Source organism: Sciurus vulgaris, assembly GCF_902686455.1.
Source record: "Sciurus vulgaris genome assembly, chromosome: 4".
NCBI classification, from domain to species: Eukaryota; Metazoa; Chordata; class Mammalia; order Rodentia; family Sciuridae; genus Sciurus; species Sciurus vulgaris.
This window is the reverse complement of record NC_136464.1, coordinates 100212362-100266257: the sequence shown is the minus strand read 5'-3', so window position 1 is coordinate 100266257 and position 53896 is coordinate 100212362. Positions and strand designations below refer to the sequence as shown.

The 53896-nt window shown below is 38.8% G+C and overlaps 3 protein-coding genes and 2 pseudogenes across 8 annotated transcripts; 1 reads left to right on the top strand and 4 right to left on the bottom strand.

The window, feature by feature from the left end:
• Positions 1–5445: 5445 nt before the first annotated feature.
• Positions 5446–6349, bottom strand: MRPL57 (mitochondrial ribosomal protein L57). Its single transcript, XM_079138886.1, has 2 exons — positions 6291–6349; positions 5446–6087 (listed from the first exon to the last, which is right to left on the bottom strand). Exon 2 carries the CDS (start codon positions 6080–6082, stop codon positions 5774–5776), a length of 309 nt encoding a protein of 102 aa, XP_078995012.1. The 5' UTR covers positions 6083–6087; positions 6291–6349; the 3' UTR covers positions 5446–5773.
• A 22-nt stretch (positions 6350–6371) lies between these two features.
• Positions 6372–29676, top strand: SKA3 (spindle and kinetochore associated complex subunit 3). 3 transcript variants are annotated; one of them, XM_079138872.1, is made up of 9 exons: positions 6372–6645; positions 14549–14610; positions 14718–14883; positions 16920–17331; positions 22976–23058; positions 25062–25147; positions 26756–26959; positions 28681–28808; positions 29101–29676. In XM_079138872.1, the coding sequence occupies exons 1-8, from the start codon at positions 6543–6545 to the stop codon at positions 28804–28806; spliced, it is 1242 nt and encodes a 413-aa protein (XP_078994998.1). In that variant the 5' UTR covers positions 6372–6542; the 3' UTR covers positions 28807–28808; positions 29101–29676. The 3 variants fall into 3 exon arrangements, with proteins under 3 accessions (XP_078994998.1, XP_078994997.1, XP_078994999.1); XM_079138871.1 differs by having other exon boundaries at positions 28681–29676; XM_079138873.1 differs by lacking the exons at positions 14549–14610; positions 14718–14883 and having other exon boundaries at positions 28681–29676.
• Positions 17509–18193, bottom strand: LOC306660274 (small ribosomal subunit protein eS8-like; annotated as a pseudogene). Its single transcript has one exon. The product of its transcript is annotated as a small ribosomal subunit protein eS8-like (transcript).
• LOC306660539 (small ribosomal subunit protein uS5-like) lies at positions 17509–19253 on the bottom strand (annotated as a pseudogene). The gene has a single exon. The product of its transcript is annotated as a small ribosomal subunit protein uS5-like (transcript).
• A 3015-nt stretch (positions 29677–32691) lies between the features above and the next one.
• Positions 32692–45887, bottom strand: SAP18 (Sin3A associated protein 18; the record flags this gene model as incomplete). 2 transcript variants are annotated; one of them, XM_079138883.1, is made up of 5 exons in its annotated part: positions 32692–32920; positions 33222–33344; positions 37646–37755; positions 37947–38062; positions 45818–45887. In XM_079138883.1, the coding sequence occupies 5 exons, from the start codon at positions 45870–45872 to the stop codon at positions 32764–32766; spliced, it is 561 nt and encodes a 186-aa protein (XP_078995009.1). In that variant the 3' UTR covers positions 32692–32763. The 2 variants fall into 2 exon arrangements, with proteins under 2 accessions (XP_078995009.1, XP_078995010.1); XM_079138884.1 differs by lacking the exon at positions 45818–45887 and having other exon boundaries at positions 37947–38075.
• Between the last annotated feature and the right edge of the window lie 8009 nt (positions 45888–53896).

The window sequence follows — 53896 nt, the reverse complement described above, 5'->3', positions numbered from 1 at the left end:
TTGTTTTTGTAGTAGCCACCACAAGATGAACACAAGATCAGAAAAAAATTATATTAGATTTCATGTCCATTAGATTTTTCTGTGTTCCTAAATTCTCAATAAAGTAGGTACCAGAACCCACAAAATTTTCCTGAATTTGAAAAAGGTGAGTCAAATTTTCATGTTTTAGTAGTAGTTTATGTTGGTGCAATCTCTGGAGAGCACTGTGGTTTTGGCAATATACATCAAGTTTTCAAATGTCCATATTCTTTTACTCCTCAATTCAACTTTTAGGAGTCTTATAGATGAGTTATATTTTTCATCAGGATATTCATTGCAGGACTGTATGAAGCAAAACAAGACTACAAATGGCATATATGTCCCACCTTTATTTATGGTTGCATATGCAACCAAATATGTAAATATCTAAAAGGATATACAGTCAAGACAATTGCCTCCAGGGAGGGAAACCAGGAATTAATAATAGGATCTAGCCAGGCAGGGTGGTGCACACCTGTAATCCCAGCAGATTGGAAGGCTAAGGTAGGATGATTGCAAGTTGAAAGCAGCCTCAGCAATTTGGCAAGGCCCTAAGAAACTTAGGGATAACCTGTCTCAAAAAAAAAAAAAAATTTTTTTTTAAAGGGGGCTGGGGATTAATAGCCCGAGTTCAATCCATGATACCAAAAACAAACAAAAAGATTCTGTTTCTCCATATTCCTTTTTGTTCTTCTATTTTCTTACCTGTGCACATACTACTCAAAAAGAAACAGTAAAAAACAGTAATCAGTGAAGAAAAGATGCCGGACCACTGGTAGGCATTTGGGAAAAAATAGAGCTGCCTTTCACAGGGTACTTAAAAACAATGCCAAATGGCTCACTAACTTTATTATTTTAAGATGAAAGGTACTGCAAGAAAATATGGGTAGACTTTTGTAGTGGGATAAGAGAAGGATATAATGCTGGTAACATAAGAAAAGAGTACACATAAAAAATGAGGGGCCAAGTATAACTCAGCAGCAGAATGTTTGTTTATAGTTTGTGTAAGACTCTGGGCTTAATCCCCAGCACCACCATAATTAATTTCATTTAGTGGAGATGGAATGAACAGAAATTCACAAAAGAAAAAAATTATCAGTAATACAACAAAACAATGTTTATCTTCATCATTAAACACAAATTAAAGCACTTAAGATAATTTTTGTCTAGTATAACTGCTGAGGATTTAGGCATAAAAGCATTATTGATAGGAGTATAGAATGATCTAACTTTAAAAGAAGCAATTGGGGGCTGAGGATATAGCTCAGTTGGTAGAGTGCTTGCCTCAGCTTGAAAAGCTTTTATGTTGTTTGTTTTTGAGAAGTGTATTAAAAAGCAATAAATGAGGCTGGGTGTGGTGGTGCATACCTGTAATTTCAGCAGCTCGGGAGACTGAGGCAGGAGGATTGCAAATTCAAAGCCAGCCTCAGCAATTTAGCGAGCCCCTAAGCAATTTAGCAAGACCCTGTCTCAAAATTTTAAAAAATTAAAAGGACTGGGGATGTGGTTTAGTGGTTAAGTACCCCTGGGTTCAATCCTTGGTACAGGAAGGGAAAAAAAAGTAATAAAAACAGTGTTCATCAATGTTCATCTTCATCACATGAAGCCATTTAAATGGTTTTGTTTAACTATATTCATAGAAGTTGAAGTATCTCCATAAGATCTTGAAGACATTAAGTGAAAGTAATCAAGTTGTAGAAATACATATATGATCATACACAGAGTGACAATGCATCTTAGCATCTATGTGTTCAAACTTGGCCTGATAAGCATCTGCTCAAGAGGATGGGTGAGTGGTGGGAATAGAGGCACAGCAAACTTTGTTTTCCCAATGTCCACATGAAATAGGAACATGGGAGTGACTACAGACCCTGGGATGCTCACAAAAGAGGATCTGAAATGGCAAGAAGGCACCTGAGTGGCAGGTAAGGACCCAAAACTGCAGTGGTTGTAAGTACAGAGAGGAAGAAGTGTTGGCTAATGATCAGAAATGATGACAATTTGGAAGACTGATCCAACTATGGCATAGTTGCTGTAAACTTTTCCTTCAATCTTAAAGGAAACATGTCTTTGCAATATGTCACTCTTCCTGATATGGAGGATTTGGCAACGTGTGTGAAAAGTACAATTTGAAAAATTAGTTTTCAGGCCAGAAATATGCTAAGTGGAAGGGCACTTGCTAAGCATGTGTAAGGCCCTGGGTTCAATTCCAAATACTACAAAAAAAAAAAAAAAAAAATCACCAAAAATCTTCATAATCTTTTTGTTGAAGTTCACAAGAAAGAAACATTATCTTCTGGAAATCACTTTTGGAAATACAATTTTTACATCATTTCTTGCACTTATTCAGGCCCATGTTTATTTCATGGGTTGGAGGGGAAGGCAAAAGGCAGTGAGGGAGGAATATGGCTCCTGCTAGAATGTGCATGTTAGAATCATTGTACCATTATGTGTTAACACTCCTGCATACAAAGTGATTAAACCTGGGCCCTTCGTTAAAACACCTAGCATTTTTACATGTTCAGAAGTGTTTAAAGTAAATGTGAAATACTATCAATATTTTCAATTTTCTTAGCTTGTCTAATGGGTTCAATCACTTTGAAAAATACACTTATCAATGCTTTTCCCTGAGTAGAGGGAAGAGAGAAGGAAATTGTGCATTTATTTAACATTGTTGTTTATATAGTGTATATAAAAATGTATGTTTTACTTTCATGTAATACAGTAAATATATTTTTGTATACTTTTTGGTTAAATTCATAAGGAAGTTTTTGTTTTGTTTAAGCTGTCAGTGGACCTTTTATTTATTTATATGCAGTGCTAACAATCAAACCCAAAGTCTCACACATGCCAGGCAAGTGCTTTACCACTGAGCTAGCAAGTTTTGTTTAGTTGTAGATGAACACAATACCTTTATTTTATTTACTTATTTTTATGTGGTGCTGAGGATTGAATCCAGTTTTTAACAGTGCTTTTAGAAGTGAAATTCTAGCCAAGCAGGGTGCACCACAGGCAGGAATATCACAAATTCAAGGTCAATACTAGCAATTTAATGAGACCCTAAGCAATTTAGTGAGACCCTATCTCAAAATATAAAAAAAGGGCTGGTGATGTAGCTCAGTGATGAAGTGCCCCTGGGTTCAATCCCTGGTACAAAAAAAAAGTGAAATTCTTAATCTACCTCTGCAGTACAATGTGCACGTACTTTGTCACATTGAATAGGTTGAGAAAAGAAAAAAAGCATGAAGGAATTGTTCTGTGCCAAAAAAAAATTAGAAGATATTTTCAATTGTAACCATTATTGTGTGTATTTTATTCCAAACAGTTGTGGGTGCAGGGAGTATTTTGGATCCTTTTTTTTTTTCTCCATTTTGCAGTACTGAGGATTGAACCCAGAGCCGTGCACATGCTAGGCAAATGCTCTACCTCTGAGCTACATTCCTGGGAAGTAGGTTCATATTTTAATATTCACTTTTTCTAGGTATTTTTAAGTTAAAGATGTTCGTACAAATAGTAAAATGAGTTTTTTAGTACTTTAAATGATACATCAAAGACCAAAATTGTCCATATTTGTGGGGCACCATGTAATGTTTTGATCATCTTATATAATGTTCAATTTGTTTTCTTTTTAAATCCCAAATCTAATGTCTTTTGGTGGTATATAAAGACTGTCTCTGGAACATGTCACTTCCTCTCTTTGGGCTACATGGCATTTAAGAACTCTTGAGAAGTTACTAACTATAAAAAGAAGATTCTGTTTTTTAGAAAACACTCCAGATAACACTGCAATTCCAGATGTTTTACTTCAATGATTGTTTCTAGCTGATGAAATTAGAAGTTCCTTGTTTTGAAACACCTTTGACGTGATGACCAGATAGAGCTAGCAGAGTAACATGTTTTACAAATATGATTTTGTTTAAACTATTTAACAAATGATTATTTTGTAGGTGGAATTGTTAAACTATCTTTGGGAAGGGTGTGTTTAAGCTGTGTGAACGTGGGAATATTGCTGACATTTCTGAGCTTCAGTTTCACATTTGCATAGTGGGGATATATAGAGTGTTGTAAAAATCTATAAAATCTTATGAGCTGCCTTCCATTTCTTCAAAGCCAAGGTTTTATTTTGGCATTATTTGCTTCTCAAATGTCTTCTGAGATTCAAATTAATTATTTTTCTAACATCAAAGTCACAGATTTCTTACCTACATATAGGTCAGAGCAATTGAAGTACTATTTGTGGTTTTAAGCAGGTTGTGAGTCCTCTTCAGTATTATCCTTAACATTGTGAGCTATCACCAATTCCAGGCAGGAAAATAAAAGTTCAGAGATACTAAAATTGCCCGTATGCATCAGACACTTCTATGAACAAAAAAGCATTCAAGTATTAGCATACCAACAAGAATATGACGTTAATAGTTCAGCTTCCTTAAACATTAAAATATGTGACATGTCTAAAAACTGTTAATGTGCAATGAATTTTTTAAGAATCAGTGTACCTCCACAATAGCCTTATGCCTACTAATTGCAGAAAATAAAATGTGAGTCATCTAATAAACAATATATGGTATTTTTTGTTAAAAAAATTCAATGCTGGTAAATAAGATTGGCACTCATACATTAGTCTTGGAGTTTGTACAATCTATCATTAGGATATTTAAATGTCAGAGTAAGTTTGGACATTATAATCTCAATACATATCAAAATATACATGTGTAAGTAGATGAAAAAACATTGTTTATTTCATTAATGGTAATGTGATTTTTTTTCTATGTAGTTTATAAATTGCTATTAATTTATTTATAGCACTTAGCAAGACTAATATATAGCAATTCAAACCCAAATCCCCCTCATTACTAATTGTTACTTCGGACAAGTTCCTTAAGTGTTTCCTCATATATAAACAGTCCCAACTGTATATGGTGTTTCATTTGTTAACACAAAGTGCCTAGGTATTTTTATTCAGAAAAAAAGCTTACTTAAAAAATGGCACATCTTCAACCAGTGATTGATCTAGGGTGTCAACAGGCCTGATAAATACCTTTTACCCCACCTAAATGTCTACTTTTAGTCAAATCCCAGAAGAAAATGGGATATTTTTGATAAATGGTGGCGTTATTTGGGTTTGACCCCAGGGCGCTTTTACCACTGGGCCAAATCCCCAGCAAGGCCTCCGCCCCTGGTTTTTTGGTTACATTGTTGAAACTGGCCTCAAACTTGCAAACCTTCTGTGTCAACCTCCCAGTCACTGGGATTACAGGCGTGTGCCACCACGACAGGCCCAGAAAAATGGTAATTTTAACCGTATGTTAAAAATATGAGTATAACTGGAAAAGCACATATTTCCATTTAAGTTGAGGCAACTACTGACAGAAAGTAGACCATTGTACAATAAAGTCCCATCAGATATACTTAGGCAAAGACTACAAATCATAGTTTGTAATTTTATTACAGTTTTCAGGTAAAATAGTTTGTATCATTAATGACTCAGGAAATCCCTGATATCTCCCTGTCAGGTTAAAGAAACAAAACACATTAGGTCAGTGATTACGCTTTTAGATATCAAGGCGTTTTGAGCCCCAGATATTTTATAAGCCAAGACCACTAAGCTGTTTGTTTTAATAAGATTCTGGCCCAAAGGCTCATATTTTAATAGAAACTACAGGTTGTTTGTCGTTGTTGCTGCTGTTTGTTTTTAGTTTTTAGAGAAGACAGGGCAGTCCAGTTATCTGTAAAATCTTAATGTGATGGCTCAGGGTCAGGACCATCTCTTGGTCACATTGAGATGGTTGAGCTGGTCAGCAACAAATCTATGCGGGGGAAACTTGGAAGTGCTGGCCGACTTGATGGCCTCGAAAGCCTGTGCCCTGCGCTCGCTGGCGTGGCCGTACTCCTGCTCCGCGGTCATGTAAGGCATGCTCAACCAGTAGTGGTTCTCCGCCTCGATCTCCAGGCGACGGATCATGTTCTGCTTCGACAACAAAGACACCCTCCGCGGTCGCCGGTGCTTCCCGATCCACTGACTTCCAGGAATGCGATTGCGGCAGAGAAGAGCAGTGAGGAACATGGTTCCTGCGGAGGTGGGCACATAGAGGCGCTAGCTGGAGACCGCGGGGCGGGAGAAGAGGGCTCGCGATCCTGGCTCCACGCCACGCGCGACTCTAGCCCCGGCGCCCAGGAACGCACGCTGACCCCCTCCCCGCCTCCCAACAAGAACTACTGGCTAACGTGGAGAAAGGGGCCTCCCCTCCCACCCGCCGAGCCCATCGACTCACCTGCCACACTCCCAACAACTTTGCGCCCCCCTTTGCGCAGCGGCTGAAGCGACTGCGGCAGGACGAAAGCCTCTCGGAGTCCACCGGCACCTTCACGTGATACTTCAGCTCTCGCGAGAGAGAACCTTTGCGCCTGCGCGGAACCAAGGACATTTCCGGCTCCTACAGATTCAAACTAGTGGCGGCTGAGTACGGGTCTGGAGCGTTGGTGTCTCTGCTGTTGCCTAGATTCTTGCTTGTCTGCCCTCATCCATGGACCCGATCCGGAGCTTTTACGGCAAGTTGCGGACTCTGGCCAGCACCCTCGACTGCGAGACGGCCCGGCTGCAGCGAGCGCTGGACGGAGAGGAGAGTGGTGAGTGAGGCTGGCGGGCCCCGTGAGGGTCTCGGCTTTCAGCCGCGTTTGGTGGGATTCGCCGCGACTCGGACCCGCCCCGGGCGGCGGCAGGAAGGGTACCCCCTAGTACAAATGTACCCACTGACCGGAAGGGTTATTTATTTATTTATTTATTTGTGGTGCTGGAGATTGAACCCAGGGCCTTGTGCTCTACCAACTGAGCTATCTCCCCAGCCCTGGAAGGGGTATTTATTGACAGGGGCGAGAAGTGCTTGGAAAGAGACAAGGGTGCGGGTGCTGCACCTATTAAAGTGCTCGACGTTTGTCATTAACATAGCTCGGGGGCCGCAAGTGCCATATTTATGATCTCTTTTTTAATGGACACGTAATAATTGTACATATTTATGGGACGTGATTTAGTCTTATGCTACTCAATTGAATAGTTGTGTCCGTTTTTAGTTCCGTGGATAACCATAGTGCTCTTCTCATGTGATGAAAACATTGTTATTATGTTGTTCACTATTATGTTGTGAAGAGAGAACGACCCTTATGAATAAAAATCTAAGTTGACAGATTGAGCTTATAAATAAACACACATTTATGCATGATATGCGTTTAAGACGTTTTGTGTTTATCAGTAAAACCAAGGAAAAAAATTAGCAATTTCTTTTTTTTTAAATGCATCTATTTAGCTTTGTTCTTTACACTCTACATGTGTAGTGACTTTTGTCTTACCTTTAATGACCGCGAAGAAAACGTCTGTATTTCCCCAGCAAATTATATTGCCAACACAAACCCTAGTACTCAAGACTACTGTTTGTTCTTTTAAAGAAATAACCATTTATTTTTAAAGACTTGTTGGAAAAGAAGTTCAGCTGGGCATGGTGGTGCTCATCAATAGTCCAGTGACTTGGGAAATTGAGACAGCAGGATCCCAAGGTGGAGACCCTGACTCAAAAAACAAGCACTGGGGATGTAGCTCAGTGGTAAAGCATCCTGAGTTAAATCCCCAGTACAAAACAAACAAACAAACAAAAAAGTGTCTCAGGTTTTGAGATTTTCTTAAGTGTCATAATTGGGCATTAAATAGCACACTGTACAGATGCAGATTCCTTTCATATTGATTATATTATGACTAATTCTCCAGTCATTTGAAAGTGTAACTATAAAATTAACATGTGCACTGTAGGAAGTTTCAGATATAGAAAAGTGAAAAGAAGAAAATAACTATTCCATATAACCCCACCATCAGAAGACAGCACTATTAATGTTTTGTACCTTTTCTACCATTCTTATTTTATCTACTATGTGCACATGTATGTGTGTGTGTTTGATTTGTTTATGTAGTTAAGATAATGTTATGATAGACAAAAACTGCATTAACATTTTTTGGGTTTTTAATAAATCTGCTGAAGTGCTTTTCACAAAGCTTGTGCTAATTCATCTTCTTTTTTTTTTTTTTTTTTTTTTTTGGTTAACAAAAACTTTATTATTATATTCTCCCTTCATTTTCAACATCCTATACATTATGACTAAATAGTCCATGACTCGGCTACTAACCACTTTTTATCAATAACCAGACATCTATCTCTATAAAAACATTACTAAATTCATACATAAGCCAGTGTAACTTTTGCTGTCTTAATTACAACTATGTATCTTAAATTCAAAAGAGGATTAATGACAAAACATTCATGAATAATTTGATTACAAAGTTAATTATGCAAAAGTCAAGAATTTTGTTTAAAATCCATTCATGGTTTAGCTAATAATAGCTATAAATTTAAAAAATATAATCCCAAACTGCATGTTTTCTCTTCACGTCTGCTTTTCCTGGATGTTTTTCTTATCACCAGGTTTTGATAACAGAAAAAGGAAACTTTGCAGAACTATTCAGAAATTGTTCTATCCCATGAACTTTACAGCAAACTGGTCCTTCTGAATGGTCACACAGCCACAATCACAGGTGTGACTGTCAGGTTTTAAGCAAGTAATTCTCTGTTAATTCTGTGCGATGTTTTGGGATTTCCTTGTGCATCTTAGCAGCTCCGATGTACCACCGAAAGCCAGCGCCATTACTGCGGGGGATCGATGCTTGCAATCAAACATTCTGAATGTCATGTTTTAATTTCTTTCTGTACTAATCCTCTCCCACTCATTAATTAGTACTGGAAACAGCGCCGCCCGGGCTCAAAACAGCCCCTAGAGTTCTATACAGATTCGGGGTTGCCCATGTTGAAATAATCTGGCGAAAGTAGAAAGGCATTAGCCCTGTTAATAAGTGCCCCTTATTCTTAAACTAACCTCATCATCCCTTACACACGTGCACAGTAACCACACAAATGTACTTTGTACCTTTTGTAAATCCTCAGGTGATTTTTCCCGCCGACGCTTAGGCTCAGGGCAGCCGGTGGCCCCATGCCAGAAATAGGGCCGCGCGTGGCGCCCTAGGCCTATAAGCAGGCGCCTCACGCCTAAACTCCAAGCATGTCGTCTCCCAGAGTCTACTCAGGGCATGTGGCGGCCGGGCGGCGCGTTCCGCACGTGCGAGCTTCCAAAAACTAGCATTCTAGGATCAAAGCTCCAAGAAGGCTTCGTAGTACGCAGGCCCCAACCTCACCGTGCGCCCGGGTACTGGCCTGTAACACGACTACTTCGCCAGCTCCACGCAAAAGAAGCCTAATTCATCTTCTTACCAACATATTACCTCTGTACAATTCTGCATTTTCTTTTGGTTTTGCAAGAAAAATAATTGAAATAATTTTTTTATTAAAATATTTTTTATTTTTACAGACACATTTTTTATTCATTGTACACAAATGGGGCACAACTTTTCATTTCTATGGTTGTACATAGTGTATATTCACACTATTCAGGTATTCATACATATATATAGGGTAATACTGTTTCATTCTACTGTTTTTCCATTCCCACCCCCTCCCACCCTTTTTTCCTCTATACCATCAAAAGTTCCTTCATTCTTCTTTTCCCCCCTGCCATCCCCCATTGTTATATATTGTCATGCACTTATCAGAGAAAACATTCGGTCTTTGGTTTTTTGGGCTTGGCCTATTTCACTTAGCATGATATTTTCCAGCTTCATCCATTTACCAGCAAATGCCATAATTTTACTCTTCTTTATGCCTGAGTAATATTCCATTGTGTATATATACCACAGTTTCTTTATCCATTTATCAATTGAAGGGCATCTAGGTTGGTTCCACAATCTAGCTATTGTGAATTGAGCTGCCATGAACATTGATGTGGCTGCATCACTGTAGTATGCTGATTTTAAGTCCATTGGGTATAAACCAAGGAGTGGGATTGCTGGGTCAAATGGTGGGTCCATTCCAAGCTTTCTGAGGAATCTCCATACTGCTTTCCAGAGTGGCTGCACCAATTTGCAACTCCACCAGCAATGTATGAGTGTGCCTTTTTTCCCACATCCACGCCAACACTTATTATTGCTTGTATTCTTGATAACAGCCATTCTAATTTAAGTTAGATGAAGTCTTAGAGTGGTTTTAATTTGTATTTCTCTAATTACTAGAGATGATGAGCACTTTTTCATGTATTTGTTGATCAACTGTATATCTTCTTCTGTGAAGTGTCTGCCCATTTCCTTAGCCCATTTATTGATTGAGTTCTTTGTATTTTGGGTGTAAAGTGTTTTAAGTTCTTTATAAACTTTGGAGATGAGTGCTCTGTCTGAAGTGTGTGTGGAAAAGATTTTCTCCCACTCTGTAGGCTCTCTTTTCACATTATTGTTTCCTGTGCTGAGAAAAAACTTTTTAGTTCAGTTTTTTCCCATTTATTGATTCTTGCTTTTATTTCTTGCGCTATGGGGATCTTGTTAAGGAAGTCTGGTCCTAAGCCAACATGATGGAAATTCGGGCCTACTTTTTCTTGTATTTGGTGAAGGGTCTCAGGTCTAATTCCTAGATCCTTGATCCATTTTGAGTTGAGTTTTGTACAGGGTGAGAGATAGGGGTTTAGTTTCATTTTACTGCTTATGGATTTCCAGTTTTGCCAGCACCATTTGTTGAAGAGGCTGTCTTTTCTCCATTGTAAGTTTTTGGCACCTTTGTCTAGTATGAGGTTACTGTACTTATGTGGGTATGTCTCCGTGTCTTCTATCCTGTACCATTGATCTACCTGTGTATTTTGGTGCCAGTACCATGCTGTTTTTGTTACTGTTGCCCTATAGTAGAGTTTAAGGTCTGTTATAGTGATACCTATTGCATCACTCTTCCTGCCCAGGATTGCTTTGGCTATTCTGGGTCTTTTGTTCTTCCAGATGAATTTCTAATGTAGTCCTACTTGTCATTTTTTCTGTTTCTATGAGAAATGTCATAGGGATTTTAATTGGAATTGCATTAAATCTGTATAGCACCTTTGAAAGTATGGCCATTTTGATAATATTAAATATTAATTCTGCCTATCCAAGAACATGGGAGATCTTTCCATCTTCTAAGGTCTTCCTCAGTTTCTTTCTTCAATGTTTTGTAGTCTTCATTGTAGAGATCTTTTACTTCTTTGGTTAGATTGATTCCCAAGTATTTTATTTTTTTTTTGAGGCTATTGCAAATGGAGTTGTTTTCCTCATTTCCCTTTCAGATGTTTCATCGCTTGTGTATAAAAATGCCTTCGATTTATGCATGTTGATTTTATAACCTGCTATTTTGCTGAATTCATTGATGAGGTCTAGAAGTTTTCTGGAGGAGTTTTTTAGATCCTCTAAATATAGAATCATGTCATCAGCAAATAAGGACAGCTTAAATTCCTCTTTTCCTATTCGTATCCCTTTAATTTCTTTAGTCTGTCTAATTGCTCTGGCTAGAGTTTCAAGGACAATGTTGAATAGAAGTGGTGAAAGAGGGCATCCCTGTCTTGTTCCCGTTTTTAAAGGGAATGGTTTCAGTGTTTCTCCATTAAGAATGATGATGGCCGTGGGCTTAGCCTAAATAGCCTTTACAATGTTCAGGTATGTTCCTACTATCCCTATTTTTTCTAGTGTTTTGAGCATGAAGGGGTGTTGTATTTTCCTTTTTCTGCATCGTTTGAAATAACCATATGATTCTTATCCTTAAGTCTATTGACGTGATGGATTATGTTTATTGATTTACAGATGTTAAACCATCCTTGCATTCCAGGAATGAACCCCACTTGATCGTGGTGCACGATTTTCTTAATATGTTTTTGGATATGGTTTACCAGTATTTTTTATTGTAGTTACTCTAGAGCGTATGAAGTGGAATCTTATCATGGTTGGGGTTTCTGGGGGTTTTGGATTTTTTTCTCATTATGTTGCCCAACCTGGCTTCAAACCTCACTATCCCCCTGACTTAGCCTGAAAAGTAGCAGGGATTACAGGCCTGTGCCATTATACCCACCTCACTGGGGTTTGGATTTGCATTTCCCTAGTGAAAATTGGGAACTTCTAACAGCCAAAAGAAGAGATCATCAAAGCAAGTGTGTTTTTGAAAAGAGAAATAGAATCCTTTTAAAAACTACTTCTAATCATAAATATGACTGATTAATAACAAAGGTGACAGTGCAGTGAGTAAAGGATGTCTTTTTTTTTTTTTTTTTGCAGTACTGGGTATTGAACCTCATGCGTGCTAGTCAAATGCTCTGTCACTGAGCTACGTTCCCAGCCCAAAAATGTCTTTTGAGGAAGCAGTGTCAGGTTGATTGTGATGGAAATCCATATGGAAGAAAAGAATGAATCTTGATCCTTAATGCATTCTGTACCGAAAACATGAAACAAAACAACAAAAACAAAAACAATTCCAGATGGAAATTCTAAATACAAAAGAAAAACTTAAAGCTTTTAGAAGAAAACATGAAAAAAATATGTGTTGTCATTGGCAAGGATTTTTAAAGTAGAAAACAAAAAGTATCCATCATGGGGGAAAAAATGACAAGTAGGACTACATTAGGATTAAGAGAGTATGTATGGTGCACATATCTGTAATTCCAGCTACTCAGGAGGCTGATAGGATCACAAGTACAAGGCCAGCCCGGCCCATTAGCAAGGCTCTTTCATAAAAAGGGAGGAATATAGCTCAGTGATAGAGTGCTTACCTAGTATGTGTAAGACCCTTTGTTCAGTTAACAGCAACTCCCCCTCACACATTATTAAAATTAATTATTAAAAGAGTAGAAGAAGTTGTTATCATACATGTTTCTGATAGAAGACTTATATCCAAAATGTATAGAGTACCTACAGCTGGGCTGATGGCATATGCCAGCAGCTCTGTAGGCTGATGCAGGAAGATTGTGAGGTCAAAGCCAGCCTCAGCAACTTAGTGAGGCCCTAATCAACTTTGTTGAGACCCAGTCTCAAAACTGGGGGGAAAATAGGAGGGGGGGTCGGGGAGCTGAGGGTGATGTGGCTCAGTGGTTAAGTGCCCCTGGGTTCAATCCCCAATATCAAAAAAAAAAGGGTACCTACAATTGATAAAGGAAGACAATACCACAGAAAAATTCAAGTCTTACTTCAAATTATCTTTATATAGCCATTAAATATATGAAAAAGCATGGATTTCATTAGTCATCAAGGAAATGCAAATTAAATTCCAATACAGTACAATTGCATACCTATCGGGGTAACTAAAATTAAAAGGAGGAAAGTACCAAGTGTTTGTAAGGATGTAGAACAAATGGAACTTGCATGCACTGCTGTTGGAGTGTAAATTATAACAGCATGTTGGAAAACCATCTGGCAGTATGTACTAGAAGTAAACATATGTATAACCTATAATACAGCACATGTTCTAGGTCTTTAGGGTAAAGAATTGTGCATATATTGGCACCAAAGACGTGCTAGGACTTGGGATGTGGCCTAGCATGTGCAAGTCCCTGGATTCAATCCCTAGCATTGCAGTAAACAAACTGAAGACCCAGATAATAAATATTTTTTGAAAAAGATGTTCTAGAAAAGTTCAAAGCAAGAGTATTCATTATAGTTCCAAAATAGATACAACCCAAAGTTTATCAACAATAGAATAGATATATTGTAGAGTGAAATATTGTTTAGCAATGAGCATGAATGAATTAGAGATGGATGAACACAGAGGAGTGTCACAAAGAATGCTGAATGAAAGAAGCCAATCACAAAAGAAAACATATTGTCTGAATTCATTAAAGAAAGTTCATAAGCAGGTAAACAACTTCATGGTTTTAGAAATCAGAGTAAGGTTTACCTTTGGTGGGGGAGGGAGGAACTAAAAGAGGAGTTATAAAGTTAGTAATCCTCTTTCCTCTCCCATTGTCCTCTTCCCTTACTTATTGAGCTGAGGGCTGTTTATCCAGCTAAGTTCACCTTGTTAAATTCCTCAAGCTATATACTTATGATTATTTGTTATAGCTGTGTTGTTATAGCTCAATAAAGTTTTGTTTTGTTTTTTGATACCAGGGATTGAACCTAAGGGCACTCAGCCATGAAGCCACATCCCCAGCCCTACTTTGTATTTTATTTAGAGACAGGGTCTGACTGAGTTTCTAATCACCTCACCATTGCTGAGGCTGACTTACCTGGCTCAGCCTCCAGAGCTGCTGGGATTACAGGCATGCATCGCCATGCCAGGCTTTAATAAAGGTTTTAAAGAATAGCCTTAACACTTATTTTAGCAATTGGTAACAGATAAATTATAAGTAAATACCTACAAGGATTTTATAATTTTAAGAAACTACACCTAGGGGCTGGGGTTGTGACTCAGTGGTAGAATGCTCACCTGGCCCCAGTGAGGCACTAGGTTCAATCCTTAACACCACATAAAAATAAATAAATAAAATAAAGGTATTGTGTCTATCTACAACAAAAAAATTTTTAAAAAGAAACTAATCTTTTTATTTTTTTCTTCCTTCTTTTTCTCATATTTATTAAACTTTTTTCCTTTCAACATATATATTGAAGACTTTGATGATTATCCAATGAGAATTTTACATGATCTTCATTCAGAAGTCCAGACTTTAAAGGTATTAATCCTACAATATTAATGTGTTGTTTTTCTGTGGTAATTTTTTTTAGCCTAAGTAAACTTAGAACTTAGAGAATTGTAATATATTTTCTTTCCTCATTAAAGGATGATGTTAACATTCTTCTTGATAAAGCAAGATTGGAAAGTCAAGAAAACATTAATTTCATAAAGGCAACAAAAATACTGATGAAAAAAAATTCAGTGGATATCATAAAAATAAGAGAGTTTTTCCAGAAATATGGATATAATCCACGTGTCAAAGAAAATTCAGGTTTGACTACTTTCATTTTATAGCACATGGCTTAGTATTAAAGAAGGCAGCATGACTAAAACAACTGTAGGCTTGGTTCTGTCTCTGCCATTATAATAATATCATTTCATACTCATTGTGTGCTGGTCAGTGATACAGTAGAAAAATGGGTTTTGCTTTCCTTTCCACCATGCTGGATGAGAACCAACACAATGCTACACGAAAGACTTAGAATGATTTCTAGTCAAATCTGCCAATAAATAGCTGAGAAACTTTACAGCATGCTATTTCGTTTTTCTGGTTCAGTTTCCTTTTACATAGAATGAGAGATTTTGGCTGTATAGATTGGTAAAGTCCTTTTTCAGTTCTAAAATTCTAATGCAGGGTAGTATAGCACAGTGTAACCAAATTACCTAAGTGCAAATCTCTATTCCACCACTCCTTGCTGTATTATCTTTGGCAAACTACTTAACTTTGTGCTTCAGTTTCTCATTTGTAAGGCACGGATGTTCAGTACATCTACTTTATGGTGTATTGTGTAAAGACTAAATGACACAAAATTTGCTTAGCGCAAGGCCTGGCATGTCTCTCACTCAATTATTATTATTAGGGGGGGGGGGGTGGAGCGGGTACCAGGGATTGAACTCAGGGACTCGACAACTGAGCCACATCCCCAGCCCTGTTTTGTATTTTATTTAGAGACAGGGTCTCCCTGAGTTGCTTAGCGCCTCACTTTCGCTGAGGCTGGCTTTGAACTCACGATCCTCCTGCCTCAGCCTCCCAAGCCGCTGGGATTATAGGCGTGTGCCACCATGCCCAGGCATCACTCAATTATTAACTGTTATTGTTATTGTTCTGTTCATACCTCTGGATGACTAATATGCTTCACTGTCTTCATGTCTATTATAAAAATGAACTTTGTACATAAACAAAACATCTACTAAATTCATTAATTATGTATTGAGAGGTCTGGGGATATGGTTCAGTGGTAGATCACTTGCCTAGTATTTATGAAGCCATGGGTTCAATCTCCAGCACCACCAAAAAAAAAAAAAAAATTGAGGATATGTTTGGAAAGTATATTAAGTAGTCCACATTGGTATAACAGAAAGTACTTGGTGTGAAAGAGCCACACATTCAAATATTGGCTCTTTCAGTTATAACATGTGACCTTGAATAGTTTCTCTAAATTGTTTTTTCCTCCCTTGGGAAATGGGAATATAATTATATTGCTGATTGAGAAGTAATGGCAATGGTCTTATTTTATTAATTTTTTTTAGTTGTAGATGGACACAATACCTTTATATTATTTATTTATTTACTTATTTTTATGTGGTGCTGAGGATTGAACCCAGCACCTCACACTTGCTAGGCAAGTGCTCTACCACTGAGCCACAGTCCCAACCCCTTATTTTATTAATATTATCAATGACAGCCTTGGGATAAATACAACAGTAGGTTTTTGGCAACTCTTGTAGTATTTCTTAGGATTTACAGAAAGCACAAAGCCAGAACAGAATTCAGTGAATCAGAAACTCTTCCAAGACTCAGAAGCCATGTAATCATAGTATAAAACCTTATAGATGGTTGAGAATGGATGTGTGCTTCAAATGTTCTATTATTTTCTCAACTAAGTTTTTGATAAAGGTGTTCCAGACTGACATAAGATAAAATTATCTTTGTAGTCTTTCCCTTTTAGCTTAAGCATCTAGAAATTAATGTTTTAAAATACCACTATACATTGTATTAAATCTAGAACAGAGTTGATTCCACACTTAATTAATTCCACACTAATTAATGATAGAATGGTGTCAGAAAATATTAAGAAAAACTGGTAAATCACATTAATTGAAGAAGAAAATTGGTCTTTAATTTGGGAGTATTGATTTTTCATCTTTAACACTTTAGTTTGCTTTCCTTCTCTAATGTATGATCAAAATGGAATACAAGTAAGAGGTATGTACCAGAAAATTACTGAAGGAACAATTGAAATAGAATTTAAGATTTTCTGTTCTGCTGTTTTACCAGAATGTTACCTCTTTGATTCTTCCTTCTAGAATGTGAGCAAGAACTTACTGACTCTACCCAAGAGACGGCTAAGTGTGAAAATTCTGAAAAGCCTGATGTGAAGGATGACATGTCTGATCCTTCTGTTCCAAGCGGTTCTGTTTCTGAGAAGCTTCCACGTAGTCCACAACTTTCAGATTTTGGACTTGAGCGATATATGATATCCCAAGTTTTACCAAACCCTTCACAGGCAGTAAACAACCATAAGGAAGAGCCTGAAATTCAAACTCCACCTACTAGTCAGTCACTAGTTAAAATACTAAAAACTCCAAAACATGCTCTAAAAATGGATGATTTCGAGTGTATAACTCCTAAGTTAGAACATTTCGGTATCTCTGAATATACTATGTGTTTAAATGAAGATTACACAATGGGACTTAAAAACATGAAGAATATTAAAAGGTAAGCAACTTTCCTGAAAGGTACCTTTTTACTTCATTTCCTAAATATTTTGCATTTACTAATTTTTATCCTAGATTAAATGTTTCAAACATTTTTTCTTTAAAATATTTTATTTTTTTTTTAAACAGGTTTCATTCACTTTATTTACTTATTTATTTTAAATTTTTTTTTTTAGGGCATAGAACAATAAACACTTTTATTACCTGAGCTAAGACAGAAGGGAGGAGGACTCACTTGCCTTTCCGGACTTTGATTTTCCTCAGATAGAACTCCAACTCCTTGCCTTCTAGCACATAGCCATCTGCTCAGCCACACTGTCCTGGTCTCGATGCAGTGCAGGCCAGCAGCTTGCCCTGCTGGAACTGCTCCTCCAGGAGAGTGCTGACTTTAGCATTCTCCTTCCTTTCATTGTATTTCTTTTGAATTTTCTTTGATCGCTTTTCGTTTTAAAATTTCTTCCTCCTCAGGAGTCAGCTTGGCCCACTTCTTGCGGCCCAGGGGCAGTGCCTAATGGGATTCGTACCACTGTCGGTATGGTGTGCTATCAATGAGCACGATGCAGTTCTTCACCAGGATCTTGGTGTGGACCAGCTCATTATTGGATGCATTGTAGACAACATCAATGATCCTTGTTTTGCAAGTACAACACTCAGACCCCAGGAGAAGTTCCCCACATATAGCCTCAAAGCCTGGTACTGCTTGCTGCCTCCTCGCACTGGAACAGTGTGTATGCGGCGGGGGCCAATCTTAGTGATGGCAGCAGGGCATCCCACCTCATACTTCCGCTTCTTGTGATAGGGCTTTCTCTTGCCCCCCCAGTCTTGTGGCACTTGTGCAAGTTGTCCCGAGAGATGCCCAACGCTCAGCGCCGGCTGGAAAGAGGAAACTCAAAGCTTCATGGTCCAGTTTCCTTTTTTTTTTTTTTTTTTTTTTGTATAAAAACCCTATGTTGTAGCCACAGCTGGAGCCTGGGTCCCCTGTACAGAGACTCTGGTGTAGGTTTTCACAAGATGGTCAGTGAATTCCTGATAGGGAGACTTGGTGAACAGTTTCTTTCCAGAGATTGGGAGTCAAATAGCTATATATCTTGGAGATGGCATCAAAGGTGGCCTTAGTGAAATTGCCCAAGGTGGCAGTGCAGCCCCTGGCAGAAGTGTAGAAGTCATCAATACCAGCCATCAGCAACAGCTTCTTGGACACAGGGGCTGAGACAATGCCAGTATCTCTGGGGGCAGGGATGAGCCGCATCAGCACAGAACGTCCAGTCACCTTACAAGGAACAGTGTGGGGCTTGCCAATCTTGTTCCCCCAGTAGCCTCTCCACACAGGAACAGTGGAGAGCTTGGCCAGGATGATGGTCACTCAGATATTAGTGGCTGCCTCCTTGGAGCACTTTACTCCCAGTCCAACATGACCATTGTAGTCCCCGATAGCTACAAATGCCTTGAACCTGGTCTGCTGGCCAGCATGAGTCCGCTTCTGTATAGGCATGATCTTCAAAACCTCATCCTTGAGTGACGCCCCCAGGAAAAAGTCGATGATCTCAGACTCCTTGATAGGCAAAGAGAAGAGGTAGAGCTCCTCCAAGGACTTGATCTTCATGTCCTTGACCAGGCGGCCCAGCTTGGTGACCGGGATCCACTCCTTGTCTTTGGCCTTGCATCGCGAGTGCCCCTGCCTCAGCCACAGCCTCAGAGACCGCTGCGGAAGACTCCATGGAAGCTGACACGGCCACCCATTCCAGGGCCCTCCTGCTGCACCAGCCTCATCCGCCATATGGTGTTTTCCCAGAGAAGCAGCAGCAAAATGTTTTCTGATACTTTATATTTGAAACTTCTCTGGGAGGCTGATCCAAGATGGCAGACTAGAGGGAGGCTGCATTCCTTGTCGCTCCCTAACTCCAGTTTCAAGCAGAGGGTATTGATTGCTCACTGTCAGGTGCCTATCATCTGCCATTTGCCTGCCTCTCACCTGTCCATCGCCTGCCTCTCACCTATCCATCACCCACCACCTGAGGTTCACCTCCTGATCATCTGACAGCTACCAGCAGACTGACCGCAGACCACCAGTGGAGCGCCAGCTGCCTGCTGTTGCCTGGAAGTTCACTGTGACAGTACTTGCAGGTTTGGTTACACGTGGCTGCCGCCATTTTGAGACAACAGCCAGGCCCCATAGGACCCCTGGACGGACTGACTGAGCCCCGTCTCCAGGATCCCTCAGCCGGACTGATCCTGCCTCTGGGGCCCTCACATCAACTGACTGCTCCCTGCCGCCAGGACCCCCAGACCAACTGACTGCGTCCTATCACCGGGACCCCAGACTGACTGATTGCACCCAGCCTCCAGGATCCCACAAACACACCCAACCTCCAGGACCCCTGCCTGACCAACCGCACCCCACCTCTAGAACCTCCAGCTGACCACGTCCACACCTCGAGCTGCAGCTCCCCATTTGCCAACACATTTGGAAGCCAGAGTGGCCATCTCAGATAATCCTGGAAGTGGATAATCCTGGAAGCTTTAGCTCCAATCTTTAGGTGGGGCAAATCCCATCCTGAGATGCCTGCTGGAGACTTGAAGCTCATTGTCAGAAAAGGTTTTGGAAACCTATAGGGCCACTATAAGCCTATAGGGGGGAATCTGCAATACCCCAGATCTGCACTGCTAGAGAGGAAGATACATGAACAACATGAAAAAACAAGGGAAGAAAATGATCCAAACAAATCTAGATTCTATAGTACTAGAATCCAATGACAGTATGGTCAGAAAAGGACTTCAGATATACATGATTAAGATGATTCGCAAAGCAAAGGATGAGATAAGAGAACAAATGCAGGCAATGAATGATAATACCAATAAGCAGTTGAAAAAAGAGCAACTGCAGGAAGCAAAAGATCATTTCAACAAAGAGATAGAGATTCTCAAAAAAAAAAAAGAAAAACAGAAATCCTTGAAATGAAGGAAACAATAAACCAAATAAAAAACTCAATGGAAAGCATCACCAAAAGACTAGACCACTTGGAAGACAGAACCTCAGACAATGAAGATAAAATATTTAATCTTGAAAATAAAGTTGCCCAAACAGAGAAGATGGTAAGAAATCATGAACAGAATCTCCAAGAACTATGCGACATCATGAAAAGACCAAATTTAAGAATTATTGGGATTGAGGAAGGCACAGAGATACAAACCAAAGGAATGAATAACCTATTCAATGAAATAATATCAGAAAATTTCCCAAACCTGAAGAATGAAATGGAAAATCAAATACAAGAGGCTTACAGAACACCAAATTCACAGAATCACAACAGATCCACACCAAGGCACATTATAATGAAAATGCCTAACATTCAAAATAAAGACAGGATTTTGAAGGCCACGAGAGAAAAGCATCAGATTACATATAGGGGGAGACCGATACAGATAGCAGCAGACTTCTCAACCCAGACTCTAAAAGCTAGAAGGGCCTGGAACAACATATTTCAAGCTCTGAAAGAACATGGTTGCCAACCAAGAATCCTATACCCAGCAAAACTAACCTTCAGATTTGAAGATGAAATAAAATCCTTCCATGATAAACAAAAGTTAAAAGAATTCACAAATAGAAAGCCTGCGCTACAGAATGTTCTCAACAAAATATTCCATGAGGAGGAAATGAAAAACAACAATGGAGGTCAGCAAAGGGAGGAACTACTTTAGAGAAAAACCACTCAAAGGAGAAACCAAGCCAAATTAAAAACCAAAAATAAGCCAAATGACTGGGAATACAAATCATATCTCAATAATAACCCTGAACGTTAATGACCTAAACTCATCAATCAAAAGACATAGACTGGCAGAATGGATTAAAAAGAAAGACCCAACAATATGCTGTCTGCAAGAGACTCATCTCATAGAAAAAGACATCCACAGACTAAAGGTGAAAGGATGGGAAAAAACCTACCACACACATGGACTCAGTAAAAAAAGCGGGGGTTTCCATCCTTATATCAGATAAAGTGGACTTCAAGCCAAAGTTAGTCAGAAGGGATAAAGGACATTTCATACTGCTTAAAGGAACCATAAATTAGGAAGACATAATGATAGTAAATATTTATGCCCCAACAATGGTGCATCCCTGTACATCAAACAAATCCTTCTCAATTTCAGGAAACTTCTCTGAATCACCAATTCTATTAATAAACTGTCGGCTTCTTTAAATGAGAAGCTATATGGATAGGAGGAGTGATAAAGGCCTGAAAAAAGATGGTATTTGTGGAGATAGGAAAGAGGGGGGGAAAATTAAAGGAGTAAAATTAGTAAGAATTTGTGATTGTTTTGGTTAGAGAGGGAGATCCAGGATAAACCCCAGATTTCTGGCTTATTGCCTGGGATGATGCTAGGGAAATCAACTAAGGTAAGAATACCTGCAGCTTGTGGGAAAAGGTATGTACATGTTGATTTTTGAGGTGCCTGTAGACGTATTTATTTCCTCTTAGATAATTTAGTAAGAATTTGAAGCATAGTGTGTGAATTCAGTGCTAGATTAAAAAGATCTGGATGTGGGGATATAGCTCAGTTGGTAGAATGCTTGCCTCACATGCACAAGGCCCTGGGTTCAATCCCCAGCACCACATAAAATAAAATATTTTTTAAAAAAAGATCTGGATGTGATTAGTGTGGAAATGATAATTAAAACCATGCAAGTTACAATGAAAACATCACTTATCAAAGTAATATAAATTGATACTAAAGGTATTTTTGAAGTAAAGATTATTCAGTAAGTTATTCTGGGATGATTGGTTAAGTGGGAAAAGATCAAGTAATCTTTACCTCATGTCAAAATAAATCATAGATAGATCAAAAGTAAATACTTCCTTGAAAAGTAGAAGTAGCAAACATTAAACAATGAAAGAATGTACACTTGAACTACCAGTAATTTTAGTCTGGAAAAAAAATGACAAGTTCTTTTTTTTATTTTTTGGTGGAGCGTACTGGGGACTGAGCCACATCCCCAGCCCTATTTTGTAATTTAGAAACAGGGTCTCACAGAGTTGCTTATTAGCACCTCACTTTTGTTGAAGCTGGCTTTCAATTTCTGATCCTCCTGCCTCAGCACCCAGTGACTAGTTCTTAATCTGTATACTGGTTATAAAATTCTACTTTATGATTTTGAAGCCATGAGGTATGGAGTTCCCTATATTAGAACTGATGAGTTTAATTTATAGCTTTCCTTTAAGTCAAAGGTTAACCTTTTTTGAACCGTGGATGGATGGATGAATAAATAAATTTTTTGTTGTTGTCGTTGCTGTTTTTCCTCAAAGGGCCAGGCAGGGTGGCACATGCTTGTAATCCTCGTGACTTGGGAGGCTGAGGGAGAAAGGCCAACGTCAGCAATTTAGAAAGACCCTGTCTCAAAATAAAAAATAGAAAAAGGGCTGACTGTAGTTCTGTGTTTGAGTGCCCCAAGTTCATACCCCAATAGAATAAAAGAGAAAGAAAATTTAAAAGAAAGAAAATTTAAAAGAATTTGTTCCATGGGGCATCTTTTTCCATAAAACAACTGAACGAGTCCAAATGTATGTTATGTAATAAGATTAAGTTTTATCCCAGAGGTTTAATGTTAATTCTTTATAACTTTATAATCTCTCTCTGAACCATACCAGTGAGAAGACCATAGAAAAAGAACCCATGACCAATGATTTTTCTGTCACTCCTGGCCCCATAATCCAGCAGCTGGAAAAAAGTGGTGAGTATGAACATCAAGCTTACTTCTCCTTCATATTTTTTCCAGACTATCTGTATAAAAATAGTTCTGTCACCTTAGACACTGTCGTTTTCCACATCTTTTAATTTGTAATATTGAATTTTATTAAATACCATGCCATTCAGGATAAACATGATTTCATATAAGAGAAATATAAAATTTTCTGGTATGTTTTTAATATTCTTTTGGATTATGTTTAGTATTTGTCAGCTTTTTTGTTTCTTACAAAATAAACAAATCCTAGAGTTTTGATTTCTCTGAATAATTCTTTGTGTGTGTGTGTGTGTGTATGTGTATGTGTGGTGCTGGGCATTGAACCCAGGGCCTTGTGCTTGCGAGGCAAACACTCTACCAACTGAGCTATCTCCCCCCCCCCAACCCTGAATAATTCTTTATAATTGTCTGATCTATACCAAATTTATTGGCGGATTTTTAAGCTATCAGATTTTTCCAGTTTTGGACATATTTTCAGGAAAATTATATTTGTATTAATTTCACTGACATGTAATTAAGTTGTTATTAAATTAATAAGCACTGCTGGCATAAACAGGTTTAAAAAATATAACTGACTCAGCAGCTTATAGCTCACCTTGTACAAATATGATTTTATTAAAGAGTTGCTGATTTAAAAAAATTATTTTTGGAACTATCACCTCATACCACACTCAACTCAATTCCTAATGAAGTATATAAACATTTTAGAAAATAAGGAGAACTATTCCTGAAGTGGAATGGATTTACTAAAGAATAGATTGCTTACTAAAATCCTTCAGTATACCACCAGTAATGTTTATGGGGGGAATGGAAACAAGTAATCTCGTCAAATGGAAGTTTGTTAAGAGTTATTGTATTTTGGTTTGACCCTATTTTTATCTTATAAGAGTACCATTATTACCATTTGTATAGTCCATTCTTAATAAAATTTAGTAGTTTGTTTATAACTTTCTGTGTTTACATTGTTTATTATATCCATTCATTTCTTCTAGATTTAGCTGGGGGTTTTTTTGCCTTTTGCGTGTGTATATGTGGTACTGGGGATCAAACCCAGGGGTACCCTTCCACTGAACTATATCCCCAGCCCTTTTTATTTTTTGAGACAGGGTCTCACAAAATTGCCCAGGCTGGCATTTTACTTGTGATCCTCCTGCCTCAGCGTCCCAAGTTGCTGGGATTACACATGTGCGCCACCACATCCAACTTAAACTTATTCTTTTCCTTTTTTTCAGTTGTAAATGGACACAATACCTTTATTTTATTTATCTTTATGTGGTGCTGAGGATCAAACCCAGTGCCTTATACATGCCAGGCAAGTGCTCTACCACTGAGCCACAACCCCAGCCTTAAACTCTTTCTTGAAGAAAATGATAATTTAGTTTGGTAAAGATCACTAGATTGGGGCTTGGGTTGTGGCTCAGTGGTAGCTCACTTGCCTGGCAAGTGCTCGGCACTGGGCTCGATCCTCAGCACCACACAAAGATAAACAAACAAAATAAAGGTATTGTGTTCATCTACAACTAAAAAAAATTTTTTAAAAACCCACTAGATTGACAATTATTTTTCTTGCATATTCTATTTTGGTGCTGAGCATTGTTTCTTTTTCTTTTTTGTACTGGGTATTGAACCCAGGGGTGATTTGCCACTGAGGCTGGCCGCCCTTTTATTTTTTATTTTAAGACAGGGTCTCACTAAGTTGAAGCTGGCCTCAAACTTGTATCCTCCTGCCTCAGCCTCCTGAGTTGCTGGAATTACAGGCATGTACCACCATGCCCAGCTTATACTTACATTTTTTAAGCTATTAAAAATAAAGTGCATGGGTTCAGGGGTGTAGCTTAATGGTACAGTGCTTACTTAACATGCACAATGCTCTGAATTCTAATCCCCAGCACCACACACACACAAAGCACAAAATTATATTGACAACACTTAAAAGTTGAAATCTTCATTTTCAAATCTTTATTTTCATGAACATTTTATGTGTCTTCTAGATGTCACGTGTACCAGTTCCCCATTGGCACCTACATTCTGCACTCCTGGTTTGAAAATTCCTTCCACAAAGAACAACACAGCTGTGGTAAATTCCCAGAGAATTGAAAGCTCTAATCTTTCTCCTGATGACTCAGATACTACTTCCAGATTCAAACTGACTGTTTTTGTTTTCTAACCCATATATAAAATCTAGGTTTTTATTGTTGTCCTTCCTTTCAGAGATATAGGATCTTTACATAGTTTTAAATCAGTATTATGAAGGAATAATTGACAGGAAATAAACTATACATATATTTGGAGTATAGAATTGGATTATGACACATGCATTCATTTGTAAAACTACCACTACAATCAAGAAAAGAATATATGCATCATCCCTAAAAGATTCCTTGTGTTCCTTGGTAACCCTCTTACCACTTCCAAGATGTTCTCATTTCAAACAGTCTGTTTTAAAAATTTAGATAACTGCAGCTGTCAGGACAGTTTACACTATGTTTCTAGAGGGTGTTTTACTAGCATAGATCAAGAACTTTAAAAAATTTTTAGACACTTTTAATCATGTGTCAGAATTTGTTCTAAAGTCACCTGGGACAAAGATTTATAACAAGTTATAGGAAGAAATATGAAAATGGGAAACAATTTAAAATACCAAATGGAAGATAAGCAGAATGCAATAAGGTGTATCTATAAAATCTGGTGTTATGTTTTGAAAACCAGATGAAAACACATTAAGAGAGTATTTTCAAGATATATTTAATCATGTGAAAAATGACATGTATGTGTTGTATATACACACACTGATGTACACATTTTAAGAAATGAATCAGTACAAATATATCTGTAGTTCTCTGGGCAACATATGTATGGGTGCTTTAATGTTTTTTTCTCTCCAAATTTTTCTAGTTAACAAATACTATAATCAAACCTTATCACTTTGATAGAAATGATCTATAATCTGGGTGTTAAATATGGTAGCCACTAATTACATACAGTTATTTGGCCTTTAAAGCGTAGCTGCTGATCTGAGGAACTAATTTTTAATTCAAGACTTTAATTAATTTAAATTTATTACCTTGTGAGTTAAATATTGGCCAGCACAGTTGCGGACAAATGCAGTGCTGTGTTGTCAGTTGAAGTATCAGATTATCTGTCTGCTGGCACTTGCCATTTACAGTTAATTTACTTCTTATATTTTTATTGATGTGGAAGGTACCCTGCTGACCAGATACTCTTAGCTTTTTTTTTTTTTTTTTTTTTTTTTTTTTTTTTTAATTAATAACCCTGGTCTGGGGAGATGGAGTTACTTATCCAGGTAGTTAATTTAGCATGAAAACTGCAAACTGAGCTTACTTCAAATCTGCTTTCTTCTTGGGAGTGAGCCTGCTTGCTGAGGGTTTGTGAAAACACTGGCTTATCCATGCTAGGATTCTCATCTGGCTCAGTTTAGTGTTGCCTGCAATGAGGCAGGTGAGTCCATCTAACTGGTTTAGTCAACATTCTATTTAGTTCTTACAGTAAGCTTTTATTGGTAATGAAGATGGTACTTTGTCCTTCGTATGCCATTTCTTTGTTTTTCTCAATTTTGTTTAGAACCATCATGGAAGAGGGGGATCACTTGGGGGCTTAGAGATCCCAATAGAACTATCAGTTTTTAATTACTGCCATAATTCAATGACTTATTTTTATTTTCTAGGTGTCCACAAATTATCCATTATCAAAAACAGACAGTTCATCAAATGATGTGGAAGTTAAAGATTATACTCCACTAGTTTTAAATTCAGATGAGTGCTTTGAGAATTTTGTGGATCCCTCTTCTCCTACAATTTCTTCTTACGAGAATCTGCTTAGAACACCTACACCCCCAGAAGTAACTGCAATTCCAGAAGATATTCTCCAGGTTATTTTTTAAGGCAGTTTTATTTTTTTCTGATATAAAAGATTTGAAACTGCATGTAAGCTACCTTGTCATCAGGCTAATGTGCTGGCTTTGGTGTTGACACAATCTAAATTCTAGGCAGATAGGCCCTTCTAAGAACACCTGGCTAAGTTTCTGAACTTGGTATAAGCTAGTGACTTCCCACAGTTTTAGTGATGTTAAACCAATGGGACATTTTTCTCTTTGCCTTTGAAATGTATTCTTATCTCCAGTGTGCTAAGCTATGGTTTCCATGTTGACCGTTATTCCATTGGAAGTGTTGCAGACAAGTCAGAAATGTCATTCACCCTCAGTTCTTCAGAGCAGGGTATCATTAATTACATATCAGTTTCTTAAACTTGAACCTTCTTGGGCCTCAGCTTCAGAAATACTTGTTTACATGTAAATATCTGATTCTTGAGTGTAAGTAACATTTGCCACTAGTCTACTGATTTCTGACTGCCAAGTGTACTAAATAACCAGTCTGTTTAGCAGATATCACTTAGGCATATGGATTTTTGTTCGTTTGTTTTGGTACCAGGGATTGAACCCAGAGGCACTTAACCACTGAGTCACATCCCCAGCCCTTATTTATTTTGAGGCAGGGTTTCACTAAGTTTCTGGGCCTGGCTTTGACTTTGCAGTCTTCTTGCCTCAGCCTCCCATCACTGGGATTAAAGGTGTGCACCACAACACCTAGCTGGCACGTGGAATTCTCAATAACCATTCTAGAAACGTTCCTGGCTTAAGAAAAGCCATAAAAAGGATAACCACTTAGGAAAATACCTAAATGCCATCAGAATTGACTCATCCTAAGATATTTAATTATTTGTTATCCTGTTTTTTCTATTTTTCTGGGCAATACATACAGTAGATTGATTGGGGAAGGATTATATCATGTTCCCCATGTTCTATTTGAAAGGAACAAAGCCTTGTATTTAGTCACTTTTTATTTTTTAATGTAGTTTTTATTTGTAAATGGACACACCACCTTTATTTATTTATTTTTATGTGGTCCTGAGGATAGAACCCTCAACATGCCAGGCAAACGCTCTACCACTGAGCCACACCCCAACCCCTTAATGTCATCTTTTTTTTTGAGGCAGGGGTAATGGGGTTTGAGCTCAGGGGCACTGGACCACTGAGCCACATCCCCAGTCCTATTTTGTTTTATTTAGAGATGTGGTCTCACTGAGTTGTTCAGTGCCTTGCTTTTGCTGAAGCAGGCTTTGAACTTGGAATCCTCCTGCCTCAGCCTCCCGAGCTGCTGGGATCACAGGTGTAAACCACTGTACCCAGCTTTAATGTCACCTTTTTACATAGGAAAAGGATGCTGATATTTGAAACTCTCCTTTATGCTCTTTATAATTGATGATCTTTCTTTTAGATATGTTCCAGATTTTTCCTTAATGTTTTCCTTAACAGCTTGTAAAGTCTTAATTTGCTTTTAGGCGTGTATTGGTACTTGTTTGCATTATCCTCAGTTAACAGTGCCATTCAAACCTTCACATTTGAGTTTCTAATATCTCCATGTTTTCACTGCTGTTAAATGTCTGTAGGCACTGCTAAAAAAATTAAATTGTTTTAAAAAACTTTTATCTTTAAAATTTTTCCATGGCTTTTCTTGAATGTTTTATAATATCTTCTATATTTATGTTGTTATTCATATGACTTAATAGAAAAAAAATTTGTTTTTGTTTTAGATTTTGTCAAAGTATAACTCCAACCAAGCTACTCCAGTAGCAGTGAAGGCAGTGCCACCCAGGAGCGGTTTCCTCAAATACGAAAGACAAAATATTCGAGATGCGGGCAACAAAGAAAACTGGTGAAAGTGAGCATGCTACTGTTCTAAAGAAAATGTTACTTGAAGAGGACATTTTAAAATTAACATTAGAATGGCAGTAAATAGTTTATAATCAACATTTGCCAGCTTAGGCTAATCCCTTGTATCAAAATTTTGACACAGAATTTGTGATTCCTGAATCTCAGATTCCTAAAGTATCAAGTTTGCTAGTATCAGTGGGAATATAACCCCAGCTGTTTTATAAGTATAAAATATGCAGCCACGCTGTTGTGTCATCTGTTTTGTTGAAGGCTTCTAATGTTTATTTGTATCTTTGCAGGAACTCTAATGGATCTATCCATTTTAGAAACTGAACAAAATGAGATGGAAGCAGAGCTGGACTCACTTGGTTAATTCTCATCTTTCCTTTTTAAAAACTGCAAGGTCTAACTTTTGGAGCAGAAACAACTGCAAAGCCAGTCAGTCAACAAGTAAAACGACACAATTTAGTTTCTGTGTATTGTGCATTTTCTGAGCAATCCGAAGTACTGCACATTTATTGACTATAGAGCTTCCTTTGCAATTAAAAAAAAAAAAAAAAAAAAAAAGCTAACATTTATTGCTCACCAGGCTATCCTGTCCTCTGTGGAGCACTTCACTGACTCCTCCCAATTTTTTATGGGGTGCAGATATCATTACAACACCTTTCTGTAATAAAGACTGCATAACATTCCTAAGCTAAGGCTTTTTGCTTATATTAGAATTGCTTTTATAATACTGAAATTTCTTCTAGGATTTTTAATTGGGGAAAAATATCCATGACTTTGTCTTCATAAATTGGTTCATGATTCTTTAGTTCTATTAAGAATGAATGTGGGCTGGGGAGATAGCTCAGCTGGTAGAGTGCTTGCCTCGCAAGCACAAGGCCTGAGTTGAATCCCCAGTACTGCAAAAAAAAAATAAATAAAAATAAAAATAAAAAATGAATGTGTTTCCTTCATGCTTGTTTCATTGCAGACCCTGGGAAATTGCAGCTACTAGCAAAAGGAACCTGTGTCTAATCAATAAAAAACAAAGCAGAGAGCTACCATTTGGCAATTCTGGAAACCATGGATATCTTAAGATATTTGTGGCTTGTATAAAAAGTGAATAAAGCAGATCTATTTATTTTAGATGACTATCTTGGCAGATTTTTCTTTTTGTACTGGGGATTGAACTCAGGGATGCTTAACCACTGAGCCACATCCCCATCCCATTTATGAATTTGAGACAGGGCTTTGAATTTGTGATCCTCCTTGCCTCCACCTCTCAAGCCACTGGGATTACAGGTGTGCACCACGACACGCAGCTATCTTGGTAGAATTTTATCACTGAAGATAATAATTTCACTCTAAAAAGTGTGAGTGGAAGACAAAAAGAATTGAGGATAAAGGAAACCATGAAAGAACACATTTCTTGAAACATGTTTGAACTAAATTGTTGTTGGCTACCTAGGCCCATACATATTGCTCACTTCTGAGATGTTCAAGTAGACATCAACCTGGTTAAAGTTGTTCCTTAGCTTGGTTTTAGAGTGTTCCCTTCTCAGTTTCACAAAAACCAAATTTGGAATTTGTGTTTTGATTGAACAGCAACAGGTAAGATGGCTGGGGGCAGTGGCGCACGCCTGCAATCCCAGCAGCTTGGAAGGCTGAGGTAGGAGGATCATGAGTTCAAACCTAGTCTCAGCAACTTAGTGAGACCCTTTCTCCAAATAAAATACAAATAGGGCCAGGGATGTGGCTCAATGTTGAGTGCCCCTGAGTTCAACCCCTGGTACCCAAAAAACAAAAAAGAAAAAGGTAAGCTGAGTTTGGCTCTTTATTAAAGAATAACGAGAGTTTAAATTTTTTAAACATGGCCTAACAGTTTAATAGCTTTTTCTCTCCCCACTCATACGTGCCCCTCACATGCACATGCATGCACACACACAACTGATCTCTGTCTGAAACATCTCCTGAGTCAATGAGTATGGGCATAACCATTCCAGTTTTAGACACTAAGACTGAAAAGACATGGGTGATGTCATGTACTGTAACTCATGTGATCTAAAGGAAAAATTTCAACTCTAAAAACCTATAAGCGATTGAGGCAGATAGGGAAGACACTAAAGCACTGAGAAAGATGCTGTTATAGTGACCACTTCTGAGAAAATAGCTCAGTTATTACTTAAAGCCATACTTTCTTAGCAAAGTCAAAGGAAAACAAGGACCAAGTCTTAATTCTTCCTATTACATAGTCAACAACAAACTCACTAGGTATTCTTGAACTTTATACTTTTGGTGGAAACTGAAATCTTTAAAGGAAAAAATTTCATGTTGGAACCAACAGGATAGAATTGGACAAACCAGCTAAACCACTTTATTTTAAACTAGTAAGAGAATAATATGGAATTAACAAGAAACTCCTTGTAAGGTAAGATACCATACCATATGAAAAATTGGCTTCTGAAGGTCCTTACTGTGGTTCCCACCCTTTGGATCTATACAGTAAATCATATACCCCCCTGACCCCCAAACAGGAAGGTAATTGTGGCTATTCCAAAAAGTTAGGAACTCAGGTCCATCTAGGTTAAAAGAATAAGCTAAGGGTTTGGAATAAAATACAGCATCTAAGAACTACTAAGATCAAGGTTCCAGGTTCATCTGCAACTGTGGACTCACTAACAAGGACACCAATTCCACAGAGTCATCAGATTTTAAATGACTGTTTTGTATGCACAAGATAAAACTCACTTAACTGGGACTACTAGCTTTTTTTTTTTTTTGGCGGTGCTGGGGATCGAACGCAGGGCCCTGTGCTTGTAAGGCAAGCACTTTACCAACCAAGCTATCTCCCCAGCCCACTAGCATGTTTTTAGCACTTTTTTCACTTGGGGATTTCAATTTTCTACTGTCAGACTAAAAATAGGCTTTCTACATATTGTCACACTGTTTATAAACTTCAAAATGCAAGTAACACTGCATTAAGACAAGGTTCCAGTTTTAACTAAATCCCACTTTCTGGCTAATAACCAGTATTTATTGTTTCTTATCTACAAGCACTATCCTAGGTCTTTTTAACTTTCACAATCCTAGAGACTAGTGTCTCCATTAACCACCAAAAAAACAGACTTGATTCAAGTTAATTCATCCAAGGTTTCAGAGCTACTGGTACAATCAGAATTTAAATGCAATTAAAATTTAATATAGTCTTAATCACTGTGCTATAATGCCTCTCAAATCACACACACACTAGTCCCCAGCACATAACAGGATATGCAAGATTCCTTTTTTGTCCCTTCTTCCATTCTTCAGATCTTTAATCTTCCTACCCTTACCCTAAGTTCTAACCCTTATTTCTTCGGTATTAGTTTCTGCCTTCAAAATGTCCTAGCCCCCATTTTAAAGCATAAAAGTTCTTACCATGGCACTGTTCTCTAACCTGTTTTTGCACCAAACCAAGGCAGGCCATGTCTTCCAACACAATTCCTTCAACTTGCTTCAGCTCATACCATTCCCAAAAACCTCTGCTGCCTCACTGTCACAGGCCCTTTTTCTAACTGCATACTGTAGGCTACATCACAAATTTATGCTCAATTTCATACAATCTCATGGTATTTTTGCTCTGCACCTTTGGGACTTAAAATACCCACCTGCACTACTTTGTATAAACTTCATATAAAAGATGAAAACCTATTCCCATGCCTCCATTGACTTTCACACTCAGACTGATTGTACACATATATTTAACAAGTTTTACACAGAACGCTAAGAGCACTTTTCTTCATATTTTACAGAGGCGTGAAACATACAGACTTTCTATTAATATTCATACTCATACTACATCCAAATCTAACTCCTAAATAGATGCATTACAATTTGCTTAGAATTTAAAGGCTTAATGGCAAAAATCAGGGGAGGAAAGAGTATGTTTATTTTACATAACTGGCTGAAAAATAAATTCAAGAGATAGTAAATAAAATTTAATATGGTCTCATACGCCCTGAAGGAGGTGGTGCCCGATTTGGAGGAGTAATCGCTATGTCCAAATAATCGCCTATTTGGAACTTCTGCGACTGCAAGGTCATGGAATCGTCAGTTCCCTTTCTGCCAGACATGGTGCTGCCAATCTCCTTAACTCTGCAGGAAAGGAAATCAACTGTTACTGGACCATAAATTAATTGAGTATGCACTACAAAACACATGGAAGTTAATTTACTCTATCTTTTAACAGTTCAAAAATTAAAGTACTATATTAAGCTCAACCAGGTATTAGATAACATAAAAATAATAAAAAATGATTAATGTTTAAAAAAAAAAAAAAAACAAATACACCCCCTCCTATAACAGTGAAGAGACTTCATTAAAGGAATTATCCCTATCAATTAAAACATGCCAAAGCCAAAGAGATTACAAGAATTAAAAGTGAGTAGTTACTTACCGATAGCCAGGTCTTTTAAGATCCATAAAAACAATTGCAAAATTGAAGTGTGTTCCTTTCTTTCTAGCTTCTGGGTAGACTTCTTTTACTAAACTAGTCAGTTCTTTCAAAGTTGCATCCATCCTGAAATTTTTTTAAAAAAGACAAGTACATATATTAGTAATAATGGAACAAGGATAATGACAATGAGTTATTACAGGTGTCCAAATTGTGACTTATGTTAGAAAATACCAACGTCTTATATTAAAGTTTAATTGTAAAGCAGGTAAAAACACTCTGCTTCCAAATACTACCTGTACTAGCTCAATGTTGGAATTTCTAATGAATTAAAGCCAGACACTTAGGGCTAGAGATGTAGCTCAGTGGTAGAGCATTTGCCTAACAATCATGAAGTCCTGGGTTTGATCCCTGGCACAATAAATAAATAAGTACTAAAAGGGATTTCAGAGGTTCTATTGCTACATAACATCTTATGGTTCCGTGATTTATCTCTCTAAAGGCAGCTACTCCAAATTAATTCATATACGCAAAATAATTTTATTTCATTATTTCTAAGACATGTACTCTTCCACATTTAGAATCTCAAACTGGAAAGCATCTTGGAATCAATGTACTAAGGAAGCATTTTCATAAAAAAGTGTAGTGTTTTTTCCTTCTTGGATGGAATCTTATGATTTTACAACAATCTTAGAGCCTATGAAATTTTCAAGACAAATCATTGGATCCGTTCATAATATAGATTCTTACCCTGCAAATATTTGAACTCAGAACTTAATATAATCTCCTGAGCTAATATGGCACAATCTGAAAAAAACCTTTATATATATGCATCTTAGAGATAAAACCCACCCAGTATACATTTTTATAGTTTTCTTTCATGACAAGTGGAAAAATGAAGTGGACAGCTTGGAATCTGAAACAATCCTGCCAGGAGAATGCTAGAAAATGGCAAAAGGACACTAGGCACTTGTGAAGAATGAGAACTATAACGTACAGCATCAAGAAGGGAAATCAAATCAAACGGTTCATTATTTTACCTCTGTACTCTAAAATCACTGCATCAAAGCACTGGCTTTACCTATACTGACGACCACGTCATCTTCCATTTTCTACTGCTCCCAAATCTTTCTCAATACCCCCCATAACAGAACTCAACAGTCTTCTCCCCAAAATTTTTACACCCTTTCTCTGATATTCCTATCAAAAATACCATCATCTGCCAGGCATGGTGGCATACACCTATAATCCCAGAGACACAAAAGGCTGAGGCAGGAGAATTGTGAGTTCAAAGCAACCTAGTGAGGCCCAAGGACTCAGCGAGACCCTGTGTCTAAATAAAATACATAAAAGGGCTGGGATGTGGCTCAGTGTTAAGTACAACAAAACAAAACAAAAAACCCACCCAGAACCATCACCCATTTAGATGCCAGGTCATCATCCTGAGTTTGTTCAATTCTTCCCACCCTGTTCCTGTATTTAGATGTTTCTACCTAAATACAGATCAACCTCTACTTTTCTCCATCCTGCCATTGTTGCTTGATTTCGACCTCTCATTATTTAACCCTGTATATGTTGCCTCCAACCCGTCTGTGTTTCAAAGTTTATTTTTTCCAAAGAAGGCCACACTAGGCAGTCATGCAAGGGAGAAGCTACACATGACTGCCTTTCCCAACCTGATATGTGCCCAATGTTTAAAGCAGAGAAAAAGCCATATACAGGTATGTAATAAATTATATCCCAAATCTCACCAATCAAGGTATCAAGCATATGTTAATGCTGAGACAATACAAAAATATAATTCATGCTATAAATATTATGATTTTAATAAAAATTGTTTAATTTTACTTTACCAGAAGAAAATAAAGTCAAATTGAAGCAGTCAGTAAAACTTCAGATAAAGATTCACTGTTATCCTGCCTCTTATATAATTCTGTATTCTTTTTTGAGTTCATATTCTATTCTGCAATTGTAATTAACCCTGGTCATTTTAACTTTGTCCCCAGTGAACTCCCACAGCATAAACTCTAAGATCAGACTTGATATTCCTGTCTTGGGGGTGACTTTTTAACCTGATATTTGGATGTTATTCTGTATCAATGACTTGAATACAGTATATACTAGTGATATATATCAGAAAGGACTCTTTTTCCTTTCTAAAACGTTTTCCATACTGTCATAGTGCTCATAATCAACTTGGGGAATTTAGTTCACAACTTTTACCACTTCTGACAACGTGAACTAACAGCTTTCCACCCTCCATGGACTATCTTCTCAAACAACTGAAGTGCCAAATATTGCTTTCTGACTACTAAAGTTTGAAGACAAAGAGAGAGAATGTAAGAAGTACTCCCTTGGGGCTTAGTCTTCGCTGGGTGACTGTGAGGCTCAGTATTATGGGCCAACTTGGCAAACCTATAGCCCCAGTTACTCAACCAAATTCCAATTTATGAGTTGCTATGAGATATTCTGTAGATGTGATTAAAGGCTGTAACTAGTTGACTTCAGATTGGGGAGACTGACCTATATAACCTGGGCAGGCCTGATTCAATCAGTAGAAAGGCCTTAAGAGTAAACTTGCAGCTGCCCCAAAGAAATTCTAGCTATGGAGACCAACGTCAGCTCATGTTCATACTCAAAGGTTCAGTGCCTTTCCTTTTGGAGAGGGCCTGTCCTAAAAATTAATGACCCAGAGGCCTACCCAGCCCCCACAGTCACATAAGCCAATTATTTGCAGTAAACCTCTTTACCTGTTTAATGGGTACCCAAGGACAGGAATATACCAATTCTGTGGTGTTTGGCTTGTTCCTTAAACTCTACATAGCACTGTCTGTGGTGGGATGATCTTCTACTACTTTCTCCTTACCTTGTCTTAGGACTGCCTACTTTATGATCAGACCTTCTTATCTGTGGGTTCCACATTCACAGTTCAACCAACTATGAACTGAAAATATTCAGAAAAATACTTTGGTCCTGTACTGAACATGTATAGACTTACTTTTTCATCATTAGCCCTTGAACAACATGGTATAAATAACTATTTACACAACATTTAAATTTTACTATGTATTATAAAATCTAAAGATGATTTAAAGTATGCCAGAGAATATGTGGAGCTTTTATGCAAACACAATGGTATTTTGTATAAAGAACTTGAACATCTTAGGATTTGGGTATCCATGGGTGTCCTAGAACCAATTTCCCACAGAGAAAAGAGGAATGACATTCTCCTCCAATACACTGAACACAGTACTTTGAAAACTGGAAATCTTATTTGTTGGAAAAAATTTAATCTTGGAAAACAAGTTTTCAATAAGCCATTACTGAATAATTCTCTGTTATATCAACTTTCCTAGAACTTTTACCCTTGAATTGACACAGATGTGAAAGAATCGTTAATACTACATAAATTTAACATGCTCTTCCAAAAAAGACAAAGTCCCAATCTTCAAAGGATTAGGTTGTAATACTGGGCTTATCGCTAAAAAACCCAAAAAACGCACACCTTTTTTGGGAATTAAATTGTACAACTGCTGTAAAAAAAAGAGTTTAGTGGTAGCTCAAAAAATTAAAGTTACCACATGACCAAACAATGCACTCCTAGGTATAAATGTAAAAGGACAGAAAATAGGAAGGCAAGCACATATTTATACACCAATGTTCTAAAGTAGCATCATTCACAACTGCAAACAAAGACTGAATATTCACCAACAGATGAGTAGATAAAATATGGAAAGATCAGAGGATACCAGGAGCTGGGGGAAGAGGTAACAAAGTTAATGCTTAATGGATACACCTTCTGCTGGGATGAAAACGTTTCAGAAATGGTTGATGCGCAACAATGTGAATGTTAATCATACCAACTGTACAGATCAAGCACCAATTACGGGCTTATGGTAGAGTCCTAGTCTGGAGTAGGGCACAGGAGAGGTATAATGATATAAAACATTTGGATGCCAGTCTTCACTAAACACACCCAAAGTTTTTCCGCTAAGCTTCAGGGCAGAAATCACTCGGTTTTCAGTGGTGACATATTTTTGGTGCTATTAAACGGAAATACTTTTTGAGCATAACAAATATCACTCAACATCACTTCCACCTTACCATGCTTTCTCAGTACCATTATTCGGCTGAATCTCTCGAGGATGCTATCGCATTTTAATGATCTAAACATCGTTTTTGTACCAGGCAGCCACAATGGTGATAGCAATATTCTGTCAATTCTTACCAGGCTCAAAGTTTCAACATTAATTATAAAAGCGTTACAAGATGAGCAAATCCCCTTCTACCTTATAACAAAAACCTCTGAGAACCACGCCTAAGGGCGCCATGTGGAAATGAGAAATTTGTATTAAAATTCTGTTCTTGCAAAGACAAGCTGCAGGTCGGCGACAGAGGTTTCCTGACCCTGCCACCGCAGAGCTCACCAAGTATAAATCTGCAGCTCGCTGGAGGGTACGTTTCCGCGGGAGAACTCATCCATTCGGTGGTGACGGCCGTTATTGGTGGTGAAGACTCGCAACAGCAGCGGGCATGTCTTGGGGAAAAAGGAAAAGGAAGAACATAAGTTAACACAGAAGCCAAGTGAATCCAGAGACGGGAGGCGTTGCGGCCTCCCGGCTGCCCCCGGAGCAAAAACACCGCCTTCTCCCGCACACAGGCCGCGTCTCCTTGCCTTGCCGGACCCACCCCACTTCTTCCTTTAACCCACAGAATCGGGGTCCTCACCTTTTCGCGGTCAATTGGCTTCTCTGGCTCTTTCTTAATTTCCTCCTGGGTAACGCGCGATTCCACCGCCATCTTCCTCCTTCGGCCCCCGAGACGCTCGCCCTGACCTCCGACCCCTGCAGCGAGCATGAGCACGAAGTCTCTCGCGAGGAGAAGCGCGAGGTTTTATACAGCGCCGGGAACAGGGCGGAGCGTCTCCCCGACGCAGGCGCATTTCATTGTGCAGGGCGGGAGCCCTGGTCGGGTGCGCCTGCGCCTGCGTATTGCGCCCTAGGAGGGGCAAGGAGTGCGCGGGCGGGCGTAGCAGCGAACCTTTGGTGGAAGTGATCCTGGCTCGTAGCCCTTAGGTTAGTTGGCGAGCAATTTTTTTTCTAACTTAAATGCTCACCAGTTAAAATGGTGTTTTTTTACGCAGTGATGAAAACCTTAACACAAGACACTTAAGAACATTACAGACGTTAAGTAACAACTGTAGCAAAATATCGATCTTTCTGAAATGAGTAACAGACTCCTGTACGGACAGAGGCGCTGCAGAGAGGGAGGAAACAATCAGGAGTGGGAAAGAAAATGAACTGTACTCATCCCATGCCGCGCACACAAAATTCAAGCGAGTCAAAGACCTAAATATGAACAATCAAAGCAGAACTTTTGGAAAATAACGAACTGGAATATTTTCATAACCTGTGGGTAGGAATATGTGCTACGAAACTCATTAATCAGAAAAATTTGATCTGACTAAAGTAAACTGGAAAAGAAAAATCGAACCTTCAAAATACATCATAAGAGAGAAAATCATAAGCCACAGAGCAGGAGAAGATATTTGTAAGCCATTTCAATGGACACAAACTACAATCCAGAATATGTAAGAACTAAAGAAAAAGACAACCCAGTCGAAAATGGGTATATAACTGAACTGATGCTTTAAAAATGAAATCCCAAAGACCAATAAACATGTAAGATGCTCAAGGTCATTACTAATCAGGAGTTCTCATGAAAGCCATAGAGATTCATTTTAATTGATTGGTTTAAAACTTCTCACTAGATTGGCAAAAATTAGAAACTCTGACAGTAGCAGTTGTTGGTGGACTATTGGGAATTCACAAATACTGCTGGTCAGAATGTAAACTGGCATACCCATTTTGGGAAGTAAGTTGGGATTAATTAGTACAGTTGGAGTATATGTATTTCAATAATTCCACTCCTTTGTGTGTGGAATATATATATATTACACATATATGTTATGTATATATAATATACATTATGTATTTACATAATATATTAATTTTATGTTATCAATTATATAAAATATATAGTGTACATATATACATATATGTATATGCATGTATATGTGAAAATCTTGCTCGAGTGTATTCAGAGACATTACAGGAATGTTCTAAGCAGTATTGTTCTCAAGAACAAAAATCTGGAAACTGGCCATGCGTCCATCAGCAGTACCTAACTCAATTGTGATACACTATACAGCATCTACCAAACAAACTGGGTGTGGTGGTGCACACCTATAACCCTATTAATTCTGGAGGCTGAGACAGGAGAATTCCAAGTTAGAGGGCAGCCTCAGCAATTTAGCAAGGTCCTCAGCAATTTAGGGAGACCCTGTCTCAAAAAATTAAAGCCAGACATGGTGAATGCCTGCAATCGCAGCAGCTCAGGAGGATAAGGCAGGAGTATCATGAGTTCAAAATCAGTCTTAGAAACTTAGCGAGGCCCTAAGCAACACAGAGACCCTGTCTCTAAATAAAATACAATAAAAGGTCTGGGGATATGACTCAGTGGTTAGGTGCCCCTGAGTTCAATCCCCAGTACCAAAAATAAAGTAAAATAAAATAAAAAGGACTGGGGATGTGGCTTAGTGGTTGCTATGGTTTGAATGTGAGGTGTCTCCCCAAAGCTCATGTGTGAGACAATGCAAGACGGCTTAGAGGTGAAATGATTGGGTTATGAAGCCTTAAAACATGAATTAATCCCCTAGTAGGGATTAAGGTAACTGAAGGCAGGTGGGATGTGGCTGAAAGAGGTGGATCATTAAGGAAGTACCTTTGGAGTATATATTTTGTCCCTGATGAGTGGATTCAGTCTATCTGCTTCCTGGCCATGACCTGAGCCACCTTCCTCTGCCACACTCTCCCACCATGACATTCTGCCTCACTTCCCGCCCTGAAGAGTGAAGCCAGCTGTCTATGGACTGAGACCTCTGAAACCATGAGCCTTCAAATAAACTTTTTTTCCTAAAATTATTCTTGTCAGGTCTTCTAGTTACAGCAGTGAAAATGCTGAGTAAAATAGTGATAAGGCATCCCTGGGTTCAATCCCCAGGACCAAAAAAAAAAAAAAAACCGACTAAATAAGCCTGATGCAGGCCTGAAACTCTGGTAACTGGCCAGGGAAGCTATGGCAGAGGAATTGCAAGTTCAAGGTCAGCTTCTGCAATATAGTGAGACTTTGTCTCAAAATAAAAAATAAAAAGGACTGGGGATGTGGCCCAGGGTTAAAGCACCCCTGGGTTCAGTCTCCAGTACCAGAGGAGGGAAAATCACAAACTACTAAACAACAATGAAATACTATAAAGCAACAATAACTTACAAATTATTGGTACGTGAAACAACATGAATCAGAAACATAATGGTGAGTATGAGAAACCAAAGACAAAAGAATATATACTGTGAATCCATTTTTATAACATTCAAAAGCAGGCAATACTAAAATATATTGTTCAGAATGATTCTCATCTGATAAAACTTTCTAAAAAGTAGTGAAATATAAGTACCACAAAAGTCAGAATGATAACTCAGGAAATAAGGGTATTGTGATAAGGAAGGGGCAAATGGAGAGCTTAGCAAAATTCTGTTCTTTTTTAATCTAGGTGGTGGTTACATAGTTGTGTGAATTAAAATTACTCTTAAAGAGTAGATTTACATTTGTGTCTACCTTACTGTCACAATGCTATGCCTTGCTAATCTTCTAAAGAGATAGCCCCCTCATAGAAAAAATAGTGCTTGTGAATTGAGAAGAGGCAATCTAATAGAAAAATGGGCAAAAGGCATGGACAGCCATTCACAGAAGATTAAACACAAGTGATAGGAAAGCATATGAAAAAATGTCCAACCTCATGAATGGGCATAGAAATACAATCTTAAACCAAAGTGAGATAACTTTATTCTTGATTGGCCAAAATGAGGACATTTGTCAAACAAGTGCCAGCAAAGACATGGAGAAAAGGGAATTTCTCACATATCCCCTAGAAAAAAATGTTGCATGTAAGCATAAGGTGACATTTTGGATAATGTTCTAACATCTTATTCATGACAACTAGAAAGTATCAAAGACTATCATACAAGGACTGTTCTAATTTGAAAGTAAATGAATGAATCAATACCTTGTTAAAAGATAGAATTAAAGGAGCAAATCTCAGAGGAATACATACAGTAGGATTCAATTTATGCCAAACTTAAAAATAGTAAAACTTAGGTAGTCATGGTGACAAATGCTTATAATACCAGGGACTCTGGAGGCTGAGGCAAGGAGGATCATGAGTTTGAAGTCAACCTAGGCAACTTAAGGAGACTTTATCTTAAAATACATAGTAAATAAAAAGGGTTGGGGTTGTAGCTCAGTGGGTAAAGTGCCCTTGGGTTCAGTACCACATTGAATCCCCAGCACCACAAAAAAAAAAAAAAAAAAAAAAGAACTCCCCAAATATTGTTTGTGGGGAAGGAAGCTACAAGTGTTAAAACTGTAAATGGGGGGCTGGGGAGATAGCTCAGTCGGTAGAGTGCTTGCCTGCAAGCACAAGGCCCTGGGTTCAATCCCCAGCACCGCAAAAAAAAAAATAAAAATAAAAAGTTACTCCATACCAGTTAGAGGGGTAGTGTGTTTAAATTCCTAGTTCCTTAATTAAAAACTTTCAAAGCATTCCCTTGCAATTTAGTGTGTGTGGTGGGGGGACCCAACAATTTCATTGTGAAGATCTTGCAAACCACTGCTGTGCAACCACAACCAGCCAAGACCCTTGCTCTATCTTCAGTTCTCATTCACATTATGACCAAACTCTTCTGCTCAGAGAGGCATTTCCCAATTTCTTTATGGTGAAGTTCTACCTCTCCCCCTCTTCCACTCAACAATCACCCACATATTTCTCATAATTTGCCTTTCTGATTTACTTACTGTCAGTCTCCTTTTCTAGAATGTAAGCTCGCCCAGAGAGTAGAGGTCCTTACCTCTGCACTTCCCAGCTCCTGACCCAGTCCTCAGAGCCTAGCACATACATGTTACTCAGTGAAGGTCTATTAAAGAATATGAATGAACCGATGATAGATAAATTACTAGGCCATTCCCACTGAAACTGATTCTAAAGTGCAAGATTTTGAAGCCCGCTTTGCAACCAGCTTCTTAACCGGAAGAAATTGAACGAGGGGTCACATTGCTTTTTCAGAAATTGAAATGTCTCTCAATTCCTAGCACCCGGAAAAAAAATAGCGATCTGAAAAAGTTTATATTAAATCAATAGTTTAAAACTTTCCAAAAAGAAATTCAAAAGTAATATATTTAAAAGTACATCAGTTAAATGTACACCAGTATACAAAACTCACAGAAATAATAGGTGATGTCAGCTGAGGATATGGCCCTCTGATAGAGTGCTTAGCTGGTATTTGTGAGACCCTAGATTCAACCCCCAGCACTGCAAGAAATAAAATTAATCTGAATAGGTCTATATTGAGTCAATAGTTTAAAACCTCCCAGAACAGCATCAGGCCCAGATGGGTTCACTGCTGAATTCTTTCAAACATTTAAAGGAAAAATCATATCAATTCTCTATAATTTCTTCAATAAAACAAAAGCAAAGGGAATGTTTCTGAACTCTTTTTATGAGTTTCAATTCAACAAGCTGTAAGCAATCATAAAAAGTAATTCAGATTATTCACCAGTGTTCATTTGCTGAATCAAAATTTGTTTTACTATATTTTTCCTGAGGTACAGTTTGTACTGTGAATTCATCAAATAATTGTGAAATTAATTCCACTACTTCGCAGCATAGTTCCACTTTTGTGTCACCACCCCCCACCCCCTTCCAATACTAGGAATGGAATATAGGGCCTTGTGCATACTCTGCAAGTACTCTCCCACTGAGCTATATCCCCAGGACTTTTTATTTTGGAACAGGGTCTAAGTTGACCAAGTTGGCCTCAAACTTGCAATACTCCTGCTTCAGTCTCCTGAGGAGTCCACTTTTGATCTTTAGGTAAGAGTTGTACTATAAGAAAATTAGGCATGTTACCTGTACTTCAAATGTATTTTTAAATTTTGTAAATGTATCAAAATTTCTTTTTTCTCCCATATAATCATAATACCAGTATCTGCATTTTATTGAACAATTTAATTTAAAAGCAGTCAATACTATCGCCACAATTAAAAATCTGAGATTACCAGACAAAAATATACCCTTGCTTAAATTCAAAGCTTCCATGTATCTGTTTGGGCAATTAAGCATGTCAAGTGGCCTCTCTTCTACCCGGCGAGAATTAGAAGCAAAAAGGCAGAACTAAGAGTTGGTGAGCTCTAGAATTTATCTGCTTTCATGAAAAAAAAAAATAAATAAATAAAAAACAGGAGGCCAAACAGTGATTCAAAACAAAGTTCCAAATTATTGTGAAGAAGCAAGCAGAGGGGCTGGGGATATAGCTCAGTTGGTAGAGTGCATGCCTCGCATGCACATAGGCCCTGGGTTCAAACCCCAGCACCGCACAAAAAAAAAAAAAAAAAAGAAGCAGGCAGACCCAGGGAGTGCAGCCTTGATGCCTCTTTCATCACCCAACATATCAGCAAGTCAAGTCGATCCTGCCACTCATTTCCAGCTCCATTCACTTCTTTCACAGGCACCTTCACTTTAATAAGTGGGCAGGTCCTAAAATGCATATGCCCCTTGTAGAGTGGGCATTGTTTGTATGGACATTGTGAACAGTGAAGTTGGTGCTTAGTTATTTTGCTAAGAAGTGTTCACTTCAAAGAAAAAGGTGCGATCTTTTACTTTTTTAAAACTTCAGTAGTCTTTAAATATTTAATGTCTGTAAAGTACATTATGGCAGAAAGAATATCAAATTTTTTTCATAAGGGTATTAAAAATAATGAAATAGAAACTAATTTGAGACTGGCTCTTCCTTCTTTCAGTTGCAGACGGTAGACAAGTCTCATGCCTTCCCTGAAAAATGGAGATGATTTTAAAAAAAAAGACACATAGCTACCTGACAGGATCATTGTGAAAATGAGTCCTGGGAGGTGGGCAGGGCCAGGTTGCCTGAAAGAGACCATGGTATGAGTTTGAAATTTAGTTGGAATTAGAACTACCATGGTTGGAGTTCTCGCTACAAACAAGAGAAAGTTGGTCAGTTTAAGAAAAAACACTGACTGAAAAGATGTTAAAAGTTCACAAAACTGCCATGAAGGCTGATTGAATCAGGCTCGGAAAATGTGCAGTCAAGCGGGGTCCTGGCCACGCCTGCTATCCCAGCCATCAGAAGGCTGAGGCAGGAGGACCGTGAATTCAAGGACAACTTGAGCAGCATCGATGGATCAGGATCTGGGGTGGGATGGGGCAGGGAGGGGCGGGACAGGAGGACAAGCAATCACCCAGGGAGGCTGGGCAGTCGGCAGGGTACACAGATTAGTCTTCACAAACAAGCACGGAGGGTCGAGGCTGTGGCCACTGGAGTGGATTCCAACCGGTTGGCCCAGAGACTCTGCAAACACAGAGTTGCTCAAAGTTTGGTGTCTGTGGGCTAAAGGTGCCTCTGGGGCATTTTAAGCATAACTACAACTACACTAGGCCAATCATGATGCACTGACCACGGGAGTCATTTATCCACTTTGTAGACAGTGAACAGAAGTGAAAGGAACAAGGCTGCAGCCCAATTCTGCCCCCTCCTCACACACTATTTTTCAATCTAGATTGTTAACTTCCTTGTTAGTCATTGGTCCAATTAGCCTGTGGGCTTCCACTACTTAAGGGTAGTTCCCTGCTATCAGTGCTCTTTCTTTCTCTCTTGCCCTTGAGGGCAGTAACTCTATGTTTGTCTGCTTATTAAACTCTCTTGAGTTTGGCTTATTTCACTTAGCATGATATTCTCTAACTCCAAACATTTATTTGCAAATGCCACAATATTATTCTTCTTTATGGCTGAATAATATTCCATTCTGTATATATACCACAGTTTCATTATCCATTCATCTGTTGAAGGGCATCTAGGTTGGTTCCACAATCTAGGTATTATGAATTGAGCTGCTATAAACATTGATGTGGCTGTGTTACTGTAGTATGCTGATTTTAAGTCCTTTAAGGTATAAACCAATGAGTGGGATAACTAGGTCGAAAGGTGGGTCCATTCCAAGTTTTCTGAGGATCCTCCACACTGCTTTCCAGAGTGACTGCACAAATCTGCAACTCCACCAGCAATGTATGAGTGTGCCTTTTTGCCCACATGCTCACCAACATCTATTTTTATGTTCTTGATAATAGCTGTTCTAATTGGAGTAAGAAAAATCTTAGACCCCATTTGTATACAATGAATCAAAATGCAGTCTGTAAAAAAATTTTAATTTTTTTTAAATGTCAATTTTTATGCAATTGAAAAATTAAAAAATAAAATCTCTTGTGTGAGTTCCCGCATCTGGAGTGCTTTCAAGAAGAAGATGGAATACCGCTGAGTGCTCTGGTTCATATTTTCATATTCCTACCATAAATAGCAAACTGGCGATCACTACATTTTCTTATTCTATGACTAAACATTATGACACACTTTAAAATGTTACATGTTATAGAAAGAAGACAGAACTTATTCAGAACAGAAGCGGTTGCTCACCAATTGGGATGGAAATGTGTTCTGTTAAGGACATCTGAGGACCCACTTCTTCCATTGAGCCGGTTTCCCTGCTGCTTGGTCTTTCTCATGAGGGTTGTGACTCACCTTTGTGGCAACCAAGCACAAGTTCAGACAAATATTTATTTCAATCGATTTCTTCCAAAATGCTTAGTTCAGTTGAGCATGGTGGCACACACCTGCCCATAACACAAATAAAATACAAACTAGGGCTGGGGATATGGTGCAGTCATTGAGTGCCCCTGAGCTCAATCCCCAGTACCCCCCAAAATGAAAATAAACGAAGAAATGAACAGCCAGGAGAGACAATGGGCACTCTTGCTGTTTACTAAGGAAAGTCACAGAAATCAGTCATAATCCTGAGCTACTGAAAGGAGACCAACAGGTGGCAGTTAAGAGGCCAGGTGAAAACAGCTTTAATTGGCATCAGGACAATTAAAGATATATTTTTTTCGTAATTCTTCCATAATCTCTGGGCCTTTAATGACATCTAATTTGTAACTCGGCGCATTTGTTTTTTTCTCTGCTGGTATATAGAGTGCTTTGTCATTTACACAGAGGTTATGAATTGGGAGTGACTGGGCAGCCTGGGGAACCTTACTGTGAACTGTGTCTTTCTTTAGACAAAGGGAGAGAAAGCAGCCAGCACTTCCTGCTTTACACACACACACACACACACACACACACACACACACGCCTTACGCTGACCACACATCTGCTGCTCTGAGCAGGGCAGAGTGGGCAGACATGCTCAGTGAGTTCTGGGACTTTGCGACTAGCACACTTCTGAAATCTTAGCCTTACAGTCAAAAGAAAAGCAGAGCCTCTCAGAGGGAACATGGACAGCCACTAGTTTTGGTAGTAAATGTACTTACAGTCCCTCTAAGGTCACCTGCAGAGAATATTTTTTGATAGGTTTGGGTGGTATGCAGTTGGTCTGTGGACAAATCACTGAGAAACACCAGACTATGGGCTGGGCAGGGGCTTTCCACAGGAAGAATGAGTTAAGAAAGCTGGATTCCTGACTTATAAAGGTTTTTAATTGGATGTGTTAGACTTTCAGGGCTTTCTCTCCCCTCCCCACTGCTTCGGCCCCCCCTCCCCCCCCCCCCCCCCCAGTGTTTGAGGGTGTGGGGATGGAACCCAGCGCCCTAGGTGAGCTAGGCAAGCACTCTACCCACGAGCCACATCCCCAGCCCTCTCTCCCTCTTTATATCTTCCACCACCACTAATTGCTGCTTTCCCGGGATGCCGGGGTACTATATTTCCCAGATCCCCTTGCCTCCAGGGTTCTAGGATTTTCATTCTGTCAAAGACAGGAAGTCATGAATTATTTGAAAAGCAAAGAAATGCAGAAGCCAGGAGCAGTCGTGATGTGAGGAGCACAGCTCATGTGAGGCTCTGCTACAGCACCCGGCTCTTGCTGCTAGTGTGACCAGTGTGGGGGTTCTGACCAGGAAACAAGTGGCAGCAATATCCCCAGTCTGTCTTAGCTGCCATGATGAACCTGCCAACTGACACCTGCTTCCCTGACTTGTGTTCCTTTAGTCTTTCCAGCAGTTTTTTTTTTTAATTTTTTTTCTTTTTTTGGTGGGGGGGGAGGGGTTGGGGAGAGGTACCCAGGATTGCAACCAGGGGTGCTTAACTACTGAGCCACATCCTCAGCCCGTTTTTTGTTGTTTATTTTTTATTTTGAAACAAATTCTCACCAAGTTGCTTAGGGCGTCATTAAGTTACTTAGAGCCTTACTAAATTGCTGAGGCTGGCTTTGGACTTATGATCCTCCTTTCTCAGCCTCCAAGCCACTGGGATTATAGGTGTGCACCACCCCACCTGGCCTCCAACAGTTTTTAAAGTGTCCAGTTCCGTAAATTAAATCCCTTTCTGTTTAAAACATCTAGAACAGTTTCTGTTCTTTTTGACTGAACATTGACAGGTAAAGTAATTGGTGCCAGAAGCAGCTCCAGGAAACAACTCTCAGAGGTAGAATCTTCGTGACTTTGAGTTGCCATGACAAAATGCTGCAGACTGAGTAAAACAACAGAATTTATTTCTCACAGTTCAATCATCAAGCAGTTGGCAGATTCTGCGTCAGAAATGGGCTTTTCCCTCATGAATGGTGCCTTCCATGTGTCTTCACATGGTGGAAGGGCAAACAAGCTCCCTCAGCCTCTTTGATAAGGGCAATAATTCCATTCACTAGGGCTCCACCCGAATGACCCAGTCACCGCCCAGAGAGCCCAACTCTTGCTACCAACACGTTGGAGATTAGATTTCAATATGATTTTGGAGGGCATACATGCAGACCATAGCAGTGGGGTTCTAGGATTGGTTGTCTAAGATAGATCTGAAAGCAGTGAAATGGGATCTTGGAGGTACATAGCATTCAGTAGCCCCAACAAAGTGACTCTGGTTATTATCTGTATGTGCAAACAATGAAGACGATTCTTCTTGAAAAAAAAAGTATCCTCTCAAAGAAACAATGAGGGGAATGGGGCCTTTAAGGACTGGGGAGCGAGCTTGCCTATTGTTGGGGCACGACCAAAATGCCTATAGTCAGGTTTCCTCGCAGAGGCTTTGCTATGTTATGTTTTTAGTGTGTAGCCAGGCTGGGAATCAGCTGTGTTATGTTAGTCAAGGCCAGAAACACTGATTCAGCTTGTAGACTCAAGGTTATAAACATTAACTTGTGAGCATGCACCACCCCCTTATGTAACCTGTTGGCAGTGTGCCTTCTTTGTTTGGCATATAAAAAGGGCCTATGGAAAAGACTTGGGGACAAAATGGGGGCTAATAGAGGGTAAAAATGGAACTGCCTCAGGCTAAAGTTGAAGCTGGAGGCTATTACTACCTCTGAATAAAGCATGTCTACTATCCTAACTGTATGTTGTGTCTTCCTCCACCTGCCTAACACGGAACCTTATTTCCTGGGTTTGAGCCCCTGCACGTGACACCTATTCGGGCTGCACAAAAAGCTTAGAAAAAGAAAACTTCATGCTCAGGGCTTGTGATTTTTTGATTCAAAGCATAGTCAGAAAACCAGAGATCTTTAATAACTGCCCTAAAAAGAACCTTTTGCTTCTTATAGCTGCAGGGCTAATACCTCCTCAGACAGCCCCCCAAAGACTTGAAAATTGAACCAGTGGATTGCAGAACTACAGAACATGTTGAATTTACTGCCTTACCAGTTATTCTGTAAACTTTGGGGAAACCTTTTGATGAAGAAAGCAGGGACTCTGTGAATTGAGGTGGGGCATTGGACACATTTAGATGGATGTGGGTACTCCAAACCTCTCAATTCCACGAATTATTTTTTGCCAGCAGGGGCAACCTCCCTTATCTTGTCTGAGGAGATGTGTTCTTCCTTGTTTGAAGCCCTGAGTAATATCATCTCAGGTTGATGCATTTTAAGGGAATGTTCTCAAGATCTAAGCCCATCTCCTCATTTTCTCCAGACTATAGTCCACAATCAGCAGTTCCCAGGGGTCAGTTTCAAATGTTATCCACAGACAGCAAGAGATCTATGTGCTGAGGGGACTGTGAAATGTTGGTGGAACCTAGAACCATTCACAATCTCCCGAGTGCTTCCTGGTAAGCCTTGACATTCTTGTAACAGGTATTCTCTCAGCCAAAACCCAACAATGCCCCTAGACACCTACTGGCCAAGCTATAGGAAGGTCTGAGTCCAGGGAGCTGCACGCCTTGGCCCTGGGGGGCTTATGCTACTGTGGGACTCTGGTACCCTTCATGTCCCAATTGTTCCCTTAAGTACTCCTTGATTTGTACTTTTTTTGCCCCTCTTGGACTCTTGGTCTCTTGGAATAAAAAACTGGTCTAGGGGAGGAGGATTTATCTATCACATTTTAATCTTTTGTTTTGTTCTAATATTGTCAGGAAAAATAATAAAGGTATTTCAAGGCAGGTGCTGTGGTGCACATCTGTAATCCCAGTGGCTCCAAAAGCTGAGGCAGGAGGAGCACAAGTTCAAAGTTAGCCTCAGCAATTGAGCAAGGCCCTCAGCAACTTAGCAACACCTTGTCCTAAAAAAATAAAAAATAAAAAACAGGCCGAGTATGTGGCTCAGATGTTGAGCACCACTGGGTTCAATCCCTGGTGCCAGCAGGGGGAAAAAAAGGTATTTCAATTTAAGAAAAAGGAGTGTTGAAAGTAATATACCCAATGTTAGCAGCGGTTAGCAGTGCCTCGGGTTGGTAGGACTATAGATTTTTTTTTTTTTTTTTTGCTTCTTTACTGTTTTCTGTAACTTTCAAATTTCATACAATGGCCATATATTACTTTGATCAGGTGGGAAGTTTAAAAATACTTTAATTCAACTGGGTGAGGTGGCACACACCTGTAATCCCACTGGATTCAGGAAGCTGGGGCAGGAGGATCACAAGTTCAAAGTCAGCCTTAGCAACTTAGTAAGGTCCTGAGCAACTTAGCAAGACCTCGTCTCAAAATTTAAATTTTTTGAAAAAGGGCTCAGTGGTTAAGCACCTCTGGGTTAAATCCCCGGTACCGATCTCCTGCCAATGAATTGGTTCAGAAAAATAGACCAAGTGCAGTAAAAAATAATCCATTTTCTTACAACTACTAGGTAGTAGTGACAAAGAACTAATTCTAAAAAGATGTAGTTCACTCGTACCCCATAAGTAGGTATAATTATTATTTATCAGATTTTAAATATATATATTTAAAATATATATTTATATATATTATATATTATTATATATTATATTATATTATATATAATATATTTTATATATATTTAAAATATATATTTTTATATATTTATATATTTTATATATATTCTATATATTTTATATATATATTAAATATATATATTAAATATATACACACACACACGCATACACATACACCAGGAATTGAACCCAGGGGCACTTAACCATAGAGCCACATTCCCAGACCTTTTTATTTTCTCTTTTGAGGCAAGGTCTCTCTAAGTTGCTTAGGGCCTCACTAAATTGCTGAGGCTGGCAGAGGTCGAGCTGAGAGACAGTTGTGGCTTTTACAAGTGACTCAGACTGAAGGCAGGAATTTAAATGACTTAGAAGTAGGGTTTTTTGGTTTTGTTTTTTAAAGAATACTAATACTAATACTAATACTAATCCAATGTATAAAAAAAATACTAAAATTCAAAGTGAGAACAATAGGGTTTGCAAGAGTCAGTGGGGCATTGTCTGTGACATGTAGAGTGGGTACAGCATTTCTGACTCTTAGGGACAAAAGATTGGTTGACTCTTTTATGAATGGTGTCCAGTAAATCCCTCGACAGCCTTGGAATGGGAAAAGCCTTTTTAATTATCATTCAAAATCCAAAATCTACAAAAATTTTTAACAAATATTAATTCTTACTACATACAAAACAATCACTATAAGCGAAAGTCAAAAAGCAAAATGGCAACTCAGAAAAAAAGACGTTTGAAACTATGCCACAGATGCAGGACTATTCTAAAGAATTATAAGTTCTTAGAAAAGGAAAATCCAGGGCTGGGGAGATAGCTCAGCTGGCAGAGGCCCTGAGTTCAATCCCCAGTACCGCCAAAAAAAAAAAGGAAAATCCAAAAGATAAAACGGGAAAAGGACATGAGTAGCTTACAGAAAAGTAAATACAAATGACCCTTGAAGGAATGAGAGAGCGTTCATACTCTCCCATTATCAAAGAAAAGCAGATTAAAACAACAGATTTCACTTTTCACCTCCAAGTTTCGAGGAAACAGTCACTTAGATGTATTGTTGGTGGGATTACAAAGTGGTACTAACCCCATAGAGGATGCCTTATAAATACAGTATTTAATTCCATTAAAAACGCATTGAAGGCATTCTCTGTGGTGCACATCTGTAACCCAGCTACTGGGGAAGCAGAGGTAGGAGGATTGCAAATTGGAGGTCAGCCTGAGCAACTTCGTGAGACCCTGTCTCAAAATAAAATTAAAAGTGCTGAGGATGTAACTTGTTGGGAGAGTGCTTACCTCAAACCTGCAAGGCCCGTGAGTCCCTCCCCAGTACAGCAAAAATGCATTTGACCCTGCGATCCCAGATCTTCAGATACAGTTGTGTGCATACAAAAGGTTATATTTATAAACTAAAGAACAAGAGACTTAAGACTAAATAACCCAAATGATTATCCATAGGGTCTGGTTAAGTAAACTGTGGCCCATTCACCAAAAGGAGTATAATGTGGCAATAAAGAGAAACACAGACACGGTCATTGTTCAGGATATATTGTTAATGAAAAGCAGAGTATTGTAGACAGTGTGCCACATTTTATGCATGAAAGGGGAAAGGAGGGGCATATTTAGGAGCATTTGCATTTCTTTGTATATACATGAACATAGAAAAATCCTGTGAGAAACTAGTTACCTAGAGAGATAGTATACCTTGGTGTGTGTGTGTGTGTGTGTGTGTGTGTGTGCGTGTATACTATTTTGAACCATCTAGGTGTATTAACCACTCAAGAGATAAATAAATTTTAACATAAGTAATTAAGAAAACAAACAAAGTCGGACATGGTGGCTCATGCCTGTGATCCTAGTGGCTTGGGACGCTGAGGCAGGAGGATTGCAAGTTCAAAGCCAGTCTCAGCAACTTAGTGAGACCCTAAGCAACTCAGTGAGACCCTGTGTCTAAATAAAATGTAAAAAAGGGCTGGGGACATTGCTCAGTGGTTAAGCACCCCTGGATTCATCCCTGGTACAAAAAAAAAAAAAAAAAAGAAGAAGGAGAAGGAGAAAGAAGAAGAAGGAGGAGGAGGAGAAGGAGAAGAAGAAAAAAGAAAGAAAACAAAGCAATGCTCACTGAGGGGCTCCTGTGTATTGGAGGAAAGAGTAGTCCCAGATCACAAAATCAGAGCAGATAAACTGTTATTTGTGAATGGTTCATTTGTTTTCAGCATTGATGATCAGGACCTCAGGCCTACTAGCCAAATTCTCTACCACTGAGCTACATCCCTAGCCCTATTGCCTATGTTTGCAGGTACCAAGACACTTCATCATTCCCTTCCTGACATGCCCATAGAATATTGAATGACTTTCTGAACCTTTTAAACTCTATCCTAATTGTATGTTACCAGTTCTGTCTTTCTAGGCCAATGCCTGGCATGAATTAACTGATACTTATTGAATGTTATTTTCTTCTCCTCTCTCTCTCTCTCTCTCTCTCTCTCTCTCTCTCAGTACCGGGGATTGAACTCGGAGGTACTTAACCACTGAGCCACATCCCCAACCCTTTTTTTGTATTTTATTTAGAGACAGGCTCTCACAGAGTTACTTAGGGCCTCGAGAAATTGCTGAGGCTGGTTTTGAATTCATGATCCTCCTGCCTCAGCCTCCTGTGCAACTGGGGTTACAGGCATACACCACAGCACCCAGCTTATTTCCTTCTCTTAGAGGGTAGGGTCTGTATTGTTTTTCTTTATGTCCCATGGGTTAGCCTGTGCCTGATCTGACATTTGACAAATGTTGGTTAAGACTTTGTATGAACGAATAAATGAATGAATGAGTGACTGACAAATTGGTCCTACTTAATACATTTTACAACATAAGAGAAAAATAAACATAAAGCAAAGGTGATCATTTTAGGTATGTCTTAGGTTAGACTCCTACTAAGAGCAAGGCAAAACATTCCCAAAACCTAGATCTGCATTACAAATTTCATGTGTGCAGAATCTGTCATTGCTAAGACCATGATGTCATCACAGCCTGATAAACAGAATTATTTCTAATGAGAAGTTCTAAGAGATTCCAATTTAGCTATAAATTTATTGCTAAAGGTACAATAGTTCTTTGGATAGTGCTCAAAACTGTAGGTACAAGGGACAGGCTGTAATTACAGATATTTCATATTGTCAGAGTGTCTTGACTTTGGTCCTGTTTGGCTCCTAGTGGCCTGCCACACAGATCAGGCACAACTGGAATTCCCTGGCTAAAAATGTGACCAGACCCTATATAGCAGCAGCTGGGTGGGAGAAGTGCTGCCACCCAAAGGGGAAGGTCAGGTGTCACTCTCCATTCCTGGGCAGGTAAGTGGTCCCGGGGG

Excerpts from the sequence above, each read along its gene's own strand:
- SKA3 (XM_079138872.1), top strand. The coding sequence starts at position 6,543 with ATGGACCCGATCCGGAGCTTTTACGGCAAGTTGCGGACTCTGGCCAGC. Across the intron at positions 23,059-25,061 it reads CCAGCAGCTGGAAAAAAGTG|ATGTCACGTGTACCAGTTCC; the intron begins GTGAGTATGAAC and ends TGTGTCTTCTAG. Across the intron at positions 26,960-28,680 it reads TTCCAGAAGATATTCTCCAG|ATTTTGTCAAAGTATAACTC; the intron begins GTTATTTTTTAA and ends TTTTTGTTTTAG.
- MRPL57 (XM_079138886.1), bottom strand. The coding sequence starts at position 6,082 with ATGTTCCTCACTGCTCTTCTCTGCCGCAATCGCATTCCTGGAAGTCAG.